The 59,210-nt window shown below is 31.7% G+C and overlaps 1 protein-coding gene across 1 annotated transcript; it reads right to left on the minus strand.

The window, feature by feature from the left end:
• Positions 1 to 4,481: 4,481 nt before the first annotated feature.
• On the minus strand, positions 4,482 to 53,643 carry LOC127702994 (uncharacterized). Its single transcript, XM_052207357.1, has 22 exons — positions 53,353 to 53,643; positions 50,860 to 51,031; positions 48,924 to 49,157; positions 47,798 to 47,916; positions 46,309 to 46,581; positions 42,380 to 42,592; positions 40,502 to 40,663; positions 38,497 to 38,562; positions 36,476 to 36,753; positions 34,119 to 34,205; positions 31,249 to 31,632; positions 27,788 to 27,937; positions 27,153 to 27,365; positions 26,162 to 26,367; positions 24,166 to 24,565; positions 15,822 to 15,974; positions 14,313 to 14,493; positions 12,522 to 12,706; positions 11,000 to 11,251; positions 9,633 to 9,654; positions 8,769 to 8,859; positions 4,482 to 6,951 (listed from the first exon to the last, which is right to left on the minus strand). Exons 1-22 carry the CDS (start codon positions 53,477 to 53,479, stop codon positions 6,756 to 6,758), a joined length of 4,164 nt encoding a protein of 1,387 aa, XP_052063317.1. The 5' UTR covers positions 53,480 to 53,643; the 3' UTR covers positions 4,482 to 6,755.
• Positions 53,644 to 59,210: the final 5,567 nt, after the last annotated feature.

Genomic DNA, 59,210 nt, shown 5'->3' on the forward strand with positions numbered 1-59,210 from the left:
TAATAAAAGCATAACTGACCCATTATAGACTAACAGAGCATTAATACAGGGCCATTATGAATAAACAGGGCTATTATGAATAAACAGGGCTATTATGAATAAACAGGGCTTTTATGAATAAACAGGGCTATTATGAATAAACAGGGCCGTTATGAAAAAAACAGGCTATTATGAAAAAAAACAGGGCCATTATGAATATTCAGGGCTATTACGGATTTTCAGTTATTATCAATTCAAATACATTTCTGCGGAAAGGAAACATCAAGTAATTGAAAGTATCCAAGAATCATAACTTATCTTCTTTGACCCAGTTGTCAAGTTAATAAATTGAATTAAATAATATATTCTAAGGTGTGTATCAATTTCTTCAATTTTGAGTTTTAAAATCCAGAAAAAATGTATTTTGTATGCTATAAATTGCTCTGAATAGGACAACAATAAAACTATATTTACATTTACATGTCATTCCATCACATCAATTTAAAAGTTTCTTTATAATATTGCATTTTGTTTACAATTTCTCCACAAAAAAATCTGATTTGGCTTGCTTAGATATCTGATGGTTAGGTTAATAAAAGTGTTAAGAAATCGGTGTTTTCAAATTGACCCTGTTATTTGTCCTCGGTCAGTGATATTAGCCTTGGAGACTGTAATGACACTCGGCGTTGCCTCGTGCCATTTCAGGCATCCTCGACCATTATAACAGACCTTGGACATATAACAGGGCCATTATGAAAACACCCATTAATTAATACTATAGTATAGATAAATGCTCTTTACCTCGTTTTAGGATTACTATACAAGTGAACAAACTGGGTCGATGCCACTGCTGGTGGACGTTTCGTCACCGAGGGTATCACCAGCCCAGTAGTCAGCACTTCGGTGTTGACATGAATATCAATTATATGGTCATTTTTTTAAATTTACTGTTTGCAAAAGTATGTATTATCGAAATACTTAGGATTTTCTTATCCCAGGCATAGATTACCTTAGCCGTATTTGGCAAAACTTTTTGGAATTTTGTGTCCTCAATGCTCTTCAACTTTATACTTGTTTGACTTTCTAACTATTTTGATCTGAGCGTCACTGATGAGTCTTATGTAGACGAAATGCGCGTCTGGCGTATCAAATTATAAGCCTGGTACCTTTGATAACTATTTACATCACTGGGTCAATGCCACTGCTGGTGGACGTTTCGTCCCCGAGGGTATCACCAGCCCAGTAGTCAGCACTTCGGTGTTGACATGAATATCAATTATATGGTCATTTTTATAAATTTACTGTTTGCAAGTGTATGTATTATTCGAAATACTAAGGATTTTCTTATCCCAGGCATAGATTACCTTAGCCGTATTTGGCACAACTGTTTGGAATTTTAGGTCCTCAGTGCTCTTCAACTTTATCCTTGTTTGGCTTTCTAACTATTTTGATCTGAGCGTCACTGATGAGTCTTGATACTATTATACAGATTATTACAGATATACAGGTCAATCGTAATGATCTTGGATTATTTTTATGAACATAGCACAGTTACTACGAAGTTATTTACGTACTTGTTTAAGGCCCTTGGAATCCAACATCGGAGAGGAAAACTTGCTTATTTTTTTTTTTAAATATTTCGACAAATGACACAATTGTTTCAGGTTTTTGTGATACCTCAATAAATCCGTAGAAATTTACGTCCGAGTGTTTATGAACATTTCAACATAATAGTTTTTAGTTCTTTGAATATTTCATCTGACGAGGAGGCTTGATAATGACTCTTCTTGGGTGGTTTTACATTCGAAGACGTGCAGATTTGATTAAGGGCATACAATACAGTTTTGATTCCACGGTGATTATTTTTTCTCCAAAACTTGCATACAAGCTATTTCTCACCTGGGTCATTTTAAAAAAATGTCGAATTTTGAAATTGAAAAATTGATTAAAAGTTACTTATTCAAACAACCCTCTACATAAGCAAATCAAAACAAACAGTACTTATAGAACAACATATTAAAAGATGCAATCTTAATAATGTCATACAAGAATATCTTGAAACATTTTTTGATAGGTGGTACAATATTTTGTCTCTCCTGTTACCATTTTCAAAAGAAATTTTGGGTTATTAAGAAAAGGTTTAGATAAAATTTAAATTAGATGGTTTTCAAGAGAATAAACTTCTATATATATTCATTTTGTGAAATAATAGATTATTTGTCAATTTTCCAGGTTGTACTGAAAAATGCCTCTAAAAATTGGTTTTCAAAGGTTGTAAAAATTACCACCAGTAATGCAAGTCTAAGATAGCAATTCATATTGTTCGGCATTTTTTCTCTCTTTCAAATAAACCCAACATCAAGTAAATCCCTGACATGTTAGTTTACTTTTGTCTTTATTTCATTGGTAACAGGAACGTACGTTAATGATATATCACTATATAAAGTTCTATCCTGTTAACTTTTTGTCTATCCTGTTACCGATATCAGTATTGCACCTGCAAATGCTAAATTGGGAAGATTAAGACGTTATAACCTTAAGATGAGTTCAAACAACGAAAGATTTCATACTGTTTGCAACTATATGGTATGATAAACTTTTTAACGACGTTTCTGTCTACAATTGTCTATCCTGTTACTGTAACCATAGCAACCATAGTAACAGGATAGACAAATTTCTTCATTTTCGAATGCTGTTGTGAAATAACTACTCCCTTTGGTGAAGTGATAATGTTTTTCTGTTGTGAATTTGGTTTCCAACACGTTATTGCACTTTTTACAAGTATACTTTTGGTGTAATTAATCAAAATTGTTGGTAACAGCATAGACATGAAAAAAAGTACCCTCTATTTTTTTTTCACTAAATGTCTTGAAATTTCTTTTCTCTACACTGTCGTTCAAGAAACGTGCTGTGTTAAATGTAAAGGTTACTTTGCACTTTTGAAATCAACACTGACTAATTCAATATTCATAGGGAGAATAATTTAACGGCTGATTTAAGTAGTGGTAACAGGATGGACATGAACTTCATGTACGCGGATTGAATTAAGTTTGTAGATAAAATGTTACATATAATGATAAAGAAGCTACGATTTTTCGTTCGAGTAATTATTAACGTTCTTAAAAAGTCCCTTTTGCAGATATCAAGGCGATCAGAAAATCGGAAAAAAATCATTTGAAATGTGTTTTTCTGAAATTGTACGCACACAAATTACCCAAAAATCGGACTTAAATACATTTTAATCTTACGAAAATAGATGTAAATCGTGTTTATTATTAATGTTCTGAATCATAAATCCTACAAGCTTTCATTTAAACAATTACAACTGAAATTTCCATTAGAAATAAAAAAATTAGCATGGGTGTACTGAAAATTCGACATTTTTTGAAAATGACCCATCTAGTCAATTCAAATATGTAATAAAAAATATATCTTCATGTGCTACTTTTAGAGATTAATGGGGTCGGAATTTTAGACATTTACTCAAAATTTCGTTTTTTTGGACATTTCTATTCTATGGATGTTTTTTTTTCTCCCTGATGAAGGTAACTTTGAGATGAAGAACATCAATAAAATCGCTGTTCTTTTGCTATTCGTGTGTTTTTTGCTGTGCATGTACTGATTTTGTTTCATGGATGGATACCTATATCCTTTGTTTTTTTATTATACTTAATCTTTTTTTCTTAAATTAAACACAAGCGGACTTTTGTAAAAACATTTGAAAAATCTTCTTTATGCTTTAGGCTCTAAATTTGTGAAACAATTCTTTGGAGATTATAAATTTTTATCGAAGATTCATGATTTCAGAGAAAAAAAAACAATTGATGTATATCTATCTAATTGAAACAATTTCATCGGTGATTTTTTCATAAAAATTGATACAAATAATCTTCATGCATAATCAAACGAATTGTCATTTTGAAAATGAGGGGTCAATGTTTTCGTTTCCAAGCTAATTTCAAGCTAAATGATTAAAATCAGTCAAAAAAGGCATCGTTTCCCGAAATGCCACAGCCTGACGACACGAAAAATAATATTTTACGTTAGCAACGTCATTACCTCTTCTGTAACTGTATCGGTTGCCTTAATTTCCGAAGAATTCTTTATTGGACAAGGTTCGTGGATCTAGATAGTGTCTAGGATTCTCAAAATCATATGAGAACATTCAAACTTGCTAAAAAGAGAGAATGTTTTAGGCGATTTATATCTTCTCAATGAACAGGTGTGCTGTGCTATTGTTGGTTTTTGCCTCTTTTGGTTTGATTTTTTAGGTTTATTGATCTTCAACTTTGAATGGAGCATAGTTTTTGAAAAATACATTTTTAACACGCACCAAATTTTTGTCTCATTTAATTTTGTTATAAACTTCTGTGTATCTTGACTACATGTAAACTTACTCTTACATGCTGCATAAATTTTGGCAATATTTTCTTATTTATTTTATGAACACGAGACAGCTGTCTCTGATTTTATTTCACCAGTGATTTAATATTGGAAAAATGTTAAATAAAACCTTTTTCGATACAGAACAAAGCAAACACTCGCCAAATTTATCAACACCAACTTAAACGATTAAGACAAAAAAACCAAGCTGGTGATCCCCATAGCTTTCAAAAGTTGAAAATTTGCACATAATATATAATTCCTCATTTACTTAACAAATTTCTTGGGACCAAATATGAAACTATGAACTTTATTTTACATTTTTTTGATTGGTTACTTCTCTGGATGTTAAATGTGACATATAAACATACATATTTTATAGTCAGATTCCGTTATACGAGTTCTAAATGCATACAAAAAACGGCTAGTTGAATTTCATTAATCCTCAGTTTTTGTAAGAGATTAACTGTCGGTCCCCATCAAATACTACCGCTATTGTTTTGTTCCCCTCAAATCCTACCACTATTTTTTGTCCCCCTCAAATCCTACCGTATTTTTTTAAAACATTTTTTTAATAATTACGAAAAAATTCTTTCGTAAGTCATGAATACAAATTCTACGGAAAAATATTGTTCTTGTCACAAACAAGTAAACGATGTGTGACAGATTAAAAAAAAATGATGTCGTAAAATTGCCGATGAGACAACTCTCCACCAGAGACCAAATGGCATAGAAGTTAACAACTATATGTCACCGTACGGCCTTCAACAATGATTGTATAGTCCATGCAATTTGATTGCGCAAATATGGTTGCTGTATAACAAGTGTTTACAGCGATTCTTACTCGTGTGATCAACTGTCAGTCGTATGTTTAACAAATTCACAACTTTAGTGTACTTTTTTTGATAAGCACATTGTATTGATTTGTCATATAAACTATGATCATATGTATTAATCTTCATCCTATTACCAAAATAGGAAAAAATACAAATACAAAACAAAATAAATTGCATATTTACATGTCTAGTTTTGACAATGATATGTTTCAATATGATAAAATCCTGCAAAAGGGTAATAAACAAAAAAGACTAAAAATTCAAAGAACTTAGCGGTCTAATAAAGTTGTGCATTTAACAATTGAAAACGTGTTTACCAATGCTTCAAAATAATATTAAGATAAAAATTAATCTGCCGTTTTGTTTTTATTTTTCACGTACACAATTTTGGAAAGAATTCAGTGAAAAATTGTAAAAAAAATTAAACCATTGCCACGACGTCAGCTTTTTTCATATACAGTGGTTTCTTTTTCTAGAATCAAGGCTGCCTAAATCTGTCGTTAAAATGGATTCACCAAATTATATTCAATTGTTTCCTTTGTGTGTCTACTTTCATTAGGTTTGAATTGGCTAACTAAGTGTTTTCTGTTCACAAATGGAATTAATTTAATAACTTACCTTTTAACTTTTGTAATTATTATATGCATTCACTGGGAATCGAACCCTTCCTTGCAATATGTTATGTGTTACTGAAATCAACACATCGACGCAACCTCTCGACTATCAATGGGTTACGATTTAGATTTCTATTTTATATATATAAATGAACATATAATACACATTGGTTCAACGGACACACAGAGCTTGTACCTTTATATATACATTATATACAATCGTATAGTATAAGTTAATAGTCGCGAGGTTAAGATCAATGAGTTAAAGAGTCTACTTAGAAGTAGAGACTTGTCGGTTTAGGTTCAAATCCTTGTTTTCTCTTTGTTGTCCCTATTCTTTGATTTTTCAGTTTTTCTTGTTTTGTATGTTATTGTGTATATTTTCTGTAATAATAGCGGGTTTTCCCATTTATTTTTTGGATTATTATTGGCGTATTTGAAAAGAAAATGATTACATTCAATTTGTCCATTTTTGTTTTATAAATATAGTATGATTTCATTTGTTTTACTACATATCTTTACAAATGTTTATTCGCAAATCCATATGCGAGTAAATCGTGATTGGCCTAGAATTTCCTGCTAGAAATTTAGGTAACATACTTACTATATATACTTAGAAATAAGTTCGAATATGTCTTATTTTTGTTACTTACGGATAATATTCAGATGCATAATAATTTAAAGACAGACGTGTTATGTTATGTATTTCTCTAACCAATCAGTTGAGAAGTTATATTGATCAATGCATTGCTGACCCTGATAACATGGTTATTTCAACTCACTTAAAATACCTTATTATTAAGAAAAGGCTTGAATTTTGAAAAGACATCAATACAATAGTTTAAGTTAGAGACACAATGGATAAACATTGATTCATGAAAAACAAACCAGTCACTGAAAAACACAAGAAACAATGAACTTGGTTAGAACGACAAATTTGGTTTCAAAAATCTTTTTCCAAATGACTGTTTGGCGGTACTTGCTTTTCACACACTTCAATGCTATCGCATGTTTGTTCTTCGTCAAAATCCAGTTGAAGGTCACTGATAGTATTTTCTCTAGTGATCCATTTCTCAATCGAAAACATGTTCGAATCTGGTTTCAGACTGCCTTTATCATCAACCGATACAATTTTCCACCTGCAAAAGAAGATAATAACCACCAATGATGAGAAAGTACAATATGATTATCCACGTTTTGATATGGTTGTATTTTTATTTTATTTTTTGGCAAGTGAGGAAAACTTCGTTAAAAGACGCATAATATTAATAAGTGTTACACATTTTAATGAACCATGCGTGTATTTCTATAAATAATATCTCTTCATTGAGGATTTTACAAAAATGTTTACGAAAATAAATGCTTCCCATTCATTTTGTCAGTAGTAAAACAATAAAAAACCAACAGACCATGTTTTTAATTATTTCAGTATTTTTTTTTTAATTATTTTTTGCAAACCTGTGAATTTTGTACTTTATTTTTACCTGACGTTTTAAGCAATATCGAAATCAGAATTTGGCAATTTTATTAAGTATTTGTTAGTTGGTCACTTTATATTTGTATGCTGAATAAGTTTTTTCGCTCAACACTATCTAAGAAAAGTAAATAGTAGTAATACGACCATTGAAATTATGTTTTGATATTCAAACTAGAGGCATTCAAGAGCCTGTGTCGCTCACCTGTATTTACTGATGCTTTGGAAATCATGTAAAATAAGGATAAAATCATAATTTATAGTATTAGATATTAGATATTATAATGATATCTAAGATAATAACAAAAAACTGCAAAATTTCTGTAAAATTACTAACTCAGGGGCAGCAACCAACAAACGGGTTGTCGGATTCGTATGAAAATTTCAGGGCAGATAAATCTAAATCTGATGAACATTTTTGCCACCTGTCAGATTTGCTTTAAATGCTTTAGTTTCAGAGATATAAACCAAAAACTGCATTTTACCCCCATGTTCTATTTTTAATAAGTCGGTCATGATGGTTGGAAGGCGGGGTCATCGGACAAATTTTTTAAACTAGATACCCTTATAATGATTATGGCCAAGTATGGTTAAATTTGTCTCAGTAATTTCAGAGAAGAAGATTTTTGTAGAAGATTACAAAAATTTACGAAAAATTGTAAAAAATTGACTATAAAGGGCAATAACTCCTAAAGGGGTCGACTGACATTTTTGATCATGCGACTTATTTGTATATCTTACTTTGCTGAACATTATTGCTGTTTACAGTTTATCTCTATCTATAATAATATTCAAGATAATAACCAAAAACTGCAAAATTTCCTTAAAATTACCAATTCAGGGCAGCAACCAAACAACAGGTTGTCAGATTTGTTTGAAAATTTCAGGGCAGATAGATCTTGACCTGATAATTAGTTTTATCATATGTCAGATTTACTCTAAATGCTTTGGTTTCAGAGATATAAGCCAAAATCTACATTTTACTCCAATGTTCTATTTTTAGCCATGGCGGCCATCTTGGTTGGTTGGCGGGGTCATCGGACACATTTTTCAAACTAGATACCCTAATGATGATTGTGGCCAAGTTTGGTTAAATTTGGCCCAGTGGTTTCAGAGGAGAAGATTTTTGTAAAAAGCTAACGACGACGACGACGGACGACGGTCGCCAAGTGTTGAGAAAAGCTCACTTGGCCCTTCGGGCCAGGTGAGCTAATAAAAACGAAAGCGCAACATGTCAATAATAAACTTTTAACGTCATGGATGATTGAGAACCTTTTATCATGTCCTCCGTTTTAACGAGCTAACAGTAGATTGTTGTCTTTTTATTTGTTCTTTCTTTGGACCACCGGGTGTAGTGTGTCGCGTTCGTAGAATTAACATTTGTAACATTAGTACCTTTTCCTGTTTATAATAAAAACAATTAAACAGATAGAGCAAATATTAATATTTTTTTATAAAATTTTTAATGATAGAATGTCTTACTTTGAACATTTAAATTTAAAGCAGATTGCACCTATAACCAAGACGACAACAACCACACTAACGGTAGCAGGTACCACAGTAAATAAGATATCTGCAATTAAATTGTCATTTTATAACAAATAAAAAATGCAAGATACTTAAGATAATTAGATAACTGTTACAGTATATTTATCAAAGCACATGGTTTAACAATAATTGTTTATTGTCATGCAAGTATATATATTAATTAATTGTATATTCAGATATCTGCTCTTTTCTATAAGTAAGGTATGGTCACTGATTCTAATTTTTGTAATAAACGTCTAGTTTAAAAATTTGGACATGAAAGATGGAATTCTTGGTTTAACACGCGATATCGTGCAAAGTGTTCAAATTTGATACATCGACTTTTGAGTATAAAAAGTAAAATTCTTGTCAAACATGAAATGCCTGCCTGTCAGATATGAAAATCGTTTCAACTGCAAAATTCATCAATGTTGAGTTCAAGACTAAATATCAAATTTTCAGATGATACATAAGCTGAGTAGTATGTTAACAAAGTTACGGACAGGCAAGTCACTGCAGTATACTACCCACTTCGAAAGCATAGACACCTTTGAACCTGCTTCTTCAATTTTACTGTCTTGAATTTGTATGAAATATTTGCCACTGGTTGCCGAACAAGCAGTAAAACAGGTTTCTTTAAGATATATGTTCTCTGCACCTCTTCTTTTTGATGTTTTATTTCCTTTTTTCTTAGAGTATATATTTTTTTCATGTAGTTGTTAAAAGATTCAATGATCTTAAAAAGGACATTTTTGACACAGCATATGCTTTAACTTGGATACATATTCACTTAATACATTAACATTATACATTGTTTACCGTTATCTTCTGGGGAATCATTCTGAAAATAAAATTACAATCATTAAAAGTATCGTCATAGATAAGCTTCAATGCATGAAGGATTGCGTATGCATTGCAGGAGACAATATACCTGTCAATGCATTGGCTCACTCCCTCACAATACAATACAATATCTCTATTATAATAATCTTTGTAGGTTTATAGGTACACAACCGTACCGTGACCCATAGTTGCTTACATCCACACCATTTAGACTCGGGTTGATAGTTGTCTAATTATCAATCATACCACATCTCCTTTTTATACATAATAAAATAAATTCATCTCCAATGTGACGTGAACGTTGCAAAGAGAACTTTTTTCACCTCCATTTTGTGTTTTAAACAGTTTTAATTATCTTTTAACTAACGTTTACTTTCTTCATATTTTGATCCAAAAAGCGTGATAGTTGTTTGATTAAATCTTAGTTTGTTTTAGACGTTTATTAATACAGATTTACAATTTAAAAAATAACACTTTATAAATTTTGTGCATCCGCAGCACTGTCATCAGAAACGCTTCAAACATACAAATTGTAAGCCAAATATGTATAAATACTTGAAGACAACATTGTATGGATTAGAACTTTTAAATTTTCATTTGTAAATTACTTGAAGGTGAAAAAGTATCATTTGAGCTTCATGTTTTACCTTTATTCAAAACACAAAGAGTCTTTAAATATTGGGATATGTTTTTTTCTGTGCATATATAAATCATGTGATATTGATTATGATTAAACATACCTATTGTAAGTCGATTGTTTTATTTCGTTATAGGAGAGGGCATAACTATGTAGGAATATACAATACTATTGAATGGTTCGTATGAACTATTTAATAAGCCAAACATCACTAAATAAACGGAAAAGGTATGAGCTCTGAAATACATTAGCAGATACTAGTTTACAGATTAGAAAAAGAAACCACGGGAAATGATGAATAGGATGAAGTTAAGACAATTAATCGAATTACAGGATGATAACAACCATTAACTAGTTAAGTTTTAACCTAAAAGATGATTCATCTGATACATTATCAAGTTTGCCCTTTTAAAATAATCTTAATATTTCAAAAGCAGAAGGTCTGAAAGCTTTTATTTTGGTACAATATTATGTAAAGTCTCATCTTCGCTGCCTTCAAATCAAGACGCCATGTTAAAAATTGGTAAACATGCTATCAATTCTGGTTTAGTATTTCTAAATCAATAACAAACCGGCTGAGAGATACAAAGATAATAAAACCCACAAAGAAAAATGTACTTAAAAAAAACCTTTCCTGAAAACGTAGGTGTATACTTTAAGGTATAAGTACCACCTACGATTACTACCATTAGCTGTACGTACGTACCAAGGTTATACAGGTTTTTAAAGTCACATTACATGAATACTTCTGGTCATCGTAAATTACCATACTGATATCATCTCCAAAATTAATGCCATCATATGAAAGACTAATGTCATATCCGTCTGACATTACTGGTCCATTTGTTGATCTTTTCTTTCGTGAAAATGGTAGCTCCAGAGAAACCATGTATAGGTTTCTGTATTCTGCCAAAAACATTTCCTCACCAGGCGTATAGATAACCTCTTTTTGAAAGATCTGCAAATATTGGGTTGAATATTTCAATATTCAACGCTGTTATATATCTTAGATATATTTTTTAATAACAAAACTATCACGCAAATTGTACATTACGTATGTATATGGCGGCTCATATTGATCGCATACAATTGCATGCTTAATGTATGCAGTAGCGACAACATATACTTATGCATTCCTCATATAATTATTTAAGATGCTGTGTCTTGAATAAATCAGAAATAGCAGTAATAATAAGGTTTGTTTGGGTTATAACATTATATCTTACTTATCAAAACTGTAGAATGACTTTTCTACAAAATTGTATTTGTGTAGTTTCTGATTTCATGGTTCATTTATTACTTTTTGTCCAGATTATTACAAATATTTGGATGAAGATATTCAACAAACAAATTTATTGTTCATGATTATAAAGTCGTTTATCGAGCAACGAATAGCAGAAAGTATAGTGATAAGTAATAAATAGTCGTTGATAAATTAAGTTGTTGGTTTTCTCTTTTGAATTACTTTATTTTTTTTTCATTTCGAGGCAGGCTGTAGCTTATTATGCGGCATGAGGTTTGCTTTTTGTAGAAGGCCGTGAGGTTATCTCCAGATGCACAAGACTTAAGTGACCCGTAGTTGATTTTGACATCCCTTTAGAATTATTTTTTTATTTTTAATTGCACTTCAAGAGAGGCAAAAATACCAAATGGATATCTAAACGCATAAGTCGAAGATAACTGGCAACGCCATGGCAATAAACGAAAAACGTCAAAAAGACAAACAACAATCTATACAACACAACATAGAAAACTGAAGTATGAGCATCACAAACCCCACCAAAAACCAGAGGTGAATTCAATGTATGGCAGTTTGCATTTTTGATTAGTTGGTTTCCACCACTACTGGTGAGAAATAGATTGTCCAATGCGCATGTTACTCTTATGTGCAGTTCTATATTTGACGTTCGAGGACCTCAAAGTTAGAGTCAAGACAAAACATAGCAATTTAAGGTATGTTGTCATGCATGATTGGGGTTTTCTTATTATTTTTAATTCTTTCACTTTTAATTTCTTCTTAATAATCAAATTCATTTTTCAATGCAATGAATTTGTGCTTCAAATTAAAGCAATCTGAAAAAAATAGTTTCGTGGTAAGCTTTTAAAATTTTATTTAAGTACAACGAGAGATCAAGATAAGTCAAAATGAATAATTTGCACCAAACAATATAAATAAAAAACTGAAAATGATGTTGATTGTACCAACTACCAAGCAATAAAATGAATACCTGAAAATATTTTATCTTGCACCAAACAGTACTTGACAAAAAATCCCCTAAAATGTTTGTTGACTTGCAAGATCTAGTTCTGAGTTTACATAAACCATCAAAAGGTAGACTTGTATCACTAGGTGGTACTGATATATTATAAGAACAGTCTTCACCAATAAACTCTCTGTCACATGTGCAAACTCCTGAAAGTACATTGTTAAATAAAGCCGCCAAGAAGAACATATGCTGCCACAATAAGTAGCGTTAAGTTTTAGAGTTACTAGTTTTCATACATTAGAACTTATCATCTTTTCTGAGTGTATATAGAATTGCAGCACATAATATTCCAGACCCGTTTATGTCCTTTATGAATAAAAGGTTATCGACATTCTTAAATGCATTCTTCTATCAATAAGTTTTGCAGATGTATATGAAGTCGTCATAAGCCTCTGAACTTATTTATTATGTTTAATTTAAAAAAAACTTGAGGTTAGTCGTAGAAGTATTAGGAGAGTCTTTGGTTTTGTAGTTAGAGAAGCATATCTCTGTGCTTATAGCTTTTTCCTATGTAAGCTATCGAGTTTTATTAGTTTTTCCTTTTTTGTTTTTGAGAATATATTGCAGTAACCACCATCCTTTGTGACGTGTTTGTTATACAACCAAGAAATTGTACTAATTGTGACTTTAAAAACATTTTCGATGAAAACTTGATTATTTGAATCTACTTTTTATTAATTTATTTATTTGATTTCATATTTATTCACAGCTCTTGGACACAAAAGTATTTTTTGCACTTATCTTGCCTCACAAACTGAATACATCAAAATAGATATGAATATCATACACATGGAGTGTTTATGTCGAGTTGTTATTCCGATGCGTTCTACCGATGCTGCTTACTTGACAAATTAACAAAATTGTTTTCAATATTTCTGTGCAAACAGCAACTGATTGGAAATGGTTAACGTAGTTAATTTCTCAATAAAGTTTGCGTAAAACAGTATTAACAAAAATATCTAACTCCAAGGTAAATTCAAAAAGGGGAAAGTCCTTAAAACCTGACAAAATCAAAAGTTAGACAATATAAACCAACGGCACGAATAGAAAACAACTGTCATATTCCTGACTTGGTACAGGCATTTTCCGATGAAAATGGTTCGTAATAATACCAAAAGTTTAAGTGGGTTATACCTGGTTTTATAGCTAGCTAGACCCTCCACTTGTATGACGGTTGTGTAAAGTTCAGTTATATTAACAAAATTGGATGAGCAACCCAAACAGACATAATTTGTTAATGTGAATCTAGCAGACAAAACTGTGTTAACATACATCACATATATTCAACACAATTGACTAAAAAATTACAACAAACACAAATAAATATGACAAAGACGCCAACAAAAAAGTTATTGATTCAGAAGTTGATAGTTAATCTGAGAAAGACTTCAACAAAAAAAGTGTAGTTGGTCGTACATACAATATTACACCGTACTAGTATACACTTTCCAGATAAAAAAAGTGTCATTTTGTTGCGTTATTATTTTTACAGATACTTTATGTCTTTAAACAATTTCTCCATTATAATGCCCAAACGCGAATTATATCCTTGTCTATGTTCTTTCTGTATAGGAAATTCTTCTTTCACATACAAGTTTTGTAATAATATTTGTCCACTGTTAGCTAAATGTCCGTTATTCATGTACACCCATTAAAATAAGGATATTTATTTTCAGTCTTGACGTTTTATTATAGAAACACGTCTCGTGATAGTCGGTATCATTTGTGTTGAATCAATAATTGCAAGTTTACCTGATTTGCATTTTCCATGGCTACTACAGTGATTTGGACAGAGAAAACCTGTAGCATATTCTAATAATGTTTCTGATCCTTGCTTTGTCAAATAAAGCTTCTCCGTTTTCACTAGCTCTGTCATGATGAATGTTATCATGGCATTAATAGTGTCTTGAAGAAACGTCGTGTCTCCTGTCAGCTATATGTATTTAAAAAAAAAACGACCATTACAAGAATTATTTTATTGTATAAATATTTTTTTTCTCAAAAATCTGTTTTGTTTAGTTGTTTAATACCAGAAAAATATTATCTATTGCTAAGACATTTTCAATATACCATATTTCACATATCATTTTAACTATCTCGAATAATTTTACATTTTTCAAATCAACTGTCTCAAAAGAACAGCCAAACTAATTAGCTCTTGTGTGATGCAGTCATTAGAACTGAGGACATATGCAGATAATCTTCCTGTTTTTTTTCTTCAATTTTTTGTAATAACACGTTTTGTGATCCATTCATAACATGGCCTCTTTTCCTCGAATGTGACCTACCGAATAAGACTTATTACCTGGTTTGTACTTTCATGAGCAACACGACAGATGCTACATGTCAAGCAGGATCTCCTTACCTTTCAGAGCACCCGAGATTACCACTAGTAAAAGGGGTTCGTGATGCTCTTGCTTTAGTTATAAGTGTTGTCTTCCTGTTAATTTTTTATTTTTCAATGTATGTGTTGTTTATAAAGGTAACAGTGTCATATATTCTTTGTCATGAATAACGTGTTTATATGTCAAATTTTTACATTCGGTCAAGTTTCAGGATAAGAACATATACTTGTCCGATGGTTTATTGATTTGGTTATGTCTTAGGGCTAGGTAAGATTCAATATCAAATCCGCTATTGTGTGGTGTCTAATCACTTGATATAACTTATCAATGTATTTTACAGGAGTAATACGATGAGTGTCGCATGTGCAACAGGATCTGCTCATCCTTCCGTAGAACCTGAGACCACCCCCAGTTTTTGGTGGGGTTCGTGCCCAGTCTTTAGTTTTCAATGTTGTGTTTTGTATACTTTTGTCTTTTGGTCTTTTTGCTATGGCGTTGTCAGTTTATTTTCGACGTATTAGTTTGAGTATCTCTTTTGTTTTCCTCTTATAGTTGATGTGTTTCCATCGGTTTTAGTTTGTTACCCGGATTTGTTTTTCTCAATTGATTTATGACTTTTGAACAGCGGTATACTACTGTTGCCTTTATTTTATACATTTCGCCTCTCTGTTATTACAAACATTTAATTTGATTCAATGATTATTAAGATACTGATTCATATAAAAACCGTATCAACACCGGCAAATGCTTATGTTATCTTTCAAATTAGGCTTAAATTGAAAATATACGATGTTAATGTTTAATATAAAATAATAAAGTAGCAACTATTAATCCTGCGTGCTTTATATCTAACAATAATGTCTGGCTTGGAAAAAACTTCAAGGTAAACTGTTAATTTTTTATATATATAACTTACCTCTATATCACTGACGCATGATTTTATATAACTATTTACAGGGACATCTACATATGTGCTGTAAACATTTTCCGGAACAACATTTTTAATACTGTCATAACATGTCTGGTAAGCTTTTTCTGCTGTCCAACCGTTTCTAAATGTTTTTGGGGGCTATAAATAAAAAAATATATACGACCTTAAGGAGATAAACTTTAACAAACAGCTTAAAGTCATATGAAATGGTTCCTTTTAATAATAGTGCTAAGGAAAGTTTGAACCAATGCATGCCTATGTACTAATCTAAGTCCTCTATGCACGATTTTTAGATTTATTTCGAATCCATAACATATAATCGATCTTAACACATCTTTCAATCTGTGAAATCTTTGCCTGCTAATTTACTTTCGGATTTAATTGTCGAAGCTTACCGATCGTGACCTCAATAAACAATCAACACAGAATCAAAGAGCATGTGAGAATTAAGTGAGATGTAAGACATGCAATAAAGCGATGTTTATGGTTTTTTTTTATATTTTCCATGCGTTTTCATCTGTTAATTAAACTTTGTTATGACAGTTGTTAAATGAATTGTTGGATTCAAATTTTCTTTCAGAATCAAATACACTATCTAACTTTTTCATTTGTTTACTTATTCTTTCATCACGGTTTTTTCCTCGCATTTGCACTGTGCGGTTGTCCAAGTTATAATGAGAAACAGAAAAGCTATCGGCGACTTAGAGTATGGGAAGACAATAATTCAATAGCTATACATTTCTGACGATTTTGATAGGATACAGAATTTTCTTTAAAAAGAAACTCAATGTACTCGTGTTTTTTAGTAAATCTTAGCAATTCAAGTATATAAAACATATTCAACTTTTTTTAATTTTCAAATATCAAATGACTTTAACCTCGTGGTAAATTTTATCATTAATTTGTTTTCCAAAACTTCCTTTATCGAATGATCGTTATTCGGAAACACTGTAATCGGAATCCAAAAACATTTAAAAATGATGAAAAGTGGGTCGATAGCACTGCTGATGGACGTTTTATCCCCGAGGATATCAACAGCCCAATAGTCAGCACTTTTTTGTTGACATAAAATATCATTGAGATGTTGATTTTCTGTAAATTTACTCTTTATAAAAAGTTGAATTATTCCAGACACATGTCTGTTTATTCCTATTTATAGATTGCATAAGCCGTATTTGGCACAACTTTTCTGAATTTTCGGTTTAAATGCTCTTCGACTTCGTATATGATTTTGGCATTCTCACTGTTGTGTTTGGAGTGCCTCTGAAGAGTCTCGTGTAGAAGAACCGGGCGTTTCGCGTATGATCCTGGTATCTATAAAGCGTTTTTGTAAGCCATAATATAGAATACAGAACAAGAGTTTGGAAAAAGCTACTGTCCTGAGCACTAAGTTTACTATTGTTCGACAATAAGTAAGGAACAAATATTCCCTATGGTAAACAAGTTAGAAGCATTAGACATTTCTTATTTCATGGTATTTCTTAATTTATTGCGGAACTAGGTTGATCGTCTCCCCTTTCATGTGACAATACCCAATGAATTCCTGTCTGATTTGCGTGTCTATGCTGTATCCATGGGGATGAATAGAAGTGAAGTAATAAACAAACATGGGATTGAATATAAGTGGAATAGCAGAAAAACCAAGTCAGACCTGGTGCTTCGACTGGATAAGTATCCCTTGCTGTATGTTTATCCTTCGCCACACGATTGTAAAGTCAGATTCAGTAATAGGTGTCAAAGTAATATTGATGAACCGGTAATAATGTTATAATAGAGATTTCCAATAAAATGACATACGTACCTAACTCGACGTACGCACGTAACGGGACCGGTTATTGCTAACCTACTAATTTTGTTAAATGCGTCATTCAAGTTTTAACTCAGTATTCCTAAACTATAAAACCCATTCAGGATAAATTTTATCAATATCAAGTATTTCTAAGATGATGAAAAACGAAAGAAATCATCATTTTTATATATCACGTGATTATTGAGATTCCCGCCAAAACTTCACTGTCATAAGACCACGTATATACACGTATCTTTACCTATCATACGATTGATTTGAGTTGTCTTTCATGGTTTTGACCATGACTTTGTTTTTGATATACTTTGCAAATGAACCTTTTATTATTTAATATTTGACATGCTTTTATTTGTCGTTATCAGATTGGTGTCCCTTTTTCCTTTCGTCCCTCAATGTTTTATAATATTTAAATCTTGGGTATTTATTATATGACAGAGATTTTTCTAGCAATTTCAGAAATATCGAATTCAAAGTGTTAGTCAGAATTTGTCTCTGTTAAAGTTGATAACTGGGATTGCATCATACTTTATTAAGCATCATTTCAAACGTTCTCTTCTTCTGCAGTTAATCTTGTTTATTTACAATCTCCGATTTTTTTCTAATTGGCTAAAAAAATGTCCTGTCCCAGGTATCTCTGATTAAAAGTAGACGAGAATGCCAATGTATATACTTGTTACACTTTTAAGACAACTATATTGCCACTTCAGTCTTAACGTAATTTTCTTTTTAAAATGTACTTTTAATAAGTAAGGTTTGATATTGTCATAGTTGTTTTTGGATTAAGACAATTCTTACTAATCCAATTAGAAGTGGATTCTAAAACTATCACATATTGATTGAGTTAAGCAAAAATTTTTAGTTTCAATTGTTGTCTCGCATTAGAGGTATATATTTATACATAAAAGTTAAACTCTACGACATATCCATGCATATGATCACCATTGAAGGTGATACACGGCTGAAAACACATTTTATATCAATAATTACTTTGAATATGTATATATGTGTAAACCAAGCTCTCTGAAGGAAGGTTTTTACAGGTTGTTCTTATGTTGTGCTGTTGCACCATTGTCCCAGGCGGTGTCATCCTGGTTTGCCCACTTTTAATTACATGCATATGTAAACATAGGGGGAATTGTTGTTTTAACAATTATAGTTTATTTCTGAATTATAGTCATATTTTTTACCTTTTATTTTACCTGAATAATTTTATAAAAGATACTGTATTCTGCTATTAAATCAAGGAAAATGTGCAAAAATAATTTATATTTGATTTAGTTTATAGCAGGAAAATGTATTGAATTTGACAAATAGACAAAAATGTTTATTATTTGTACAATTAATCACAAATAGTTTTAATTGTTGGTATATTCTGGAAAAAAGTAAAAAAACTAAAGATAAGAATAAATGTCATTTAAATTTCTTTTTATTTATTCAACTTAATTTTTTTTATAATTTACACTGTTCTGAAATTTGATATAAAAAAATCCAATTATTTCTAAAAAATAGAATATAAATGCAACTTTTCAGTAGCCGTTTTTTATAGAACCACTACTACATAGAAGGACCCCGCACTACCAATCACCTGGAAGGATGGCACAACAAAATTGAGAAGCGACTCCAACATGCCAATCCCAACATCTTCGAAATCATTGAGTTACTAAAGAAGACCCAGGCCCTAACAGAATGTTATATTATCCAGTATGCAGGCGGAGGAGCACACCCACCAAAAAGACGAAGATACAGAAAAATAGACACCAGACTCAAACTGCTGAAAGACAGATACCAAAAAAAGACTCGGGGATCAGTGTAATAGACTACTCTGACGTAGCAACACATCTTCTCCATTTGAACTGAACAACTTAGTGAAATATTGTAATTTGTGACTTTGTGAATAGAATAATTTGTGACTTTTGATTATATTTCCCATCATTATACGTAGAGTGCCTCATATTACCTATTTTACCCTAGTGCTTTATTCATTTCCTTTTGTATGCAATGCATTTATAAACTTGATTCATATATTATATAAATTATGTTTTCAATAAAAGAGAACTTATATTGGTGTATTTAAATCATTAAAATCAGTCAGAAACTATTGAATTATTAAGACACTTTTATAACTGCATGTCATTGTTTTTTACATGTATGTTAAATGATTCGATTGAAATGATATTAAGTTATTGAGAGAAAATTTTTTTGATTTATTTATTATTTTTCTATACAAATGAAAATGGAATTACAAAATAAAAAATACCTGAATATATAGAATGATCTTCAATGTATATACCTAAGTTGGAACAGACTATACAAATGTATGCTCATTAAACCTTTTGTCTTTTTTGTTTTCTTTACTAATAGATAATTGGTATAATTAAATGTGGGGAAACCAGGAGTAAACCGTCCCAGGCTTAGGGGGTTGGGGTTGAGCACTCATTCTTTATGTGCCTGTCCCATGTCAGGAGCCTGTGGTTCACTTGTTGTCGTTTGTTCATATCTGTTTATTTGTTTTTCGTAACTTGTTTTGTTTTAAATCAGACCGGTAGTTTTCTCAATTGAATTTTTTCATATTTTTTAAGTTGGTTCCTTTTATAGTCGACTATACGGTATGGATTTTTCTCATTGATGAAGGCCGTACGGTTGCCTATCATTGCTTACATCAACTTCATTTCTTATTGGCAATCATACCATATCTCCTTATTCTTTTTGTTTCTTTTTAAATAAATACGTTTAATATTCTCAGGTAATTTACCATTTAAGAATCAGCTTTCAGTACCTGGGGGTACTTTAAGATCGGTACTCTGTGTCTTTCATCATAAAAATGTAATTGTTTTGGGCTTAATTCAATATTGATAAGTTGAGCTATTTCCAACTGAATTTTACAGGTTTTTTTTCTTATATTGTGCTGTTACACCAGAGTGTTGAACGCTGGTAAACGCATTTAATCAAGTCAAATTCTATATAGGCTTTCCCAAGTCAGATGCTTTCAATTTAGTGGATGTCGTTGGTTACTTTCTGTCATTTTTGTGTTAATTTTACTCTTGTAAAATTGTTTATTTTCGTTTGAAAAGTTTACATTTTTCAAAGTCAATGCCTTATATACTAGTATCTGATAATACGGTATGAGTATTTGCTTATTGTTGACGACTGTAGTCGTAATTCACACCATTTGGACTCTGTTTGATAGTTTGACCCAGGAGTGTAAGGAATAAATCGAAAAAAGAATGCATGCTAAGCATACTAATGCTTTTGAAGAGAAAATTGAAAATATTTGTTGAACGGACAGACTGGCGGACGGACAGACAGGGTGATTGTAATATGAGTGCGGGTACAATATTTTGTCAGTGTATGTATCTTAGATGCTAGTGGGAAGGAAGAATGGATCAAAACGGGGTAATCTTTACTTGTTAAAAAATATTTTTTACTATTTAGAATAATTATTGCATGCCTACTGGATATTAGTACAATAGCAAGTCACAAGGATAATGAAGCTGTGAAACACCATTTTACAATAAAAACTAAGCTTTTTGATACAAAGAAACAAGGAGAAAAATCAAACAAATTATGCAACAATAAGTGATATCAAAACAAAACAAGTGTTGCTAGAATAATAATATATGCACTTACAGCATAAAATATATAAACAGGTTTTTATTAAATATGGAATTGACTGGTAGCAGACCTGCCTCGATTACGGGTTCAATTATTTGGTTGAACAATTCGATCCAGCGAATCGCTATCATTTCATCATCCTTAATATATATGTAATATTTGTCGCTGGATATAAGACATACATCAGTATCATCATCATCATAAATATTATAGCTGGAGGCTTAATCTTCGTCGTATTTATTATAGCTTGTGAGTTTTATAGCTTGAGGCTAAATTCTTATCTGATATTTTAGCCAATTTAAGTCAAGAACTTATTTTATGCATGCATCTCTTTGCTACATGATTTTTATAAATGTCCAAGTTAAAGCCAATAGAGATCATAGAAGTATGTTTATCAAATGATCATGTCTACTCATAAATAAAACAGTAAAAAAGGGATTGACTCGTCCGACTAAAACGAAGCACAAAAACAGCAATTACTAGTATTTCAAAATAAACTCCATGTACCGATCTTAGAGTATTCACAGCTACTGAACACTATCTTAAAAACAACTACAACTAATAAATACAGAATAATTATCCAGTCTAGAATATTAATCAATTATTTCGTACTGTTATACCACTGTCCCAGGAAAGTGGGCCCGTTAACATGTTTAACTCCGCCACATTATGTATGGCGGTGACTGTCCCAAGTAAGGAGCCTGTAATTCAGTGGTTATCATTTGTTGCTGTGCTTTCGTTCATTTTTTGTACATTAATTAGGCCGTTAGTTTTATGGTTTTTGTTGTTTTACATTTGTCATTTTGTGGCCTCTTATAGCTGAGTATTCGGTATGGGCTTTGCTCATTGTTGAAGGTCGTACGGTGGCCTATAGTTGTTAATTTTTGTGTCATTTGGTCTCTTGTGAAGAGTTGTCTCATTGGTAATCATACTTCATCTTCTTTTTTGTACATATCACAAATTAAGTAAAAAAGTACATAAACACTAGAAAAGCAAGACCTTATGTCATGTCAAAAGCACAGAGTGTCTGTAGGACCATTAGTGTTCATAACTGTACAGCAGATTATATGTAGTTTCTATAAAATGTAATGATAATTTATCAGATAAAGATACATGATTATTTTTTAGTGGGATTATATATAATTAAATAAATGAATATTTATATTAAAAAAAAACATCAGAAACAAGAATATGTGTCCATTAGATTACACGCCAGTATCACATTTCCGTGTTAAGTGTGCTCAAAATCCAGGAAAAAATCCAATTCAGTATGTAATCCTAAACTTTTAAAACTCGTGCGAGATGTCTAATGTTCAAACATTGTTGTTTTTAAAACGTATTTATCAAAGTCAAACGACAATCATTTAATTTTTTTTTGTGCTATAAAATTTGTGATTATGGCCGGATCCAAGATATTTGAAAGAGGGCGTAGTTCCCGATGATTGAATTTATACTGCCGAGCGAAGCAACGCGAAAAAATATTGGACGATTTTATACTAAACATTTGTATAGATAACGTGGAAAATGTGAGATGTTCAAAATTACTTGGCGATCGAAAGGGGGAGTACGCCCTCTACCCCTGTATCTGCGAATGCACGTTTAGGTATACATGATCAAAACCTCGTCCCATGCATTATTATAGTTAAAGACTAAAAAGTACTTTTTGATAAATGTATCAATGATATGAATTTCTGCCCACGTCAAATTATCTTGAATAAAATTATAGAAAAATAATTATTTTTAAAAGTTAGTCGCGTACACCTTTTACATTCGGGTGTGTGTTGGAATCCACTTTTTAAACGTTAAAACTTATAAAAACAAAAAAAGAGATAACCTTCTCGCTTCGGATTTCATTATTTCAATATTTTCATGCTAAATGTTTACTTGGTAGTTTTTAAGATTCATTTGTTGAGAAGAACTGAAATATGGGTCAAGTGAAATGACAAGAAATGATGGGTATATTTGATTATAAGTTGCTAGCTTATTTATTCCATTAAAATATTTTTGTCAATAAAATCATTAAACATTTAATAACAAAATATTTAAAGATTAAAAAAAGTAGTTGGGGTTGATCTTTACATTAAGTTTATATCAGCTAAAAATGCGTGTTCAAAGAGCAAAAAATGCATGCAGTGTATGCTCCCCTCCGTCATGCTTCGATGCAATAGGACGATATACGTTGAGTTAGGTCGGTTATGTCGAGTAAAGTCATTTTATTGGAAATCTCTACTAGATGGACATGTTAAAATATGATATAGTTGGAATATAACAAGAGAGTCAGTTCAGAAATTCAGAAACTTTAGCGAACAACCAATTCATGATAATTGTATGAAGTGATAATGTCTGTTGTATCTATCTAAAAACATTTTTCTTTACATGTTAACTGTCACGTTGACAATAAGCTCTAGCATATCATTCTACTGCATGAACAAACATTTGAACTATAGGTCTGTTTACATGTAATTGATATATAAACCTTGTATATATTTTTTTCTTTGTGTTATTGTTCCGTGTTTGTTTCATAATAGTTTAATGTTTGGATGTTACGCCATTAAAAGTGTTTTCTTCTCATGAGACACGTAAAACATTGTCGGCTTGGGCACATGATATGTTTCTAATCAAGAATCGGGAGATAACAATATAGAAAACTGAAATCATCGCGTTTGTCATAGATTCTAACTTGCAATTGTCCACAAGGATAGAGATATCTTACATAAATAGACTTTATCAATGCGGTAACTTTTATTTAAAGTTCCCAAGGATAAATTAGATGTAAGTAATCACGATTTTTTTAATTGAAGGACATCATTGTTATATCTAAACGTGAAATTAAATAATTTTTCTTTATTTTAGTACATTATAAAAAAAATTGGGACAGTTTGTTGGTACATTTATTTATACCCTACATACTTCAATTCCCGTGTTATTTACGTCTTCGTCGTATGTTAAAGAGTCGAAATCAACACTATCATCATTTTCATCTACACTTCGTCTTCTTCTTTGATTTGCGAAGTTCAAAGATCGTTTCTGCCTAAATGACTGCGAGCAAGATGCGTAATGAACCTTCCCATCACTAGAACCAGCCGATTCGGAGCACTGTTCTGTGCTTTCTGTTAAGTTGCAATGCAGTGTATAAAAGTCGTCAACAGAGTCAGTACTACTTGCTTGGTCTTTACAGGCACAAAATCGTCCTATGTGAGTATTGCTTTCAGTATTGTCTACCACAACAATAGAATATCCATCTTGTTTTCCTCTTTCGAATTGTGGATGCTCAGCGAATAGCTGTTCATTTATCATTTCAGGACTTATTCTGTTAAATATAAAGTTACAATTATTATAAGCATTACAAATTACGTAGAATATTGGCATAAATAAACTCATCATAGATACCAGGATTAAAATTTTGTATTTGTGCCAGACGCGCGTTTCGCCTACAAAAGACTCATCAGTGACGTTCGAATCAAAAAAGGTTAAAAAGGCCAAATAAAGTACGAAGATAAAGAGCATTGAGGACCAGAAATTCCTAAAAGTTTGCAAAATAACTGCACCTAATGCATATCAAACATGTTCCAAATAAGCATAGCAGTCATTTATACAGATTAAAAGTTTTGCCAAATCTAATCTTTAAACGTCTAAGATCCCAATTTAACTGAACGTACAAAATATAACGATCTTCTTAATCTAGTTTACCTTGGCCAAAATTGTCTTTATAACAATTTTACTGTACTGTGTATGCCTTTTAATTTTTGTTATGATGCATAAGATTTTTTGATTTTGGTTTTTCAAACCGTTGGTCGGATGTGGATATGAAGGTATCTTATTCCAGAAACATGTGTGGAGTGTATTGAAATCTGTATCATATTTTTCAAATTAAATTTATGATAATTTAACCAGCACAATACATTTTCTTAAATTGAACTCGCGTATGTAGCAAATGAATAAAAAGTTCTAGGTTGTTAGAGATTCATGAAATCCCTACGCCTCAGTAACATTCAGAAGTGAATCAACAGCTTCTAAGGTTAGACACCAATCAAATACTAGTATCCAGTAGTGAAAATGTTCAGAAACGTCTATACCGCTGTTGGTGGACTGCTTCTCTTCCGAGTGTATCTTCAGCTCGATAGTTAGTATTTCGGTACTTACACGATCAACCGCTTTATCCGTCGACAAATTATGAAATATTGATAAACTACTGCTCATACTCCCTGAGGCAAAGTTGATCTTAGATTTATTTGGCTATTTTTTATGTCCTTTTTCGTCCTTAAGCCCCTAATGTTTCTATGTATTTATATATACATGGATTTCAAATGTTTAGGTTTGAGCCTTCCTGGTGAAGGTAAATTCAAAAATCGCATTGGACGCACGAAAATTTATTTTTCAATAATCCGATTCATTTTTTGCTTAAAACAATATTTATAAAATGTGGATAATTAATGCTATTGAAATAAATGTAGGTCTAATTCAAAAACGTCTTTTGTACTGATAGTTGTTTTAAACTTTCAGTTGTCTTTAAGAAAAAATCATCATACATAGAAACAAATATAGCACATGTGTAATAAATAGGCCTCAGAAGTAAAAATTTATAAGTGTGGAATTTAGTTTTTGGAAATATACTTGGTATTATAAGATGGTTCGATGAGGCCTCTGGTGAATTTAAAAACTCACAGAGAAAGAACCAAATGAAAGGGAAAATGTACTGAAAACCAAGTAAGTTAACGCCGAAAATAGAAATAATAAAAATGTAAGCAACACAACCGACACAAGTAATTGTAAATAATTCTCAGTACAACTATCAAAAACCCAGCTATTATTTAAAAGTTAGTTATAATACGAGTGAATATGACCACACATTGTATTTATAAATAAGTTATTTTGCTTTTGCTTCAATCTTTGGATAAAAATATACCTCCAAGAATCTGCAAATAGTTGGTCATTGCTAATTGGTCCGTCAGCACGATGTGTGAAATCATCCGATGAATCTTTATATTTACTGGGAACTCCACATAATCCTTTTGCGGTTTGTATATCATACACGGATGGTTTGATCGAAATAAGACTTATTAAACGTCTTGACATTTCAAACCTTATTTCTGTTCCAATTGGCAAGGTTACCTTAATAAATAATTGTTACTTGTGTTGTTCATAAATCTATCTTAATAAAAGCACAACAGATCATAAAAGACAGGATGAATATATAAACGAAGCTGTTACTTTAAAGTGTAACCAAACTTAATTACATTTTATTTGATGTATTGTTAAAAAAAAGTATAATTGCCAATATGTTTTATATATTTCTGAATTTGAATCTAAAGATCTTTATTCATATAGAGCAAAATGATCTGAATTGTGCCATTTATTATGTTTAACATTTCAGAAAGCGATAACTTTTTACAAAGTGAAAATTGAACTATTGAATTATTACATAAAATACCGAAGCTTAAATCAAAATGTAATAAAAGAGAGGCGAAAGATAACAAAGGGACATTCAAACTCATAAGTCGAAAATAAACTGACAACGCCATGGCTAAAAAAGAAAAAAAGACAAACAGACAAACAATAGTACACAAACCACAACATAGAGAATGAAATAATGATATCTGACATTTCTCTATGATAAACATTGAATCATATTGGCGTAATTAAAATGGTTTGCTACTCTTCTAATAAATAAATCAAGAGTTTAGGACTAAAGGACTCAAAGTGGATAAAAACTGATATTTATTATTTTTTCAATTTCACGTTTATTTTGGTTAAATTTTGTATTTGAGGGTGTTTGGGCATTTAGATTTCCTTCATACTTTTATCATTATCTCAGCCGCTTACATCTCTCTGTACATAATGATATATATATAGTATAATAATGTTCTTAAAAAGAATCTTAGATTTATCTAAATAACCTTATATTTATTGCCGGTGTTTTCGACCAGTATGTCTTTTTCATCACAAGTATTAAGGGTAACCAATGGCTGTCGAAGCAAATGCTTTTCACGTCTTGAAATCTTTTTGCAAGTCCTTAGAACAAATAATGAGTCATGGCTTCTAATTGCAATTCCGCAAAGACACGACGAGCCGGGCCATCCGAATCCGCAGCTAGTGAATAACGCATGTACCTGAAATGCAAAGATTGCATTAGTGATATTGAAATTAATTTACTAGTAAGTAGCAATGGATATTTAAAAATCAATTCATAAAGTTATAACCTTAAGAGCATACGGTTTTTGAATATCATATTATTATTTTTTCTTGCAAATAATTTCGTTAGACTGTAAGAGTGTCATCTATTTATTTTTTTATGTCGTGTTAAGTATATTAAAATAATAATATTAACATGAATCAACATGATTCTCGTTACTTTTGTCCATAGAAAAATCATACTTCAATGGTGTTATATGGAGTTTCAGTGATTCTTCTCATCTTGGAAAAATAAATAAAGTAACCTTTTTCTGTAAATTTTATGTACATGTTGGTTTTTCTATTTTAGTTCTTAAGAGGTAGAGTACTGATAAAATGATACAGAATAGTAACTACGTACCCAATATGGACCTATATCATTTCTGTAAATAACGAATTCTCCAACATCCATATATTCGTAATATTTTCCATCATAGGTTATAATATGAGGATCGTTGTAAATTTGACATATGCTATTTGTTAGGAAAGCGTCTTTGTCGACTACTTTAACCTAAAAAAATAAATTGCTTTTACGGTATTTTTATAAATATTAAATATTTGTATAATTTTTCAGCAATTGGAAACTAAGAATCCCTCATGAAACCCATATAATAAATAATAGCTCTAGAGTTCTTAAGCTACAGGGAAGGTGTCTATATCTATATACAATATGCGTACATATAAGTTGTTTTTGTGTCGTTAAATGTCTGCTTGCAGGATAAATATACCGATTTTAGTAAGGAAAAATACTCGAACATAGAATTTTTGAACACTAAAAGTGGTTCTCGTGTAGTTGCTTTTGTACTGCCCGAATTAAACGGTTCCATACAGGTTGACATAATTTCCTGCAACCTGTTACTTGATGGTGAGCACGGTAACAATCCGACTCAGCTTGTCAATCAAGTACAAAATAATTATTGACCTGCATATTTCTGTTATATTAACTGCTGCTATTTTAGCAGCGGTAAAACAATTGATGAAATGCAGAATGTTTTTTTTTTATATAAAATTGAGAATGGAAATGGGGAATGTGTCAAAGAGACAACAACCCAACCATAGAGCAGACAACAGCCGAAGGCCACCAATGGGTCTGCAATGCAGCGAGAAACTCCCGCACCCGGAGGCGTCCTTCAGCTGGCCCCTAAACAAATATGTATACTAGTTCAGTGATAATGGACGTCATACTAAACTCCAAATTATACATACGAAACTAAAATTAAAAATGATACAAGACTAACAAAGGCCAGAGGCTCCTGACTTGGGACAGGCGCAAAAATGCGGCGGGGCTAAGCATGTCATTTGCGATCTCAACCCTCCCCCCACACCTCTAGCCAATGCAGAAAAAACAAACGTACAACAGTACGCACAGTAAAACTCAGTTTAAGAGAAGTCCGAGTCCGATGTCAGAATAGGAAACAAAAGAAAATAAACAAAATGACAATATTACATAAATAACAACAGACTACTAGCAGTTACTGACATGCCAGCTCCAGACCTCAATTAAACTGATTGAAAGATTATGTCTTCATCATATGAATATCAGACACAATCCCTCCTGTTAGGGGTTTAGTATTATACCGTCATAAAATATATGAGAAGAACATAACCCGTGTCATGCCAACAACTGGTTTTAGAATAAATATGTTTAATTCCGATGCAAAGACCCTATAAGTGAATCAATATTAACGCCAAAATATGCAATCTTTAATGACCTGACAACAGTATCGTAACTATATCCCTTCTTAATAAGTCTGTTTAAAGGTTTTGTTAGCTTTTGAGGTGAATACTGACATTTTTGTGCTTTGTAAAGAATATTACCATCAAAGATTGGATGTGAAATACCCGAACGTATAAGATGTCTGCATGTTGAGTTATATGAATGATGTCCTTATACCGATGATAAAATTTAGTAAATGTTTTGACTAGTTTATGATATCGAAAACCCTGGTGTAATAATTTTTCAGTAATATATAAATTTCTCTCGCTAAAATCTAATACGTTGTTACATACACGAGCGAATCGTACAAGTTGAGATATATAAACACCATAAGATGGTGACAAGGGAACGTCACCATCTAAAAATGGACAATTAAATATAGGAAATGAAAAATCATCTATTTTATCATAAATTTTTGTATTAAGCTTCCCGTTAATGATATAGATATCAAGATCGAGGAAAGGACAGTGGTCATTGTTAGTATTAGCTTTATTTAAAGTAAGTTCAACAGGATAAATTTCTTTAGTATACATACTGAAGTTGTCATTATTGAGAGCCAATATATCATCCAAATATCTAAAAGTATTGTTAAATTTTTGTATCAGATGTTGTTTCGATGGGTCTTTGCTGATTTTAGTCATAAATTGTAACTCATAACAATACAAAAACAGGTCCGCAATAAGTGGTGCACAGTTAGTCCCCATTGGAATTCCGATAAATTGACGATATACGGAATCTCCAAAGCGAACAAAAATGTTATCAAGTAAAATTTCAAGGGCAGATATAGTATCAGGCATGTCCAATTGGCATAGCTCTTTTGTTCGTTGCTACTAAAAAATTACCTTAAAGAGTTTGAACATATGTTTTCGCATTCCGACTTTTTAAATGCCCATTTCATTAGGTGTGTGAATTTTTTCTTAATAAGAATATGAGGCAAAGTGGTATATAGGGTAGAAAAATCAAAACTTTGAACAGATTCAAAATCACCAATATATGCATGCAATTTATCAAGTACTTCCAACGAGTTTTTGACACTCCAAAAGTAGTTAATTCCACTATTTTCAAAGGCCTTATTTGAACAATTTATTATCAGGTTTTTGATTGTACCAAGTGTACTAGTAAGTAGAATAGACAATTTAGTAGTGGAACAATGACTTGAAGACGAAATAAATCTGTATTTGTAAGGTGATTTGTGTAGCTTCGGAAGCCAGTACATAGTTGGGACTTTCATTGTATTTGGTTCTGCTTGTAAAGAAGTAGCTAATAGTTTATGTTTGTTACAGATATCGTTTTCTGAAAATGAAGTCAGTTGGAATGTTGGTGAATTCGTGATTTCCTTTTGCAGAACCTCAATGTAAAATTTACGTCAAACTATAATGATATTATTAGCAGCTTTATCAGCCGGGACGAAAACAAACTCCTTGGCTAGTTCTTTAAGTTTATGTTTGATAAGAGAGATAGGATTTTTATGGTTGTTGTTAAGAGTAAAATGTTCTTTAAAATGTTGTATACGTATATCAACTGTCTTCATTACTGAATTAAAAAAAGAGTCCAAAGATTTTTTGTCAGCTTTTTCCCGTTTTATCCATTTCAAACAGTAAGCACGAAGTGAGTCGTGGAAGATATTACGACACTCATTCCAATTAATAATTGACGGGGGACGATATTTAGGTCCTTTACTGAGGAATGATTTTAACTCTCGGTCGCGAACGATGTTAAGGTCTCCTGTTATAACATGGGAAATGGGGCCATAAGTGTATTCGGAATTACTACAATTACATGACGGAGGTGTATTTTCACTGATATTTACATCTTTACAGACTTGGCTATAATTAAACACAAATTTTCGGGTAGATTTCTTGTAAATATAACAAATAAGAGGGAGTTCAGTATTATCAAAATATCCAGGAATTTGTTCTTTAACAGAATGGTCGTTAAAAATACCGGCAATATTTACAAAATCAAAACCTTTATTGACATACTTTATTTTAATAAAATAGTAAAATTAATAAAATGTTTTTTATGATCTTCAGGGCGATCAATTTTGGGAAAATATGCCTTTTAATGAATTTCCTAAGAATCTAAAATATTTCGAAGAAATTTACCTCTATGGATGGGATATATACATTCCTCCATATATCATTAAATGCCGAAGCAGATGGTGCTGACAATCTGATATAGGTTCTTCTGTCGTTAAGATTGTAGAGACCGTCGCTATATCCGTACACCTGAATTTTTCTGGAATCCTGCCAATCAAGGCTCCCTAGTCGAATTCCACAGAATTGAGATTTAAAAACAATATTCCTCTTGACTACACTGTTAGTGCATTCCATACCACTGTTAACATATTCCGGTGCAGATATGTAAAAATTTTGATCACAGTGTTTTCGAATGTTTTCATGCGACGCAACACAACCCACAGGAACGGTTGAGGTAAAGGTAATGTTGATTGATTCTCCTTCAAAGACTGTGTATCTAGTTCCATGTGGCTATAATAAAAAATATTTGTCATTAAAATTGGATGTCTTTAAGAGATCCCATACTTTGTAAAGACGTGTCTATTGATTACGATTGTAGGTTAATTACTAGATGTAATTGTTTGTTGGTGTCGATGGCTTGTTGTCTTATTGCCATATTACTCAAATGACATTTTATTCATAATTAAACCAAATTCAACATATGTAAATAGCTATTTATATGATTAAACCCTTGAAATTAGGCCAAAAGATATGTTTTATGTTTTACTCTTTTAATGAGTCTATTTTGAACATGGTATGTTGTAGTTTAAAGGTAAACGAGATTTGATACAAGCTATCACGAAATCTATAAAGTACTCTCTCGTTACAAGAAGAGTTTAATTTTCATAACAAGCATACACACGTTCTACATTTATATTGAAATGCTATAGATCAGTAAAAACATTATTTCTGATCCTATTCTGAAAAGGGCATTTTATGTAAATGAATCTATAAAGCTGTTTAGTTTGTATTATTTTAGGTCTATGTTACTATAATTCAACAAGAGGCTCTCAAGAGCCTGAATCACTCACCTGTATTTCAGAGAAGATTTTTAAATGTTAGCAAACTTGATGAACAAATTGTGTAAAATTGTCTTTAAAGGGCAATAACTCCTTAAGGGGTCAATTGACAATTTTGGTCATATTAACTTTTTTGTAGATCTTTCTATTTTGCTGAATATTATTGCTGCTTACGGTTTATGTATATCTATAATTATATTCAAAATAATAACAAAAAACTGCCAAATTTTGTTAAAACTACCAATTCGGTGGCAGCAACCCAACAATGGGTTGTTCGATTCGTCTGATAATTTTAGGGCCGATAGATCTTGACCAATTAAACAATTTTACCCCATGTCACATTTGCTCTAAAAGATTTAGTTTTTGAGGTATAAGCAAAAAACTGCATTTGACCCTTATGTTCTATTTTTAGCTATAGCGGCCATGTTTGTCGATGGAAACAAACTTCGGATACAATTTATAAACAAGATACCCTAAGGAACATTTAGTTAAAGTTTAAAGGTAATTGGCCCAGTAGTTTCAGAGAAGATTTTAAAATGTTAGCAAACTTGATGAACAAATTGTGTAAAATTGTCTTTAAAGGGCAATAACTCCTTAAGGGGTCAATTGACAATTATGGTCATATAACTTTTTTGTAGATCTTACTTTGCTGAACATTATTTGCTGCTTATAGTTTATACATATCTATAATAATATTCAAAATAATAACAAAAAACTGCAAAAATTTTGTTAAAACTACCAATTTGGAGGCAGCAACCCAACAATGGGTTGTTCGCTTCATCTGAAAATTTCAGAGCTGATAGATCTTGACCAATTGAACAATTTTATCCCATGTCAGATTTGCTCTAAAAGCTTTAGTTTTTGACGATGGCCATGTTTGGCGATGGATCAAAACTTCGGATACAATTTATAAACTAGATACCCTAAGGAACATTTAGTTAAAGTTTGAAGGTAATTGGCCCAGTAGTTCCAGAGGAGAAGATTTTTGAAATAGTTTACGACGACAGACGACGACAGACGACGACAGACGACAGACGACGACGACAGACGACGGACGACGACGGACGCCAAGTGATGGCATAAGCTCACATGGGGCCCTTCGGGCCCGGTAAGCTAAAAAGGACTTAGTTTTGTATAAACAAGGACTTATTTTTCTTCAAAACGTTATTGCTTCTGAATTGCTAATACTCTGAGTCAACTGATGCCATCTACTGTTGGAGATGTAAATAAAACGTTTCTGATTATTTAGCCGACTTTTGATGAAACATTGTAATTTTGTTAATAATTTAATAAAATTTTGTACATTTTAAATTTTTTCATATAGAGGCCTCTGTGGCCAGGTGATCTAAGTAGTCGAAATACTGTATCACTAGCCTGTCCACACTGAGGTTGTGAGTTCGAATACCGCACGTGGCAGGTGCGCTCGACTTCAATCTTAATTGACTAGGATTGTAAGTTTTCCTACGGAAGGTCGTTGGTTTTCTCCGGGCACTCCTGCTTCCTCCATCAATAAATACTGACCGCCAAGAAATAGCACAACAGTGCTGAAAGAAATGTTAAACATCAACCAATCAATCAATCAATCAATCAAATTCATTATAATGTGCTCTTTCATTTACCACAGACAGGCATTACATAGTATATAGGTTTCAGAGGCAACATTGAAGCGAATAGAGAAAAAAAGTGTTCAATCTTCTTGCTGTTCGTTTCTAAGATAGTAAATCTCAACCAGATTCATTACAGAATGACTCACTACTTACGACATTGGAAATCCTATGAAAATTCTTCTGTTTTCTAGGTCGTTAGAGACTCAAGTCATCTTACAAGTCGACGTGTCCATTATAGGTTATGATTATCAAAAAGGTACGAGTAAAATATTTTTATTTTATACTTGCTACAGCTTAATTTGCTGACGCAATAATATAATTTATGGCTTACATTTAGTCCTGCTCTAAAGACTTGGCTGTACAGATATGGACCTGGTGTTGATCCTATCGAATTTCTTCTTCTAATAGCACATTTAATCTGAGAATGAAAATTTAAGTATATGTATTAATTTCTATATAAGTTTCGATTACAATTTAAAAAATTACCAAGCGGTGTTACATATATCAATGGTCGCCGAAAGACAGACCTCCTTAATCAAAAGATAAATTATTATCGAAAAGTCAAACAACCGTTCAAAAAACACTAACAATTGAGGTATATAAACCCACTTAAACTGATTAAAGATAAGCACTAAAACAGCAACGGAAACTTACTTAATTTGAAAGGATCACCAATCCCTCTTCTACTGCCTTCGACTGTCATACAAGTGAGAGGTTTAGCTAGCTATGAAACCAGATTTAATCCACCATTTTCTACATAAGGAAATGCCTGTACCAAGTCAGGAATATGACAGTAGTTTTCCATTCGTTTGATGTGTTTGAGCTTTTGATTTTACAATTTGATAAAAGGCTTTCCGTTTGAATTTTCCTTGAAGTTCGGTATTTTTGTTATTTTACTTTTTTTATTTATGATACTGTCGTGGTATCCTTGTAAAACCCTTTGAGTTCAAAATGTTACAAAAGTGGATTGGTCAAATTAAATATTACAAAATTAAGAAGCAATCGGAACCAGTAAATTCTCGTTCACTTACACATAACTGAATGTGCAAGTTTCACGTTTTTCAGGCCAAATGATAAACACAACTTATCATTGATAAACAGTACTGGCAATGAAAAAAATTATTAAAGAGATTACTAAATCAAAAGTGACACGAATTCCTGTAGGAAAGAAATGATTTTAGGTGCCCCGGAATGGTACGCATTTTCTGTTTCACTCGTGGAATCCATTGTGTTGTTCACTTAAAGTATATATCTGGCTTTGATATAAAATAAGGAGAGATGAAGGGATTGCAAATCAAACATGTATCAATCAGAGACCAATTGACGTAGATGGCATGCATGCATCAGCCGACATGCAAATTTAGGCTCATTAAAAAAAAGTCATAAAAGGGAATCATATCTAAGATCTCGAAAAACACGTTTTTCATGAGTTGAGATACACATAAATTGTACCGATCAAGTTTTTCGTAATGTTTATCGTAAAACTTGTAAAGTGTCGATTTCATCCTTTCATCCTAATAACATAAGTGTTTGTAATTGGAACACACCCTTCTTTATGAGGTCCGAATTATGTGAACATGCACGCGCGCGTAACGTAATAACTGAGATATATGTGACCGCCATCAAATGTGAAGGTAGTATGTTTCTAATGAGAAAATGGAAATTTACCATGGTAAAACTGAAATATATGTCAATTTCAAGAAAAAGATCTAATAACTAACCAGAACTTCTATTTTTGGTCGTCTTCTTAATTTCACGTATACTGGAAGATATGCGATGAAAGCGCTTGCTAAAAAATTTACTGCACCAGATGCACATTTCGACAATGAATGTCTCTTCAGAGATTTTCGAATCCAAGCTATTTAAAAATCTAAAACCTTTTACAACATTAAAGAGCTAATAAACCAAAAAGGCCGAAGCCGGGCAAGGCATCAGAGCTTTGCATGAGGGAGATATATTCCTTAATTTAAACTAATTTCAAAAATATTTGCAACAGCAAATTTTAATAACACAATATTCGTATTTGCATGCCAATACCAAAGTACTGGCTACGGGTTTGATGATGACCTCGGGGACTAGCAGTCCACCAACAGAGGAATCGACCAAGTGGTAGTAATAACATTAACGGTGTCACTTTTACTGCACCAGATGAGCATTTCGACAATAAATTTCTTCTTATGCTCGAAGCCAAAATATTTGAAAATAACAAGTAAATTGTAATGCAGTTGTTGTCGTTTGTTTCTGTTTGTCATATTGTTTATATTCATGCACTGTTATTGTCTAGATTATGACTTTTTTCCTATTTATGCTTTCACATTTTGTGTTGTCGTGGCATTTTATAACTAACCATACGGTATGGATTCGCTCATAAATGGAGGCCGTTCTGTAAATGTTTTTGCCCTTCGGTCTTTATGGATAATTTTCTTCTTGACATTCATATCACAACTCTTTATTCTTATACTTCTTTTCTTTAATATAAAGACATGCATAAATTTTATAAGGTCATTGAGCTTCAAGTCCATGTTTAGAGGGTCTATGTTTGCCAATCGACTAATAAGTTTTTATCTAATTACAAAACATTTTATAGTAATAATGGGTATTTTGAAGGAAATACAACGACAAAAGTTTGTAATATCTGGAGTTTTTTGGGGTTCTATTTCCTACCATTTTATTATAATTGTAACATACCTCCATATTCATCCTGTATCTTTGTGACCAATCGCTTTCCTTAAAGACGATAACTTCATCAATATCCTCGAAAAGCACGCTCGTATTTTCCTTAACTATCCCTCCACATATTAGCCAAAAAACATCATAAGCATGAGTACCATTTGACTTGTCTTCAAAGTCACATTTGAAAATCGGTACCAAACTTGGTGTTGAACTTAAACCAGGTATCGGAAAGCTTTCGCCTTCTGCCAAAATGGCCTTTACTTCCACCGCTGTGTAGTCATTAGGAAAATTAGCTATGAAATATAAAAACAATATTCTTTATATGAATAGAAAAAAAAGAACGATATCCGAAGACATACACGCATGTTGTTGCAGTAAAGGCTTGAGATTACTGAATAAGGTAAACAATGTCATGCAAACACTTATTAAACCTGTGTTGCAGTGTCAACTTACAGACAGTAAATTTTTATACCATTCAAATTACCTAACAAATTCGTTAAATTAGCACCAAATGCATCTTAAAATATGTACATGAATAAAATATGCAGAGATTATTTTATTCTTCTGAAAATTTGTCTTTTTTCTAGATGCCACGTTTGAATGAAGGATGAGCTATGATAAGCGCCATTATCTGGCCCTTACAAAAATAGTACGAGTTCAAGCTTTTCAAAACTATATTAATTTCATTTATAAATGGACAGGTTAATAAAATCTGAACACTTCATTGCAGAAAAGTCACTTGTGATAATGTCCTGTCATTATGACGTCGTAAACATGCCACCATTTACGAATTGGACATAAAATGGCCATTTCGCACATAGCTGCTTGGTCAAAATATATATGAGCAACAGCTTTACCCAAAAAGATATTTTACAAACATTGGCATATTGGAAAAAATTGTAGCATAATATCTTTTTTGGGGTACAGTTCTTTCTAGTATCTAAATATTACTGAAAGGACATCAAAATGTGGCTATTTTGACAGGGTTTGCTGTTATGCACTAAATGTTAGAAAATTTAAATAAACTCATCATAGATTTAAGCCCAAATTCCAATATGTAGGACAAAATTCAAAAATACAAATACTGATGTCCGACAAACTAATGCTTTACGAACATCTGAGGGATGCTATTTCGCATATTTCTAATACATTTTGATTTTCGAATTCAAGTGGGCAAAAAGTTGCCTTATCGTACCTTTTCCTTTGACAAATTAGATGGAAATCATTACGTGAAGTAGAAACAATTGTTACTCAACAAGCCAGCTTTCACAAATTAAGATTAATGTACACTATATATCTGTTATTTCTCTATGTTTATCACTTTGACGAATAGCGAGTTACGATAGATCAACGTTTTAATCAGATTGCTTATTATTCAATATCCGAATTTACTTTCATTTAAGATCAAGTTTCAGTAAATGGGTCTATGTCACAGATTTTGGTAAAATTTTGCATACAACTTCGACTCGTTAAACTAAAACTAAAATCGAAAAAATAATGCATTTGTCTTTTTTATTCTCTGGAATTCTTTCAAAATAGGGGATCATTTGTATAGAAAGCACATAGAATCGGCGAAAAACGTTCTTAAATTTGTCTTAAAGTCATAAAACCTCCAATTTCAAATACATAGATTTTTCTTTAAAAAAAACATATGTTGTTGATACACAAAACTTAAAAGTGGCGTTCCAGGTGAAAAAATATCTAAACTCGTCGAAATAAGCGTAACGTCATCGCTTTGAAAGCAATAAAACGTCTGTTTTTCACTACCAACTAGGTAACTGATTGGTAAATACATCAACAATGAAGTTGGTGACCAAATGATTATTTTATATTTTTAAAACGGAAATTTGTGTATCAACAACATATAGTTTTTAAGAAAAATCTGTGTATTTGAAATTAAAGATTTGATGATTCTAAGACAAATGTTAGCATGTTTTTTGAACGATTTCGTGTGCCTTCTATACAAATGTTCACCTTTTTTGAAAGAATTGATATTTAAAAAACCTTCATTAATTTCAATAAAAAAAAAGACTTACAGCTACAGCCTGGATAATATTCTGTTTCGGAAGATGTACCAGACGGACATTTAACACGTCCACTTCCTGCATGTAAAAACAACATAATATTTCTACCATCTCACAAAACGTCTTAGAAAAGCATACAGTTAAACCTCATCTACTTATACAAACATGCGTCATATATAATTGATTATTTCCATTTTACAGTAGAGTTTTCATGTCTACGAATTGATTTTGAAAACCATCTTATGTCAAGCTTTCATTTGTATTACCCTGTATGCTATCCATCTTAAGGACGCCTCCGGGTGCGGGAGTTTCTCGCTGCATTGAAGACCCATTGGTGGCCTTCGGCTGTTGTATGCTCTATGGTCGGGTTGTTGTCTCTTTGACACATTCCCCATTTCCATTCTCAATTTTATCCAATATTATCAGTAATATAAGAATAATACTTTATAAATTTGATGCGTCCAAAACGCTTTTTCTGGATTTATCTTCATCAAGAAAGCTAAAACTCGAATCTTTGAAAGTCAAAGATGTATAAATACTTTTATACTTGAGGAGCATTGTAGAAAATAAAAATAAGTTTAGAAATTTGGCGCTTTTACTTGGTTAACATTCGTCAGGAAACGCTCACACCCAAGTACTTTGAGAGCAAGGCATGTATAAAAGAGGGACGAAAGATACCAGAGGGACAGTCAAACTCATAGATCGAAAACAAACTGACAACGCCATGGCCAAAAATAAAAAGACAAACAGACAAATAATAGTACAGATGACACAACATAGAAAACCAAAGACTAAGCAACACGAACCCCACCAGAAACAGGGGGTGATCTCAGGTGCTCCGGAAGGGTAAGCAGATCCTGCTCCACATGTGTCTCACAACCCCACTAATCCCAAAAGTCCATGAGATGTCATGACAATCTTCACAACAGGTAATGTCCGTCATCTTCAATTTAAGGTTTCCGATTGGTTCAATTGGCATCGTTTTTTTACTTATGAATGCACCAAAGCGTAAACAATGAATCAGGGTTAATGAAAAAATATAGACTAAATGGTAGTATACACATACGTCTTACAGTTTACCAGAGGTTTTATCTATCTATATAAAACATAGAGAGCTGTGTTTGGTATGGTTGCCAGTGAGCTAAATAACCACAAGATACCAAAGGACGAGGATGTAAAAAAACCTATTGGGGACTGTACGGACTTAAACAAGGAACAAAACAATATGGACCATATTGTTAAGCTAGAAAAGACCGCCTCGTGTCTAAATTTGAAACAATTTAAAATAAAAAAACCAACGGCTGATCTGTTCTAAAATCAATAAACGTTCATACAAAATGGCAGACAGAACAGCGACCAACGACAACCACTAGTCTCCTTAACAGGCAGTTTTTTTAATGTTTCATGTTCTTTAGTGCACAACAAGAATACAGAAATGTACAGTAGCTGAACAGAGAATACAGTATATGATTTATTATATATCTAATAGATCGCAAGTTGGAAACTGATTGTATAACCGTGAAACGACAATATTATATTTTATTCCTTATGACATGCTGGTGAATGGATTTTTCTAACAAAGTCTTGTCTCTGCTGCATTTTACTTTTAATTTGGAATGTTTTGATATAAAGGTTCAGTTGAGACACGTAGTGTAGAAGAAAACTATCTCTTGATAAGATGGCACATGTTGCCAGGCACTCTTTATTTACTAAGGAACACAATTTATCGCCATACGCTTTTATTTAGTACATTAAATTATAGCCCCTTTCGTAGCTATTTATTAGAACTATAAACAACTGTCATACAAATGGGAGGTTTAACTAGCTATAAAACTAGGTCTAACCCCCCATTTTCTTCGGAGAATGCCTGTATCAAGTCAGGAATATGGAAGTTCACTTGTTCCGTTGATTGATAGCGTTTGATCAATTAATTTTGTCAGTTTTTATTGACTACCCCTTTTTGAGTTCGGTATTTTTGTTATAACTTTTTAGACATGAATCTGTATGCTATACTTACCAAAACAGTAAGATGAATTGGAAGGAGTCGGTTGTAGGTAGTATATATAGTATCCATCACAATTTCGTATCTCAATTTCAATCGATATTTCGCACACACTACTATTTGTCTGCATACACGCTTCTCTGGTTACATTTCCCTCTGCAAAGTTTGGAAGAGTCCCTGAAATATACTGTGCTATCATTTAAAGCTATGATTTTTTTTTCTAAAAGATCAAACTATATGAAAATCAGTTTTAAAAAAAATATTTATCAATATGTTTTTTCATTGAGATATTTGTTTTTATAGCTTGTATTAGTATATATTAAATTGGTTTAAGTATCACTTCCATAATTCACTTTGTTTGTTAATACTATTATTTTACTGTTCAAAGTAACAATTATAAAAGGAACCACCTAATCAAATCAATTTGCCTTTCCTATCCTTGATAGACAAGTGCTCCTTATGATAAACCTATTGAAATAAGAGTTCTAAATGGTACCTTTGAACGTCTAACTGAAGCCATCATGCCTTTATTAACCGTGAAGGAATATTTGGGTCAGATATTATTGCCACTGGTCTTAGCCACTATCCGATCTCTTTTCTTCGGGTTTTACATCACCAAATGCGACATACCACAGAATTAAAACGGCACAACTTGAGGAGCAGGAACTTTGAGATCATCACTGCGTTATGGGTTGGGTTCGTGTTTTACATTATGTTTAGTGGGCAGTGTTGTGTTTTCGTCGTAATTTTGGATCATGGTATTGCCTGTTTTACTTCGACTAATGGATTATGGATTATGGTTGTGTTCAATATGTGTATTTTACCCCTTCTTTATTTCCTGATATAAATCTAATAGCATTTTCTAGTCAAACTCCTGAAAACTGATTACTCTCAGGATTGGAAAGAAATATGCGGTTAGACAAATGAGTAATGGAAATGTTTTGTTTACGTCATTGAAACCTTAACCTAACGATACAAAAATCAAAAGGTATCTAGAAGGCAACTTACAGAACATGTGACATGAATCTGAAATATTACTACACAGAAACACTTAATTAAAGGACCAATGTATAAATTGTTCGTTCTATGATGAATACATAGCAAGAGATGCTCAGTTTCTGTTTGTTACCTTGAAATGGCTCTTCCTAATCGATTTACGAGATTTAAATATCGGTAAACTACTGTCGCATTAAGTAATCTATTATGGAAATGGCTTGACAGTTTTAAACGATAAGCTGCAGTTTTCTAACCATACGTCAAGATTATAATTTCGTATTTCGACGACTAAAAAGTGATACTTTTTTCATACATCAAAAACGGTAAACCGCTGCATATTTGATTGAATAAATTAAAATAACACCTAATACATTTTGTAGTCATATGCACAAAAGATTAGATATTATTGTTTTTATTGTAAAGAGACACATGTCTGAGTAATATGAATATACTGATAAATAAGTCTTCCTGCTAGAACTGACGTCTGTTTCTTTCTTTTTTCCTTTCGAATTTTTGGTTCGTTTGTTTTTACTATCAAGCTTAGTGCGTTTTAGCTTCTTTTTATTTGCTGATGCATCAAAATATTAAATGCATCTGGATTTGAGAGCTTAAACTCTTCAGTGTGTCTATAACCGGGTTAAAGGTATATTAGAATTTGACGCTAAAACAACATATTTCAAATTCTTGTGTTTGACAAAATTTTGGCATGATTTCCGTGGTCGAAAGCCGGCATATTGTAGTACGCTATCACTTCAATGAAGTGTTTGGCGATGTTTTGTTACTAATTGTGAAGATAAATGACTTAACCACATTAACACAAGATATGTTATTAGTTTTAAAGTTAATTCAAAATTCATCTCCATTAAACAAGAACATTAACAAAATGATTTTTCTAACCATTGAGCCAGATAGGGTTATCTGTTCCACAATGATATGCTCCAGGAGGTGAAACTGGCATCAATATATAGCTATCACAGTTAATTTTGTACCAGCCCTTTTCTAATACTGCATCATTTATTGGACCATCCGTTGTCCAATTAACTACAAAATCCTTTGAGCGTTTTTCAACATTTATCATTGTTGTGTATGATCTACATGGGTCTTTTGTGGCTAAAAGAGTGTAAACATAGATTAAATATTTATCACTATTTTCGAAAAGCAGATGAAACTAAATGCTATTGACTAAAAGTCTATACAATGCCTTATTCCAATGATAATATGATAATATGTTCAACATTTTTTAAGAGCACTTCTGATTTCTGGGAGTTCGTACTTTCTAGGCATTAACTAGTTCTACAGTTGCTTCCTACACATTCATTGGCCTGTTAATGTCTGAAATTAAGAACTGGTCTTCTTCCTGTCAATTCATGATTTTTCGACAGTTAGATTTTTCCTGATAAAATAGTTGCTGTTTATAAACAACCTATTTCAGTGAAGTCAACAGTTTTATTCTAGGGGTAGAACAACTTGAGAAAATTTTTTTTGATATTATTTTATATCCAAAATGTATGATGAGTAGTTTTTTTTTGGTACCTTTTTTTTTCATTTTGAGTATTTTATTTATTGGGGTAATTTTGTTAACCCATGGTTCAAAACGTTCAACATTCGACATTTCTAAATGAAATACCAATACCATACTATTTAACAGTGAAAATAAAGCGGGCTAATTATAAAGCAATACAAAAATATAAAACGACAAAACTGTAAAGCATATAGACCTTTATTCCAGATGTCAAGTTTAAACATGATTTGATGGTCGATTTCGTTTTGTAATGTGTGTGAAACGATCCGTTGTACGTTTGCGTATGGTTCCAAATAAACATTACGTCAACATTGACCGAACTCTCTATTAAGTAAAGTCTAACATAAGAGCCACAACTACTTCTTTGTCAGTTAAAAAGAAAAAGAAAATCACCATTATATGAAAATGTAATATATAATACTCTCAGTCTATGATTACACGAATATTTTGTTCGAGAAAAAAATCATTCCGGGGTTAAGACTCGAACCCCGTATTATTGATATTTATCGTTATGACTTTCGTATCCAACTACTATAGTACGATCACGGCTATGGGAAAGATGGTTATTATATGTAAAAAAACATATTTTCTCTTCAAAAACTAAAGCACAATGGATTCTGCACGTACAAATAAGTAGTTTTGGTTGTATAAAAGCGCATAATTGCAATTATCCAAGTTACACAAATTATTTAATATTGATTGAATATACTCTAAACAATTGCAGAATCAACCTGTAACAGATGTATAGAAATTTAAATTATATCTAACTTTTGTTAACTTGTCGGATGTCTATTCATAGATGTGAACAGTGTGGATACAACCATTCCAAATTAATGAATTCTCTAATACTGAAATCTGAACCGTATGAGTTTTCATTAATTTGTATATTGCTTCAATGGGGAAAGGCAAACAATGACAGCAGCTTTAGGTTTGATCCCTGTTGATAATATTTCACAAACACTTGTCGTGGTCACCGAAATATGTGTGCTACATTATGCTGCAATTTGGTGTCCTATCATACATTTACAACCCAACAGATATCGCTTTATATACACGTATTTTCATCTCAAAACTAAAACATTTTGAAATATTCCTTTTTTATCTTTGTTTTACCACTTCCAAGGCGATATCAAGCAAATGTCAAAATATATGACGTTGACCTTGACCTTACTTTTCAAGTTATGATAATGACCATGATCGCAAATCCGAGAAGATCCTTTGTGTTTACAGCTCATGGTTTATAAGTTGCACCAATATACACTTTAGTTAAATGAACAGGAAAATAATTTATATAAGATGTTGATTTGGTGCATGCTTCGGTATAATTTTAGGGGCAACAACTCTACAAAGAAAAGTGGTCAGTTAAATAGGGTGCGTTTTGAAAGTGTAATAACTGTTCGATCTCATATATTAAATATCGAATCCGCATGTTTTAACTGTTTTGACTGTCCCTCTGGTATCTTTCGTCCCTCTTTTTTAAACCAAATATGAATTTTCAGATAAACAATTGTGAAAGAAGAACAAATAATAAACAAAACAAGTTCGCAAGGTCTTACATAGAAAGGTGGAAAAACCTTATAATATCACGAGTCAGGACGGTTATCCAAAGTTTTCCAAATTGCTAGCGTATTGTATTAGTCATAAGGAAACAGAAGATACCAACGGGACATTCAAAACTCAAAGTTCGAAAAGAAATTGACAACGCAATAGCAAAAACGGAGGGGGCGAAAAGGCAAACACCAGTCAACTAAAAACTATATAGAAAACTAAAGACTGAGCAACATAAGTCTAGAATACATCATTTAAAAACGTTTGACGAGAAAGTCCATGAGAGTAACACAAATCATATCGCAATGTTTGTATGGTCTTGTCAAGCAATCAACGTTCAAACAAGAAAACAAAACTAACATTTGAAATAATTTAAAAATTCAAATGATAAGATGTAACAAAATTTGCTTTTCATAAAATTGAATTTTGAAATTGAATTTTTTTACATTTGTACAAAGAAAAGTTAAATAAATGTATATGCAAATTATTGGGAGGTTTCAGAATAGAATAAGGTTAATTCAAAATATTATCTTAATTTAACAAATTGTAGGGTGGATCAACTTATGTCTCAAAATCAAAACACGCATATGAAAAGAACAGCCAAAAGTACCTCACTGCAAGTTCTAGACGGTCCCTAGCCCCATTTCGAACTAGAAGTCGACCACGTTACATATATGCATTGAAAAAAACATTTGCAGGGAAATATCAACAAATTATAAATTATATCTAGCAAAAAGATTATAACATTCACTGTAATAGAGCGCCTGACAATTGTTAAATACAGCAACAACGCAACAAATAGACAACCACGAAGAACATAAAAGTATATGTTAAATAACTTGGCAAGAAATTAAGTATGAATAGGGCGAATATTCAAAAGGACTGCCAGAAAATTTCAATAACAAATTAACCGAGTGCGAGAAATGAGGAAGCACACATTAGAGAAGTTATCTAAATAAAACAATACGCAATAACTGTTAAGAAGATACACATGTAGCACGGAAAAATGTTTTGTAGCAACAACACACCATGATAAACAACATTATGTTAACAATCTGGAAAAGGAGGATATGGTTATCAATTTATGATATGAAATCTCTACACGCACATCAACAGCTGAAAGCAAAGGAGCAGAGATTTGATTGTTGTTCCTCATTTGAAAGCCTCAGTTATGCCATTAATATAGAACAAGAACTCTCACTTCACTGTAACAACTTATTGACGGATACATTAACTGCTGCTACCCATCATTTCATTGAAAATATGATGTTTAGACATAACCCATACCTTACTTGTTGAAAAGATTCTTCAGAGATTGACACCATATTTTTTTTGGAATAATTTACAATAGTTTTTAAAAGTATATGCATTTTTATATAATAAAAGCCTTAATTTGATATTTGATTTATTTAAGAGATGCCCTATGGGACAACTCAGATAAACAGTTTACTCATTATAATACTCTCAAGCGCGTGCAAAGTGAGTGAGATACTGCTCGCGACTGTGTTATGCAACATTAGTATAATTACCGTAAAGTTACATTCACATCAACTTAAGTATTGTAAACAAACGTCTAAATACGTGACAAACCTCAGAATAAATCTCTACCAAAACTGGATTATATCTGATAATTATATATATATATCTATAATTTACATAAATTATTTATAAGAACGTCTGCTTTTACTATAGTAATCAATCAAACAGTATATGTTTGTGTAAGTATTTGTGTTTTTATTTTACTGTATTGACTTACTGTCCCCGTGATAGATCTTTATGTCACGAACAGAAGAACTCAGTCTAGCTATATTTTGTCGAGTACCTCCATATTTATTGACACGATACACATACCGATAGTCATACCAGTTATCTGTATAGTACAGATAGTTATTGTACACAGCAATGCCATTTATTGAATAATATGATGACTTGTGTGAAATTTGTTGTATTTCCTTAAATCCAATTCCGTCGAATGTAGCAGATTTTATTGTATTTCCAATTGTCCAATAAATCCTTCTGTCTAAAATATCTATAAATAAATCACTGATTCAATATAGTTCAATGATGGATTGGATATTTAAAGATTCTGAAAATATTTCAGGAAAGTAAGGATAACAATGTAAATGATAGTGACTATGTTAGTTTTTTGTCTCTTACATGCGTTAGTGTTAACAGTTGAATATGATAAAGAAGTTAAAAAATAATTTTCATACAACTGTACGACATAAGTTTTTTGTTTTTGTTTTAACTAGATACAAAAAAGTAAAGGCTAGGTTTGTTTTTCATTGACAACCATTAGTGTTTCAATTCCTGAATGTTTACACTGGTACGATTTAACAGGGTTATTCCATGAAATAATTTACCTGACAAATCATACTGGCTTCAGTTTAACACAAAGCATAAACAAATATTCATAATAATCTTTACAAAACAGTGTAAATTGCCTGTCCAAATTAATAAAAAATAAAAGTTTGTATAAGTATTTTATTTGGCCTTTTTCACTTTTTTTATTCGAAAGTCACTGATGAGTCTTTTGTAGACGGAAAATTTGTCTGGCGTACAAAATTTTAATCCTGGTATCTATGGTGAGTTTATATTATGTCAACTAGAAGTTCTTCCGAAATTGACTTCAATTTACAGTTCTTGAATGGTGTCAATTGCCCAATAAACTTGGATAACATAATTTGTATGTTGCATTGTGCAATGGGGAGTAGTGTGTGGTGCCGTAGGAATTGTGCATAGTTCAATTAAAAATGGTGTATGGTGCAATTGAGAATGCTGTATGATGCAATATAGAATGGTATATGAATGAATTGGAATGGTTTATAATGTGATTGAGAATTTATTTTTTACACCTTTTGTATAAGCTCTGGGTTTTTATATTGGAATTTGTAATTACACGTTTTCTCTGAAATAAGTTTCATTATAAAAAATCAATATCATGTATGATTTAAACGAAAAGAGGCATTGTTTATGGTGCTTTAGGGCATGGGTGTATGGTTTAATTTGGATAGTGAAACCTCTTGTCGTACATGTTGTTATTTGGAAACGAACCATACTGGTGACTCTAATAATACGTTTTCCTTTACTTATAGTCTGTGATAGACATTTTCTTGTATATAACTTGTTTTGATTTGGAAACGAAAAATACTGGTGACTCTAATGATACGTCTTCCTTTACTTATAGTCTGTAATAGACATTTTCTAGTATATAACTTAAGAATATTTTGTTTCTTTTAGTTTACCTAAAGCTATTCGCGAACTTGTAGTCATGTCACCGTCAAATAACACTGTTTCGGTATTGTTTCCATCTAATCTACATCTATCTATAGACCCTTCTGAGGCATTCATGAAATAAATCCAGCTACAATTCAAGAAAATGAATATACTAAAATTATGTTGTTTTAGCATGTTTAGGCATAGTTGGTAAAATGTTTAACCTTCACATATGAGGTTTTTGTAATGCAATTTATATACAGTTTTTTAACATTCTTCCTAATGAGCTCATAAAGTTAGCAAATGACTTATTATCAATTTGGTTTTATTCAAACAGACCTTGACTATAGACAATGCGTTTTATGATGTAATTTAACACAAAAAGTATAACAAATATACCAAACTCCAAGGCAAATTCAAAAAAGGGAAGTCCATACCAATGGATAATCTGAGTGATGTTGTGTATACGAACCGTACACTGTGAAAAAATAATACATTATATGTTTATTTTTTCTGTGCCTCATCTATATTTTTGTGGGGAATTCAACTTGTCTTTTTGCAAATGCAGTGATATTCAGGAGGACAATTATACGGTTTTGAATGTGCACAAATTAATTGACTTTTGGTTTGCTTGTTTGCAAAGTGAATTGTGAACTCAATACCAATTCGGTTAACCATAATAAATCTGGTTCTGCAGGCTTTTTTATAAGACTTATTATTCTTCTTAATTTGATAAGGGGAAAATGACAATTATAACTCCTTTATACAATACTAAAAAGCCTGCAGAACCAGATTTACCAGAAAGGTTTTTTATTTGCCATATTAACCATAGCTAATAAATGATTAATGATAAAGTAAACAAGCAAACAAACTTTTATTCTGTACACTTACTTAGCCCTCAAACATTTCGGAGATAACTATTACCGAATTTCTTCATCAAATTATTTCTTTTCATTGTATTTTAGTCTTCATTCAGTTTTAAATCATGTAAAATCTTACTGCGTAATTCTCAAGCGTTGAGTGATCAGATAAAACAATATGTATTTGTTGATCATAGTTCTAATGCTGACGTGTAGGAATAGGGGGTTATCATTTCTTTTGTGAATGAAACAAGTCGTAAAATACAGAAAATTCTAAATAGTGTATCGTACTTACCTATCGTTAAGATCTAAAGCAATATGTCCTATGGCACCAAAATTTCCATTTTCTAAAATGACTGTTCCGTTTAGACCATTAATGTCCGAGCGGATTAATGCTTCATAATAGTAGTCTGACCAGTAAATATTGTCATTATCAGAGTCAATAGCAAAACTGTGTGGATGATATGGCGATGTTTTTGAAATTATTACCTCTGTCTCTCTTTCATTGTTATAACATGGATAGCAAGTCCTAAAGATAAACGTGGAGACATCTCAAATTTACATGCCGAAGTCAATTGTCAGCAATAAAATGTCTTAAAACACTATTTGCTTGTGTAAAGTTTATATTTTTGTTTGTATATTAAAATGTGGATTCGCATGACGGATGATGCATGCAATTCAGGGGATGTTTACCCTCTAAATGCACCCGGTGACGCTTTTTTTTTAGTTCATCCGATTCACTTTTTAGTTGTTTCATTGACATTATCTTTTTGATTGATTTAATCGAAGTACTTTTCTTAAATTGCCCGTTTATAAATTTTGAAATTATAAAGAAACTAATAAGGTTTCAACTCCCTCGGGCAAAGTTGGCCTTAGATGGATTTGGCTTTTTTTTTAGGTCTTCAACGTTTTCTGTACTGATAAATCCTTGGCTTTCAAATATTCGGCTTTAAGCGTTCCTGGTGAAGGTAAATCAAGAAACGCGATTCGGACGCATGAAATTTATAACGTGTTGTTTTCATTTTTTACATTTTCATTTACTAAGTTATCGGTACCTTTGAAAAAAGATGTAAGTACATTTGTTATACATCATTGGTTAATTCCTGAATTCCCTAGCAAACTTCAAAATAAAGCATACGATTAGTCAAAATATCACAATCGGGAATAGCACACAATCGATGCAATTACAAATTTGTTAGACGACTCTTCTGTTATCTAAACTCTGTTGGAACAGTTTTTGTGTAAGGGGCACTCCTGTGTTAATGAATTCCACAAAGAGTGAACATGCACGAGCATTATGTATCAAATGAAAATGTAAACTCCAAACGATGGGGGAGAGGGTATACTACTGCTTGGAAATGGAAAGTTGAAATCATCACGTTTGTTCTAGATTCTTCCATCGAGATCAAGATATGAAACAGACTTTCTTGTTTCAGTAGTATCCTTAATCTCATGTTCACTAGAATATACGAGATGCTAAATCTCACTGAAACGCGGGTGATTGATTGACAGGATATTATCAATATATCTGAAAGTAAAATAAAGGAACCTTGAAAAGTGTTTTTCTTCTTGTCTGAGAAATTTCTGTATGTTCTGCTTCATATGAGTACAAACTCTAATTGAAATACCGAGTGTCTGTTGAAATATTAATCCGGCAAACTCAACAAGAATTTTGTCGAACAAAAAGACCAGCATTTATTTTATATCATTTTCGATGTATTTCTTGTTTGAATCAGTGTGGTTCATAAAAAATTTACATTTATGATGACCATAAAACATGGAGTTTGTATCTACGATTCTTATTTTGAAAAGAAGCTCTGTTTAATGAGACGATTTAGCAGGATGAATAGTAATGTAAAGCGTTAATAAATCAATAGTTTTGATATCAATGCAATATTATAAAGATTGTGATTGAAGATGTTGATGTATATCTTTATAATTTTTAAACACGTCTAATTGACACCTCTGGATGAATATAATTCATGACAATTGTCTGACAGTGCTATTCATTCTTAAATGTATCATATAGAATCATCTAAGTCGAATTTCATATATTGTAAATACTCTGTTTAGTTTTATATATATTACCAGTATTTTTTTATGGCTAGTAGATCATATCTTTATGAAATAAAATTGAGATTGTTTGAACAAAAGAACACAGAATAGTTTCCTGTAAGTTTAACAGTTACTCCATCTTTATATACAAAAGTATGAAAACATTATATGCGTACCTGTGCATAGTACCATCAACTGAATTTATTGTATAGACGTAAGCCTTTGATTCGTGGTAATCAATCGAGTCATCTCCACGTAAACCAACAACTAGCTTGGTTACTGTACTATCATTCCGGTTAATTGAATACAATCTGTATCCGTCTAAAGCCAACAAGTTTGGTTCTGTACCTAATAATGGCAGTTGCATATCGATGTAAAAAAGTTGTATCAATGAGTATTGGCAATTTCGTATAAGGACGTAGAATTAACGTATTGGATTGATTGATTGATTAATTGATTGATGTTTAACGCCACTTTCGGCACTGTTGTGCTATTTCGTGGAGGCAAGTCTTTATTGGTATGGGTAGCCGGATTGCTAGGAGAGAACCACCGACCTTCGGTGGGAAAACTGACAATCCTAGTCAGTTAAGATTGAAGTCGAACGCACATGCAACGTGCGGGATTCGAACTCACAACCTCGGTGTTGACAGGCTAGTGATACATTAGTTCGACTACTCAGACCACTCGGTCACCGAGGCCCTTAAAGATATTTGACTTAACTCTCATAAATCAATGGTACGTGTGTGTCCAATTTTTTCACAATATATTCTAAGATTCCAAATAACACACATTGTTGTCATTGTGTAACACATGTAGATTCAACTAGCCGACTTCCGTTTCAATTATGTATTGTAGCGCCCATTGCGTTGCAATGTGAGTAGCTTTGCATCTTGAATGTTTGAATAGTTGGGGCTTTCCTTAAAAGATTGTGATTGGACAAACAACATTTTTTGTAAAAGCTTGCAATTGGACAAATAGAAGATTTCCTGGAAAGCTTGGAATTGGAATGGTAATAGCTTTTCTATTTCAAAAGAGTTTTCCGTCTCAAATTCATAATCTGTGGGGGGGGGGGGGGGGGGGTGGGGGGGGGTGGCATTGTAGTTTCATACAGTCTTTTGTCACGACGTCAAACATTAGATTCAGATAGTATACATCCTTTTCAAAGATAGTTTAGCTTCCATTGCATTGTAAATATGGGTAACATTGCAGCGTTGAATATAAATTGTAGCGGGATTACAAAAGAAGGACAAGACAAATGGCTGATTCAATTTTAGAGGTTTAAAATTACTTCAGGGTGGTGTATTATATAATATTGGAGACTACGTAATTTCTTAATCACCTGCATTTTATACTTTTCTCACTTTGGTTGAGATTTGATACCAATACAAAGGTGTTATATTTTTCCTATGGGTTAATTTTTTTATTAGCATTTGTCGTCGGTTTGTTTTAATTAGAAAAGACTTTCTCCTGTAAATGTTTCCGTATTCTGCAGTCACAAGTCATAGGTCATTTGATCATTCAAGAAAGCATTAACATATTTCAAACGGTTAAGCTACAGGATTTATCTTTAAAAACTAGAAGTCAATTTTGTTGATATTTTTCTATCTTTAATTTTTAATTGCAAATTTCATTTAACAGTGTGTTAGTTCGTAAAAATATATTGTAAACTTTGTTAGGATGAATCAAATATATCATTAACGAATAAATGGTATTTGTGATAACGAGTTTACAAGATTGAAGCTGGCGCATTTATAGATTTCGTAAAACCAAATTCAGAAAATTGATAAATGAATTCTGTACAATTTGCAAACATAGATTTCAAAATCGTTCTTATAATTTCTAAGATTATCCTCACAGATTTATATAGTAATTGCCATTTTCAGAAATTTTTATTCACTATAACGATCTTTTTATATGCGTTAATTTTGGGGCTTTTTTTTGGGGGGGGGGGGGGGATTGGAGGATGATATTTGCATTACTAGTAAACGGTTTGCACAAACATTGAACCTATAACGAATTGAATCTGTAATGTCAAATATACTGAATTTGTTATTACGAATTTTATGTTGGTATTAGAATATGCAAATTTCATAATAACAAATTCGCGTTATTTGTAAATACGAATTCTCTACAATCTTTTAAAACTGATTTCAAATTTCATTAAAATAAATTCTGAAATTGTTGCAAATTCTTACATATTAACTAAATAACAACGATTTCTTAAAACATTCAATTCGAAATAACGATTTCAACCCTAATCAACCTTTAATAACACATTATAGAATTTATGATTACCAATTCCTAGAATTTCTACACGTGAGAACTTTTTTATACATCATAAAAGATTTCAGAAAATACGTTGTTACAGATCTTTGAACTCTTTTTTACAAATTCTTTTAAAATCTTCTAATACATATAATTTGAGACTTTTTCCAGTATTCCGTTCCTCCATAATTATTTCAGAAAAGAGGTTTATATATATTCCATTTGATTCAATACAATTATATCAATTACAAAGTTCTACTGTTATTTGTGATATGATAAGGATGAAAATAATAGTTTAAAAAACTTGCTACTCCATAAACGTGTCAATCATTTTTATTTACAAAATAAAGCATTTAAATATTTATTTCCTTTTGTTAACTTAATTGGTACAATCTACAACTTACCGCTCCTTGTCCAACAACAATCTTGGTAACATCTTTTACTGTAACAGCCTCCGTGATTCCAACAACAGCTGTTAACAGATACCGCGAAAAATAACAAGAGACCAAAAAGCGTCAGAATCGGTTCCATCACAGACAATGACTAAAGCTTCTTTTAATTTTTTAGGTTCTTCCCCTGCAAAATATTATCAGTGAAAGACGAAAACAAGAATTTAATTAAAATAATTATGTCTTTAAAATTATTTTAAAGCATGCAACGTTGGACGATAATGTACAATGAGGAAGTATTGGTTTTTATTGTTCCGTCTCGATCAATCAGTGACTTCTCCATTGTCCCAAACAATTACAGGTAAAAAAGTTTTGAAAATGTTTGGGACAATCGGGAAGATGTTTGTTGGACAATTGGAAGGTTTAAATGTAGACAATCGGGAATTATTTGTATAAGTGTAGCGGATAATTAATACATAACTGTGGGACTATCAGAATTCAAAAAATTATTAAAAAGTGGAACAATCAGGAATATAACTCTTAATTACATGTTTAACAAAAGACATTTTGAACTTGAAACAGAAAGAATAGTGCTGTTAGTTAGAATTTAAAGACTTGATTTAAATATATAAATAATCTGCTACAAGATACCAATTAAAAAACATTTGTGGTAAAACTAGATGTAAAAACACACATATTTTTGGCGATGAAACATGAAAACAGTGACCCTTTTTCCAGTTTTTATTATTCTTCTATTAATTTTATATAATGTTCTCTTTCAGCTGACTTAGTTTTTATTTTGCTCTTGATTGGACTTTTTTCAATTTGATGTAAACAACAAAGGGACATCATAGTTGCTTAATTGTGTAAAGTAATATTTTAGAATTGCATATTACTTTAATTTTCCTTCATATAAATAATTAGTGGAAAGCTTACCAGGAAAGAAAACCTTAAAAATGTTCATCCAAATGTGATCACAATGTCATGCAAGGAGTCATAATAAATATTGTTAAATTGCATCGCTCTTTCAGATTTTGCTGATAGGGTTCATTATGATTGAAAGCCACCAATATTGGAAATTAACTCTGTTACTATACTATCAATTTCAACCAATGCATATCTAGTTCCGAACCTGGTTAATTGTTTGAACTATTTGAAGTGCACAATGTATATGGTATCGATTCATAATAACGTACATCATGCTTCAATTTTCGTGTTTCAATCTAAAATTCAGACAGTGTTCTATTAACACATTACCAAAATTGAGAGGGTTAAACTTAATTATTTACATTGTTTGAATACAAAGTTCAAAATAAAAAAATGAACTTTAAAAAAAAATATATGTTTGGTATACATTGAAACTTGTTGACAATTAAGTTTGATAAGTTGATTGCGATTTTTCTGTTATTGTTAATGATAACAATAAGTTTTCAAATGATAATTTTAAATTCTTCTAAGTTCAAACACTGGATGACTCATGTTTAATTGAGTGTGACCATGCAATAATTAGTCGCGATAGGCATAAGATGCTAAGGTTCTGTACATATTTTGGGTAACATATTCAATGGGTGAAAATTGTCATTGAATGGTAATATGATTCAGTATTAATTTCGATCATGTTGACTCATTTGAAAGGAGTCAATTGTCGAATTCCGTAACATCGATTTATGTTTAGATTTTATTTTGTTGATTATTTTTGCTTCTTACAGTTTCCCGCTATCTTCTTTTATAGTTTTACACAAAAATTGGTAAGAACCTTAGTTCAAGGACAACTACCTCTATAAGAAGTTCACTGACGATTTCGGCCATCCTACTCATTTGCAGATCTTGTCTAGCTGATAATTTTTGCCGTATCAAGTTTCTGGCCAATTTGTAGATCCTATTTACTGCTCAAATTTTCTCTCTATCTATTTCAGTTTTCAAGATTATAGCCAAAAAAGCGCAAAAAGTGTGTTAAAACATCGATTAATGATATCCGATTTATGATATCAACCATGTAGTTTTATTTGAATAACTTGTCTTGTTGGTCATTTTTGCTATGGCACTTTATCTATAATAGTGTTCAAGGTATAAGCCAACAACTTCAAAATTATGCTAACCATCATGGACGTTTCATTTACAAATGCGTTGTGATATATTTCAAACAAATTCAGGTTCGATAAACCTTGAACTAATAATATGTTTTTGTTTTGTTAGTTTAGCTCTAACTGCTTTAGATTTTGAGATATAAGTTATACAGCTGCAATTTTATCCCTATGTTTTGATTTTTAATTGGCATGTAATTTAAGTAAACAAGGCTTTCTTTCAGCAGTCAACAAAAGTAGTAAGTATTCTCCTTGGAACTTCTTTTAATAATGCACAGGGTAATTAATATCGACCATTCATTAGTAAATAAATGCGTCAACATCAGGACGATCTATTGAACACATGGAACAGAACACAAGTCTGGTCTTTCAAAAACATGAATTAAATTGTCGAAAAAGTCCGTCTTGTCTGACACAAATTCAACAAAGATGGCAGTGATCAAATAAATGTGATTTCAACAAGCGGTGTCCCTAAAGGGATGTCACGTTTCCCTGAAGAACATAAAGGTTGTATAATAGTCTGCTTAGCAAAGGCAACAGTTTTCAAATTAATAGAAAAACTAAATGAAATTGCAAACATGTAAACAATCTCATGAGAAAACTCTACTTTCGAGAAAAGTATGAAGATACTTGTAACAAAGACAGTCAGTTTTATAACCATGGAATAATTATCAAATAAATGTTTGTTTGTTTTTAATGACAGCTGCAAGTTATGTGCCATCACAAAGGGCAGTCTAAGAGTAAAAAGTAAACGTCGTAACGTTTTGTTTGCCAACGAATAGGGTGAAACCGATGCTTCTTCTAGGGAGGTTGCCATGCTCTATGCACGTTGATAAAAACTCCCGCAATAGCACTTTGAGGGGTCTGTAGGTGGCCATTTTGCAAGGCAAATTTCTACCCCAGTCAAACTTTCCATCATTTACGAATATTCCGCCCTTTAATACAGTCGACCTTTATTACAAAACTTACACATAGCTTGCATTAATTGTTAATTTGCCACTGAACGTTAAGGAAGCAACATTCAATCATTCATATACATATATATCAAGAAGTCTAAAGACAATTGTCAAGCAAAAAATTGTCTCGTATAAGAAAAAATTAATTACACTATATATGTATATATCTAAAATTAAACAAATTATTTACCCACATACTATTAGTCCATCGACAATTATACAATCCAAATGTATACATCTCATAACAGTTATCCATATATCATAAATAACCATATTGTAAATAATTGCATAGTCTGTAAATAAAGAGAATTGTAGTAAATACTTATTTTGGAATATTGACAAAAATAAACTGCGATAATTCTCTTACCCTAAAACATGACCACAGTTTTAAATGAAAAAAGTTAAGTATTAAACAAGCCCTCCGTATCAATTTCTCGATATAAGTCAGGATTGGAAGCATACTTACGGTATAGATTTTAGATAAAAACAAATCTTGTGCAATTTACAAATGTTATATATTAGTTATTCTAATTTTCATTACATCAATTTCATTTTTCTTTGTTTAAAAACTGTGTAAATAAATACGATTTTCTTTTATTTTTCATGTATTACCATTTCTATAAATGCATTTCTATTTTATTAACAAATTCTTAATCCAAAGAATCATCGAATTTTTCAAACACTTTAGCTTTGATCCTCCCCCTTTTTGTATAATTGACAAATGTATACGTTATGTTACATTATACATCCGTAAAACTTTACAATTTTATTTCCTCATAAAAGGACGACGAACGATGAATTGCCCAAATAAGTTTCCCACAGCACGAAACTACACATTAAAAACACTTTGTCTGTCTTCAAAGAGTAAACATTTATCCTATCGACTCGTTCAGCAGGTGTAAGCTTTCGAAATGAATTTCAGAAAACTTATCCATGAAAACTGCTTTAAAATGGACATTTTGTAGCATTAGCATCGGAAGCCATCAATGGGTTATATCATGTTTCGGTCCCATCGTTATTGTCGACGTAGATATTGAGCTCGTTGTACGAAACGGTCAATTTATAATATTTTTTTTTTTAAATCAACAAATAGATAATTAACGTTTAAAACAGATAGGGGAAAATAATATTCATGCATTCTTTATTCGGGGCTTCTTTTGGCTGGTCCATGAGGTATGCATTTTAGATATGGATTAAAAGAATAGTGGGAAAATACAATTCCTATACACTTTTTTATTCGTGACCTAGCACTGAGGAGTGAATTTTTTTACTATATGCATTAAAGAGGGTATAATCCGCACTTCTTAGAAATAAGCAAAGGGCCATTAAAACTTCGGAATATATGGTCTACACTTATCAAATAATGATACTATAGGTCAAATGCACTTTTAATTTTTGTATTACAAAATATTTCAGCTTTCAGTTTTTATGCAGGTGAAAAAGCAGCAACTTTTATTGAGGAACCTTATATGCAACCTAAATTTTTTATAAATAAGTCTAAAATAAGTTATGTGCTTATTACATAATTGTACCTCTTTGAATAATTTTCAAACAACTTGTTTTTAAATAGCAATATTTTGCAGAAGTGTGGTCAACCCTCACCTCTCTAATTTCAACATTTTACAGCAACCAACGACAACCACTGAATAACTGCCTTGGAACAAGTCACCAATCTCGTTGGGGATTGTTGTTGTTCTTTTTATGTTTTTATATATTGTGTTGTCAGATATATTGTTGTTTCTCGTAAAGTTATTCGGAACTTGTCATTGTATTGTTAGACGAATGACAACCTGTAATCTGGACACTTGTCTATCGCTAACAGCCATTACGATCTTATTTTTGAAACCTTTTTTTTTTCTTTCTTTATTTGGTTGCTGTTTGAGTAACAAATACCCTCCACCTCTTCTTTATTCATCTTTATGAGTTTAGGTGTAAAGCAAACATTAAATTAATTTTCATTAAAATTTGGAACAATATATGTGGGTAAACATTATTGAAAACCAAAAAGAGGGACATTTAAAAAAAACATCAGTCCAATAAAAACAGACGACAATATGATCAGAAAATAACTCGACGAAAAGGCAAACAACAGTCCACAAATCTCTAAAACATTGAATTTAAGAACTCAAATGCTCCGGAAGGTAAAGCCATTTCATACTCCATTAGTGGCTTCCATTGATGGGTTCATTGCATGTAAAAATTCGGTGAAAGTTTGCTTTTTTGAAGTGGTCATCTGTGACATAAATATTCCAGAACCAATGCATGATTGTGTCCGTTAAACTTTCTAAAGGATGACTTCGACTTTTCAATTTTGAACCCTGAGCTCAATATCTCACTTGTAAGCAGCAACCATCTATCAACGAAGTCATGACAGGAAACGCAAGCCCTGGAATATTGTATCAAATGATGTATAATATATACTCAATATAGTGCAAAGTATGATTTGTCCCTTTCATAAACAAAATAGAATATTTTTAAAATCTCTCCAACGAAGCCTTATTGTTTTTTCTCTATATGTATTCTTCTTTTTCTTTTGCATATTTGGTTATCTAAGGTATTTTTGCGGAGATAAAATGGAGGTGGGCTTATTATTGAACAAATTTTAAAAGGAAGACTTAGTGTTCAAATTGTTATAGCTAGTTTTTCAAGGAAAGATTTATTACAGCTATTTACATAATCTCACCAAATAAATTGTTAATTGGCTGCGCACATACTTTGCCAATCGAAACTGTAATCAAAAATTAATCTAAAATTAATGTAAAACAAGGAAAATCAAGATATTCTGCCTAACATATTCAAATTCTGTTATGGTTTTGTTGCCATTGTCAATCTG

This window comes from Mytilus californianus, unplaced genomic scaffold (genome assembly GCF_021869535.1).
Source record: "Mytilus californianus isolate M0D057914Y unplaced genomic scaffold, xbMytCali1.0.p SCAF_5, whole genome shotgun sequence".
Taxonomy (NCBI): domain Eukaryota; kingdom Metazoa; phylum Mollusca; class Bivalvia; order Mytilida; family Mytilidae; genus Mytilus; species Mytilus californianus.

What these genes read in the sequence shown, in the direction of transcription:
- LOC127702994 (XM_052207357.1), bottom strand. Translation starts at nt 53,479, where the DNA reads ATGGAACCGATTCTGACGCTTTTTGGTCTCTTGTTATTTTTCGCGGTA. An exon ending in ATGATATAGGTCCATATTGG is followed by an intron (nt 27,366 to 27,787) that starts GTACGTAGTTAC and finishes TTTGCATTTCAG; the next exon opens with GTACATGCGTTATTCACTAG. An exon ending in GCAAGATAAAATATTTTCAG is followed by an intron (nt 11,252 to 12,521) that starts GTATTCATTTTA and finishes CAATATTTGCAG; the next exon opens with ATCTTTCAAAAAGAGGTTAT.